This window comes from Microtus oregoni, unplaced genomic scaffold (assembly GCF_018167655.1).
Source record: "Microtus oregoni isolate MIOR12 unplaced genomic scaffold, Mior012 000043F_ref0000047, whole genome shotgun sequence".
Lineage (NCBI taxonomy): Eukaryota > Metazoa > Chordata > Mammalia > Rodentia > Cricetidae > Microtus > Microtus oregoni.
Window position 1 is genome coordinate 1,017,367 of NW_024543210.1, and position 70,484 is coordinate 1,087,850.

The following is a 70,484-nucleotide window of genomic DNA, read 5'->3' on the forward strand; positions in this document are numbered from 1 at the left end:
AGTGCCTCGCTGAGCCCAAGTCCCCAACTGCCTGAACCCTGGCATCAGAGAAATCCTGAAACCTCCAGGAAGCTCTTTCCTGCCCACTGTGGTCAGCACTGGGGCTGGGATCTCTGAATGTAGACTCCACCCTGGCAGAGCACAGCCGGAATCCCCTGAACTCCAGCCTAGAGCTGGAGGGTTCTGTGTTCAAGGCCATCACGGATAATTCAGTGTCAGAATAGTGGGGCTGGTGACATGGGTTAGGATGGGCTCTTCCCATTCTATCAGGAACTCAGGCACCAGGCGCTTTCCCAGTTTACACACACAGGGTCTGAATCCTCACAAGACATTATTTTTGTTCTGTCTTTTACACTGTGCTGTTGGGCCACAGGAAGACATCTCCCATGGAAGGGGACATCCGATATACCATGATTTGCAATAGGGAACGGGCATCTTAGGCCATGAAATATGCCACCCACCTCATAAAATCCCCTTAAAACCCACCACACAGAACCCACAGTATTGCTCCTGTCACCCTTCGGTTGGTCCACCTCAGTCTTTCCCTGGTGCATACAAGTCAATTTTCTTGCTAAGTAAACTGTTCAGACCGTATCTCTGAGCTGAATTCTTTCCTTCAAGAGGACAAAGGCCAAAGAGAAACCTTTACCCGATAACAGATGGCTGAATGCACCACGGACAGGTGAGAGAGAGTACAGAAATAGTTATTGACAAGACGGGAAGGAGGAAGGAGGCCTGGACAGACAGATGCACAGACGGCGTGTGAGACTCAGCACCGGCCCTCAAAGGGCCAAAGACCACCCTTGTTCTAGTCCAGGAAGAATGGAGACACCCAATAGATAGTTATCAAACAGATGTGTGCGTACTGCTTGGGTGTAGAAACATACTTTAGTGTGCACAAGGTCTTGGGTTCAATTCTCAGCAGCAAAAATGGAGGCAGGGAGAGAAAGGAGGGAAGGAGGAATCAGGGAATTGCAGCAGTCTCTGCCCCTTGCCCCCGCCACCATCCTCCTGACTGACAGCAGAAGCCCAGGTTGCTGCCGGTCTGTTTCTCTCAGGCTCTCTGCAGCCTAGAAGGAGGCTGGAAGTGGCTGCTTGGAAGGGCAGCAGCTGTCCTGTGGACTGACATGCGCAGGAAGGTTCCTCACGCGCATGTCCCACCTGTGCTTGGTTCTCAGGGGGCACCTGTCAGCAGGGGTCAGGTGAATGCGTGCTGAGGCGGGCAGGCGCTAATAAAAGCCACTGCCACCTGTCACAAAGGATGGAAGCAAACAGAAAGGGCCAAAGGAAGCCGAGAGAGAACAGCCTGAAGGAATGAACTGGCCTCTGGCTTCAGAAAGGAGAGCAAATCTGCTAGACCAGAGCCCCTTGCCTGAGGTACCCTGGTGACCTTACCAAGGCCTACCCTGGCCTTGCCTCCTCTGCTCTCCCTCTCTAGCCGGCGGCAAACACTGCCCATTCCCTCCTTTCCCTAAATTGGTCTCTCGTCTTTGTAAGCTCTCTAGGGCCTACCCCTCTCTTGCCCCCATCTTCTCTGTCTATAAGCATCCAAATGTACTAACCTTTTAGATTGTCCCAACCACTCCCTGAGGCCTTCCCAAGGTGCCAGTAAACAGTCCACAACTGTCTCTTTGGGAAAACGTGTGTGAGGCAGACAGCTTTGCCTGAGTGTCCCTGCTACAGAAACTGTGTGTGCCCTTCATGAGGGATGAGAGCCACACAGACTGTATACTGCACCTGGCCTCTAGCCATACAGCTAGCCCTATGGCTACCATTCTCATGTCTGACAAATGAAGCCATGTGTCTTTTCCAAATGAAATCAGTTATTAGGTGTGACATGCAATTTACTGTTCGACTGCCCTCCCCCTTACACAGACTTAATTCATTCAACTAAAACTACCAACCATACAACGCTAACCCCACAGACCTCAGTAGCTTCTTTATGGGGTAGGATCAGGACCTGAACTATTCCACATTATTTAGCGGTGAATACTCGGCAACTGACTCAAGCAACCTCCAAAAACGTAGCCACTGCATTTTGGCAGCAGAAGCAGCCAGTAGCCAGTTGGCTCCTCGGCAATACCTGCTTGCCACTGTAAGTGAATGCGTAGGTAGATGGGATGGGTAGGTGGGTGGACAGATGGATGGGTAGAGAGATAGACATGAATAGATAAATACAAAGATGGGTGTGTGGGTGGGTGGGATGTGGGTAGATGGATGGATGGGAGATAGTGGGTGCGTGGGATGGGAGATGATAGTGGGTGCGTGGGTGGATGGGTGGTTAGATGGAGGGATGGGCAGATAAATGGGTGGGTGGAGGGACAGAGGACGAAACAAAGTCTCTCAGCACAAGACACTGCCTCCACCTACTGAAGACGTCTCAGGCTAAGCAGACCCCTTGCAGGCCACAGCCTCACACCTTGACTTTTAAACCAGAACCACTGTGGTACCATGGAACCCACAGCCTCCTTGTCACACAGGTCTGGATTCCACTGCTCCATCCCAACCTACTTCCCCCCACACACTGTCACTGTGGGGCAGTACTAGCTCTGGGGTCACCATCTTTGATGCCTCCCTCAGCACCACCTGCCACTCAGCCATGCCAAGAGCTTATGTTTGGAGATTCAAGAAACCCAAATAAATTCCAGCCTTTTGAGCCCACTATGTGCTGAGAATGCAGGATCATTGTACCCAGCTGTCCTTGTCATCCTCCAAGAGGCAGGAATGTCTTTCCCATTTTTAGGAAAAAAACAACTTCCCAGCCAGGACACTACAGAGAGCCCAGCCCACCCTCTACTCCAGAGTCTATGCTGTGGACCTGCTGCTGGATGCCAGCTGCCCAGGACCTATGGCACGCTCCATTCAGGAAGGCAGTAAGACAGGTATTCACTCCAGGGCAGCCCGGCCTGGCTCCCACTGAGGGCTCTTTCGTGTCCCATGATGGCCACAGCCAATGCTCTGTCTCCAGACTCAGCCCTCTACCGCCCACCCCTGATAAATGTCTGTCCTTGGCCAGAAGCCTCCCTGGTGTACCTGATTTTTTTGGGCTAATATTTTGTTTCCTTAAAAGAAAAGAATGTCCTTGTAGAGCTGGCCACATGGCTCAGCAGGCAAGGTGCTTGTCCCCAATCCTGATGACCCCAGATCAATTCCGGGGACCCACACTGAAGGAGAACAAACTCCCTCAAGCTGTCCTTTGATGCTCATGTGTGCACATGACCGCAGACACACACTGTAAGTAAATAAATAAAGACTCTGTATACCCACAACAGGCCTAAGTCAGCTGAGCTGTGAGCCCCACTGGGACGGCCAGGCTGTTCGGAGACTAGGAGCTCTCGGAGCACACAAGCCAGGGACGAGGAGAAACGAACTGAAGGGGTCACGTGACTTCAAGATCAATCCACAGCTGTGTCTTCTTCGGTGGGAAACTGGATTTTAAGCCAGGAGGAACCTTTGGAGCAGTAGGAAGACATCCTCCCATCTCATCCCACTCCTCCTCATCCCACTCCTGCCCACCAGTCCCCCTCCCTAAGCCCTGGGTTCTTCCCGGACTTGCCTCTGAGCCTGGGGGTCTCTGAGGCAGTGGGGTTATCATGCCAGCCCCAGAGATGAAGGTGAGGAGCCCCAGCCCTAAGGTGAGAAGCAGGTTAGATGTCTACCAGGTACCCGGAAGCTTATGGAATCACAGACCTGGGGTTTAGGGAGAAGGGTATGGATATTGAGCCTACAAAGGTGGTGTAGACAGAGGAGGGGCCTGGGAGCCAAACAGAAAGTCACCAAATAGACACCCAGGAGGCTAAAGAGTCAGGAAAAGGAATAAGAGCAGAGGATTCACCCTCCCTTGATAGCCATAGAGGGCTCGTCCTCAGACACGGGTAGGACTGTGGCACTCTGGGAGAAGGGGCAGCATCCCACGCTAGGCAGCACTCCCTCAGCCTTGAGCTCATTTGCAAGTCTGACTGCCCTGTGTAGCTCCGGCATTCACACCCCATATGTTAGCACCCAAAGCTGTGATGCTGACTGGATGAATGGCTTTCATGAATGCTCAGCTCAGGACAGACTCACCCCTGCTTAGAGCACAGGATGGAGGCCATCTCGGCAGGGTGTCTCAGATGGGGCATCGCCCCAAGCTAATGCTGGCCCAGCTGAAGAGCTGCCATGGGGACACAGAAAGACTCGAGCAGCCAGGCCACTGAACTGACCTCTCAATGTTGACAAGTCTCCCGGGCAGGCATGGAGTCAGGGATAAACTGACCCAGAGTCCTTCTGTCTCCATCTTGCGCAACTGAAGGCACAGTGGACAAGGCCTCTGATCATCACCTGACCCTGGGGTCATGATGATTACCCCAGCAGAGTGCCACAGGGGACCATTCTCCAGCTCCCTCACCCCGACAGGGGACTTCCAGGCAAGCCTGACGCTGTCTGTATCCACACGCATGTGCCCACACGCACACTGGTGCTATCAGAGAGGCAGCTGTCCCTGAGGAGCCTGTCAGCAGGCTGCCTAGGCCTCATAGCCAAAGGGTGCTGGTAGGCAGAGCCTAGGCTTTAGGCCTGTTTTTCCTTCTGACCTTGGGCAGACCTAGCCCCCTGCATCTCACTCCTGAAGAGGAGGGGACCCTGACTAAGGCCCACGGTGCTGGCAGTGGAGAAGCACACGGGGCTTCCTGGTCCCCACCACTTCCTGCTGTCAGCAGGGCATTTTCTATTCCCTCCACTGGGAGGCAAGTTCAGTGGGTGTTCTGGTTTCATTGCAACTGTTATGATAAAATCCTGTTGTGATAAAAAGCAACTTGATGGGAACCTAGCGATTCCAGGCTAATGGCCATCACTGAGGGGAAGTCGACACAAGATTGTAAGCAGTGGTCACATCACATCCAGTCCTGAGCAGAGAGAAACACGCACCCGCTGCCTGTCGACGGCTACCTCTCTCAGCTAGAGCCCTCCTGGCCCATATAGTTCAGGACCCCTTTCCTACAAAATGGTACTACCCACACCGGGCTGGTCCAACACGCTTCAGCTGATAACCAAGATAATCCCCCTATACTAGGTGGTTTTGCACGTCAATTTGATACCAGCTAGAAGGAGCCTCAGCTGAGGAAATGCCTCCTTGAGATTGAGCTGTAAGGCATTTTCTCAATTAGTGATCAATGGGGAGGGCCCAGTCCATGGTGGGTAGTGCCACCCCTGGGCTGTTGGTCCTGGCTTCTATAAGAGGGTGAGCTGAGCAGCACCCCTCCATGGCCTCTACAGCAGCTCCTACCTCTGGGATCCTGCTCTTCTTGAGTTCCTGTCCTGACTTTGTTCAGTGATGAGCAGCAATGCTGATGTATAAGCCAAATGACCTTCCCCCACTGCAACTTGCATTTTGTTCATAGTGTTTCATGCACCAATAGAAACCCTAACTAAGACAACCCCATAGACATGCCCACAGACCTAACTGACATGAATTGCTCACTGGAGACTCTCTTCTAGATGGCAAGCTGACATTTAAAACTAACCAATGGGTAAGTAGCCAGCCCAGGACACACAGCGGGGAGGCTGTGACATCCCTGTACTGTACTTACCCATGCCCCACATCTATTCAGCTCGCTAATACTCACTGTGAGCCAGGAAACACTGAGTCCTTTACACGCCCAGCACATTAGTGGGTTCCCCACTAATCAAGTGCAATTGTGGGTTCATTTCAGAAGAGAATTCAGAGATGTGTCGTGTAGGAATTGGACATTGGAACATGATAGGTCAGAAAGTACACCTATGTGGGCGTGTGTTTCTGCTCCTGTGTGGACACGGGTTTCTGCTTCTGTGTGGACACGTGTTTCTGCTCCTGTGTGGACACGTGTTTCTGCTCCTGTGTGGACACGTGTTTCTGCTCCTGTGTGGACACGGGTTTCTCTCCTGTGTGGACATGTGTTTCTGCTCCTGTGTGGACACGGGTTTCTCTCCTGTGTGGACATGGGTTTCTCTCCTGTGTGGACATGGGTTTCTGCTTCTGTGTGGACACGGGTTTCTCTCCTGTGTGGACACGGGTTTCTCTCCTGTGTGGACATGGGTTTCTCTCCTGTGTGGACATGGGTTTCTCTCCTGTGTGGACACGGGTTTCTCTCCTGTGTGGACACGGGTTTCTCTCCTGTGTGGACACGGGTTTCTCTCCTGTGCTCTCCTGTGTGTACTTTGGCGTATGTATACAGACCGATGAATCCAGTCACCTTAGGAAGCCATTGCTCTGCCTGGCAGCTTCTTAACCAGCACACGGACTGACACCTAGAGCCCCGAGATCAGCATGTTGGGAAATTACCAAACACTGGAACACAAGCTGCTGGATAGACCCTCTGGCCACCTCTCATCCTGGCCGAGCCTTACCAGCAGACACCCACAGCCAGTGCCAAAGAGTCCTGGTCACACCCCACCTCTAATGGAGTGAGGCTAGGGCTACTGTCACCTGGGACTGTCCTCTTGATTCCTATCTCATAGCTTTAGGTTCTTAAAACCTGTCCTCCCCAGACCCTAAGCCAATCCACTCTAGAGTCTCCTCCCTGTGGGGATCTCCTGAGGTCCAGGTGGTAACAGACAGGGCCTACTGGATGAGTCCCTGTCCTCCCAGGAACCCAGCTGTCCCAATCCTGACTCCCCAGAATGGCTCCCTAAGGTGGCCAGTTCATTAGGCTGTGTGCACATGCATAAGTGAACACAGCCACATGTACAAGAGAGCACAGAACACAAGCATGTTCATATAGGTATGCACAGGTACCCTTTGGAAACACAGGTGCACACAGGTGCCCTTTGGAAACACACGTCCACACAGGTCCCCTTCGGAAACACACGTGCACACAGGTGCCCTTCGGAAACACACGTCCACACAGGTCCCCTTCGGAAACACACGTGCACACAGGTCCCCTTCGGAAACACACGTCCACACAGGTCCCCTTCGGAAACACACGTGCACACAGGTGCCCTTCGGAAACACACGCGCACACAGGTGCCCTTCGGAAACACACGTGCACACAGGTGCACTTTCTGACCTATCTGGGGCCTAATTCCTACAAGTCATTTCTCTATGTGCTCTTCTGAAATGAAGCCACATAGTCTCCTTCCAAGGGCAAGTCCCTGGGCCTTGCAGGAATCTGGTGTAGATACACTGCTCTGCTGTCTGGGGTTGACAATGGGCTGCCTCCCCAGCTGCCAGCACACAGTGGGTCTCTGCTAAAGAGGCCATAGTGGGCAGAGGCTAGATATTAGGGGTAGGGCTGAAAATCATTTCTTATCTCTCTCTCCCACAGAAGCTTCCAGGTTCTAGGGTTCAACCTCAGGCCGGGGCTGTCAACTCAACAGTATCCAAACCTAGGGCAGAGCCTGGAACTTTCTGTCCTGGGAAACTCCCTGGCCTCTTCATTTCTTCTTGGAAGGCATGAGCAGAGACTAAGCCAGAGCATTGGGCTGTTTGTGGCCATGGCTCAAAGCCATGAGAACACTGAGGTAACTGGGGTAGGGAGGGATCCTCTCCTGACCCCCGAAACCCTTGGATCCACTGAGCTGTGATGCCAGACCATAACTGGCAGAAGCAGTCTGAAGCCCTGGCACATCTGGCTTTGGAAGCACAGAGTCTGGACCCAGACAGGCACCATATGCGCTGGCTGTTGTTCTCCAACCAGCACAACACACAGCACCACACACACCAGGGAGACTGGCATGAGCATCAAGTCTCTCCTGGAGATGTGGGGCTGTCCAACTGCCCCCCTGTATCACACAGGAGTGTGAAGACACAGACTGCACACCTCTCCTGTCCCAGGCTTGGGGACAATATTTTCTTGGCTGCTGAAGACGTGTCTGAGACCCAGGCTTTTGAACTAGGCTCTGCAGCTGTGCTGGCTGATCCTAGATTCAGCCCAAGGAAAGGCTGGCCAGAGGCAGGGTAGAAGGTCAGGAAATTTATGGGAACGGGAGATGTGTTTAGATGCCTTCCCCAAAGGTGTCACCTGAAGTCTCTCACTTGCAGAGACAGGAACTCCACCACCGTTAATAACTGTTAGCTCCTCTCCCCGCTCCTAGCTGAAAACCTATAATTTTCTAGGAATTGCACCAGAAACCCCACTTACCTTAAAAGTCATGTCCAAACCCTCTTGTGCAATCTTCGTGGCTCCTGGTTTAACTTATCAGATCACAATCACACCCAAAGTCCCCCCAAAGCCACCCTACAGTCTTATCAAAAAGAAAGCAAAAAGAAAACAATGTCCCCTAGGGTCCTCTGGGGGTGTAAATGGAGAGTCACCAAAATGGTAGATACAGTTACTGCTACGTTAGTCCCTTGAGGAGCCATACCCACACTTGGTCTTACTTCCCCAAGCATCTCCTTCCTGTAGCCCCTGCATTTAACATCTTAGTTTATGGCTGCCTTTTAATAGCTGTGAGTCCTCTCTGAGAGGCCCACATCCATGCTTCTGGTACTTCATTCTTCCCCTGAGAACCTTTCTAGTTTTTACTAAGACCCCAAGACTGTTTCAGACTGGCTAGTCCTGAATTCTTTTCTGTGTTAAAACCACAAGTCCATGTTTAACCTGAACTGAGGTCTCTAAAAGGAAACTCCTCAAGTTGACGAGGCTGACAGTGTGGAGCTTTGCCTCTGTCCCCGCACCATTGGCAGAAGCGTGGTCTCCTCACAGACCCAAGTAACCTGAAGGAAAAACCCTGACAGCCTGGGGGAACCATAGACCCCGTCCATCTTCTTTGAAGCTGTGCAGGCAGCTGACAGCCAATAGGACTAAGCTCTTCATTGAGCCCATGCAGGGGTCCATTACCTGCCCACAAAGGCTCCTGTGACTGCAGATATATTCTAGCTGGGACAGTCATTGGTGTGTGTGTGCTGCATCCAGCCAAGTGTGAGCCTCAGTGGATTCTATGCCAGAACCCCGAAGAATGTGGAGACAGGTGCGCCACAAAGGCCAGCTTCCTCCCAAGGCTTGGCTGCAGTCTGCCTTTAGGGTTTCTACAGAGCGCAGCCTCTGGTAGCTCACCGGGTCCAAAGCTGCCATCTCACAGCCCACCCACCTTCACCTCCACCAGGCTCAGGTTCAGGAACCAATTCCCAGCCAGTTCCTTCCAGGAAGCCCTCAGTTCAGCCTTCGTTACATTTGCAACCATTTCTGAGCAGACCAAATCCCTGAGAGGTGACCCACCTAAAACTCAAGCCACGGACCTTGTTCTGGGAAGAATGAAGAGGGAAGGAGGCAATGGGGGAAACTCCCTGGGGAGCCATGTTCTCTGGACGGGGGAGTGGAGAGCAGAGGCCAGCAGAGGCCGGACGCAGGTATGTATGTCACAAGACCAATTGTTCCTAGGATAGCTACTCTATGTCCACACTTTTATAGACAGACAAGGGGTGGGGGTGGGGCTAGAGCATCAGTTCTCAACCTGTGGGTCATGACCCCCAAAGACCATCAGAAAACCCAGATGTTTACATTACAACATTACAGTAGCAGAATTATAGTTATGAAGTATCAAAGAAAATAACTATATGGTTGGGGGTCACCACAACATATAGGATAGCAACATCAGGAAGACTGAGAACCCCAGGCTAGAAGGGGAAGAAGCCTGGGCAGGAGGCAGAACTGGCGATGACTCATAAGGCTGACCTCCATGATACGTTGGATATCTTAGAAGCACACAACAGACTCCCTGCAGGCCACTGCCAGCTTCTGCCACCTCTTTGAGTCCCCAAGAAACCTAGGTTCCCTGCGTGGTCCTGGGACTCAGTCAAATCCCCAAACCCTATTCAGCCCATCCCAGAGCCAGGCTCGAACAGACTAGACGGCTGTGAAAACTCCCTGAAGCCAAATTCCAGGCTCCCAGGAAGAGTGCAAAAGACCAGTATCTTCCTGCCTCAGGATTAGATGGAAGCCAGACCAGGACTGGTTCTGGGAGACACTGGGGTGAATGGTGGAGGGGTCGGGCCAGGCAGTCAAGCAGTAGGTCATGCCAGCTCGTCACAGTTCTCAGCGGAGACCCCTTCACCTCATAAAGATGTCCAGAGCCGGCACCAGCATAGTCAGGACCACAAATCAGTGAAGGCAGCAGCTGAGCGTCTCTGCTAGGCGGACCAGCTCTGAGACAGCCATGAGGCCGCAAGAAATACAGCTCGGCATCCTTGGAGTAGAGCAAAGGAGAGATTTATTCCACCCACGGAGCCCTGTGTGATGCCTAGGACAGCTCGGATGCAGCCTGGAACTGCTCCTCCTACAAGAAGGGAAATTAAGGCATCGGGTGGGGAGAGTTGCCAAGGACCCACAGACCAGTGGCTGTCCTTGGTCACACATCTAAAATCCTCAGAATTCCCTCCCTTGTCCCCACCAGCACAATGAATGGTCCCTGTGGGAGAACCCATGCCCCCCAGGGCCTCGACAGCAGGCTCCCTCCGTGGGCTAGGGCTTTTTTCTTTCTTCCACTAACCTGCCTCTTCTCCTTAGCTGTGAAACCAGGACCCTCAGTGGGAGGAGCTACTTTCCTAATTTGGAAGGCAGGAGCAAGTGGCAGCCTGGATGGGAAGTAGGGAGAGCCTGGCCACCTGCCCACCTCAGGTCTCCTGCCAGCCCAGTCTACAGGATGTTCTAGGAAATGGCTTGGCCAACACCCACCGATGACAGGTGGCATTAGCGAACCAGCCACTGGCTGGCAAGAGGCCCGCTGCCCAGGGCAGCGCATCCAGTGTGAACTCACTCCCAAGGTGACAATGACGACAATGGGAAGGTGGCTATGAGTGACATCACCTGGAACTGCCCTGTGGGTTCTCAGAGGCGTCATTGCCTCTTTCTCTCAGCCTCAGGGACAGGCTGGGCTGTCCGGGCCACACTAGTAATTAAAGTGGCATCACCCTGCCCCAGAGGCCAGCAGTCACTTCCCACCCCGTCCCTCCTCCAACTCTGGGCCACTGAGTTCATTGTGAAGCCTAAGCCTGGTGCTGGGCTGCAGCCAAGAATGGTCCAATCGAATCTTGAACAGTTGCTGGGACTCCTCAATGCTCAAATATCCCAGGCTGGTCTGAAGCCTGGGGAGGGGTCATGCTTTTTGCACACGGTTGCTACCCCTAGAAAGTCTCCTTTTTAAGGAGCCCAGACAGGGACAAGGAGAACCTACACCTAATATCACCTATACCTGGGTCCCCGAGAACTTAGCTCCCTAAGGTTCTCATGTGTCCTCAGATCTGTCATTCTGATGTACTCAGCGCACAATAGGGGAGCCTGCTAAGGAAGCTGTGGGACAGCTGGAGCTGAGTGTCCACCCCCAAAATAAGCATGTTGGAGTGGGGATGGCCAGCAAGGTCTCAGAGCCCAGGCAGCTGGGATGACCTCTGGGAGGCCAGCAGTGGCCCCAGTCTGGGACCAAGAAATAATAGCGACTGGTTGCAAGGGCTTTTGGCAGCCCGGCTGGGTTTCAGTTACAGATTAGGAGGCTGGACAGAACCACAGCAGAAAATGAGTAGCTGCAAGTCCAGACTGACGTCAACAAGGAGCTGACTAGAGGAGACACACCGTCACAGAATCCCAAACTATTCATGTGAAGGTTCCATCCTCCCGGAGGGGCAGAACCGCTGCCTTGCTGTTCCATCCGTGGTGGAGTTTTGGGCCGGAAGAAAGACACAGGAGGAAAACGAGGCATGACACAAAGGCCATGTCACCTTCACTCATAGCTCAACAGTTACAGCAAACATTACCGTAATGGGAGACAATATTGGGGAAGCAAAGTGGGGCAGGGGTGCTATGTCACCCTCAGCATTGTGCTTAAACATAAATTAATGTTAAATGTGGTTCTAGCTAGCTGAGTGCAGAAGCATACAACTGGAGGTCCATGAGTTCAAAGTCAGCCTGAGTTTATCTTAAAAAGTAAATAAACTATGAAAATTAAAACTAAGATGTGGTGGTTTTTATTACACCTGCAATCCCAGTACTTAGGAGGTGGAGGCAGGAGAATCGTGGATTCCAAGACATTCTTTGTTACATAGTGAATTCAAGGCTAGCCTGGGCTACTTGAGACTATGTCTTTTTAAAATAATCAATAAAATAGGGGTTGGAAAGATGGCTGTGTTGGAAACACTGGCTTCTCTTTCAGAGGATCCAGAACTCTGTGTAACTCTATTCCTAGAGGAATTTCATGCCCTTTTCTAGTGGGCACTGCAACCATGTGGCACACACATACATGCAGGCAAAACACCCAGACATACAAAAAATTAATTTAAAATTTTAAAACACAACAAAATAACTAAGTAAAAATTTAAAAAGACAATTCAGAAATAAATGTAATACAGTGAAGGGCTAAGTTGTGTTTCCAAGGCTGGGGATGGAATCTGGGCCTCACACACACTCAGAAGCTCCGCCAAACTCTCCGGGGCCCCTTTTTACTTTACTTTTATTCTATGTATGTATTTCCCCTGGGTTTATGTTTGTGCACCTGTGTGGGCCTGGTGCTAGGCCTTAAGAGGGCATCGGATCCTCTAGAAGAGCAGTCAGGGCTTTTAACCTCTTAGTGAACTCTCTAGTCCCTGTCTTTTTCCTTTGTAAATTTTGAGACAGGGCCTTACTCTGTAGTCTAGGCAGGATTTGAATGCCTCTGTCTCCCCAGTAACTGAGATGGCTGTCCTGCACCTCACCCCATCTAAAGGGTATGGGGGCACTTGAAAGGTAAGGAAGGCACCTGAAGCGGCTGCCCAGGGAAGAACAATGTCCTGGAGAGAAGGGTCAAGGAGACCTGACCTCCCTACCACTTCTGGAGTGCGACAACAGATGTCTCTAGCCCAGCTCCTGGGCATGGCCTCCTTTGGACCCTGCAGAAGGGGAAGCCTTCTGCCCTACCCTATCTGAAGGACTGACAGACTCGGGCTGGGCCTCAGTGTCCCTCCTAACTTGAGAGTTTCTAGGGCCATCAATCTGGGGTTGTTAGTGAATCCAGTAGCTCTTGCCCCCCCCCCCCCAACCACCAAGACCCCACCATACCTCATCCCACCTCCACCCTACAGGAAAGCCGGCCTCTTGGCAGCTCAGGGAATTCCTTCCCAGCCCCTCCCAGCCTCCAGGGCTTCCTGTGTGGAAACAGCCTGCCTTGTTAAACACAATATCAGGAGGGAGAGATCTCCGTGTGAGCTTCCTGTTTGCTGGGAGCAGATCCCAGGGCCTGGTCCCAGTGCTCTTGGCCCAGGAGAGGAGCAGCCAAGCCTGGGAGGTAGGAAGGTGGGTGGGGGGAGGGTGTCTTATCCCAGTTCAGGGTGGTATGGTTTCTTGTGGTTCCCCGGGACTATGAGGTAGACCCCCTAAAGCTCCCTAAAGCTGGGGCCACTTCCAGAGTGCACTTTCGGAGCCTTGTGAGCCCAAAGCAGCCAAGGCGAGCACGAGGTGAGATCCCAAAGGGGACTGGCAGCATGAACACATACACATGTAACTGTGGCATTGGCAAAGGAAGGGAAGCAGTGTCAGGGACAAATGGAGATGGGCAGAGCCAGTAGAGCACCTGGGAAACCCTGTCACCGGGCAGGTTCAGCAACTGTCCCATAGGGCCTGGCCACAGGGCTTCACCACACTTCCCAAGGTCAAACAAGTTAAGGAAAGGAAGGCTCCTGGCCATCAGACTGGTCCCTGCTTATGCTGACCTTTGAGACGGATGAGAAAGGACCAGACAGGTGTGTGTGTGTGTGTGGGGGGGGGGGATCCAAAGCACCTGCCACCCAGATCTCTGTCAGCCAGGCTTGAGACCTCTGCCGCCACGCTGTCTGTTACCAACACCTTCCTCCCTCTTCCCTGCAGGCCACCAGTGTCATCAGATGACCCTGTGTCACCTTCCCTTGACCAGTGCTGTGGGTCACTTCTGACCTCTGTGGTTTTGACCGAGGGAAGCTCACAGGAACCTCTGAGAGCCAAGCATTCACTCTCCAAGATCCTTCAGCCCCAGAAAGTGCCATGAAGCCTACTCCAGGCCTCTGACCTCACGGCAGGGTTCTGAATCTGAGGTAAATATCCCTCCTCCCTGCCCAGCGTAGTGCTTGGAGAAGGGGTCCTGCACACAAACACAGATGGTGGCCTCTGGAGGCCACAGGCCTGGCCCTGCTCAGCTAACACCCACGGTACCTCCTCAGGGTTGCAGCCATGCATTTTAGCTACTGCATTGCTGCTGCTGCCTGCCTGTTTCGACAGTCTGCCTCTGGCCTCTTATGAGTCCCCTACTGTGCCCTGGAAGCTTCTTGCCCCTCCTACCCATTGGGCCTTCTGTATCAGGGTGGAGTGGTTAGGGCAAGCCAAACAAGTTCCAACTTGTAGGCTGAGTCAGGCAAGCAACTTGCCTTGGGGAAGAGTGTGGCCAAGTGCCAGGTCAGCTTCTGAGCCTGTGAGAGCTGACACCTGAGTTGCCACAGGCCTGTGTCCCCACAAGGCCCAGGCAGCTGCCCCAGCCCCTCGGGCTTCTGGTCCCTGCTGACTACTTTCCCTTAGGAGCTGGTCTGCATCGCAGCTCTATTCCAGGCTTCCACGGGCTGCACGCTCTCAGAAATGCTCCTTTCAGGGTCTCAATCCACCCTCCTCGGAGGAGAGGCAGGAATGCGGCTTGAGAGGCCCCTTCCCCTTGGCCTCAGTTTCCTGTCCCTAAGGAGGATGCACACAGACCCATTACAGGAGGTATAGGGCAGACTGCCATGGGCTCAGCTTCCACTACAGAGCTGGGTTCTGGGCGACTGCTGTGTTCCCATCCATAAAATGGGCGTAGCGGGACTTGCACTGCTCCCCACGGGATTCCCAGCCCTTAATGACAGGGCTGAGGGCTTTGATGTCCCAGATGAAAGGCCACGCAAGGCTCCCAGGCTAGCCTCAGGACAGTGAGTTCCTTATGCAGGAAAGCAAGTGTTGTATGCTCCTCAAGCCTGGACTGTGGGCAGTGGGATGTACCTAGGAGGCCATCGAGAAGCTTGGGAGTCAAGGCCAGGACGCTTCCCTCTGTGGAGAAGGCTCTGGCCCACTCCTGGGACGGCAAGACAGAAGTGTAGCTGAGGGGTCCCAGCTGCTGCCCACCCTCACAGCCCAGATGGCACAACCATGACGGGAGGCACAGCCGCACCAGGGGCCTGTGGGAAGCCTTTCCCAGGATCTCTGTGGGTCCTGTCTGCATCCTATTTGCCCTGCTCCAGCAGACAGTGCCTCTGTGCAGTGCACAGGAGCATCAGGCTGCAAGACATAAAGTGAGCTTCTTGTCTCTCCAGTGAGAAGTCCCACTACCCCCAAATTCAACATACCCTGTGCAACAGAACCCTCCAAATCCAAGGACAAATGCCTTGGATAACATAGACCTAGTTTAAAGCAGCATCCTCCCCACAGTCTTGGGTGCTGCTGGCCTCAGGACAGAAGGGACACGGTACTGGGAGAAGCAGAATACTGGCCTATAATCCCAACCCCACACACCTGCTACCGCAGAGGAAACAGGTAGTCCTGGGGGACAACCCAGAGGCCTGACCCACAGTGGCCACAGAGAACAGACTCTGTGTTAGAACAACTGCTAGGCATTCTGCAAACTGTGGAGTGCTGTCTTCCCTGAGCCAACTCCTGCCCCAACTGGGGCTGTCTATAAGGAGACTCATTCCTTTGTTCATTCATTGACTTTCTTCAGCAAGCCCACCCCCCAGGGCTCAGTGGGACCCAGCCCTGTACCACGCAAAAGTGTGATGATGACTCAGACCCTACCCCACCCAGGGGCCCCAGTGAGACCACACAAGGTGTGACTTGCCACCAAGGATGGGCCCTGGAAGCAGGGCCACCATGGAGAGGCCCCCACAAACACTGCCAGAGGCCAGAGGGAAGCATGGGGGCTGCTGGGAGGGGCAGGAATAATTAAAAACAGAGCTTCCCAGGGCTCACAGGGTGGCCAGAGCCTGCAAGGGGACCTGGCACAGAGACAAACGAAAGGAGATGGCAAATTAATTCAGTAGGTGACAAGGAGTGTGAGACCACAGAGGGTGCCCAGGCTAGGCCACCCTACCAGAGAAGGAGCTAGCCCTGCTGGGCAAGGGCTCCCATGTGCTCGGCCCCTGGAAGACAAGCCGGGAACAAAGGAAAGAAAGCAAACCCTTTCGGGAGTTGTTCTGGCCTTGCAGGTTTGCCTCTCTCAATAAGCCACCCGTGAGGAGCTGGCAGCCACCACAAAAGGCTGTTTCCCTCCAGCCTTGCCCCCAAGACCACTCTCAGCTTCATCCTTTTAGGTCTTGGGGGTTAAAGAAGAAGTGTGGGCTTGAACACAGGCTGCAGCTAACTACCTTTCAATTTCATGGCAGCTCACAGACAGAGAGAAAGAACAAGTCCCCCAGCACATCTCCTTAAGAGCCTCAGGTCCCATGGTTGCTTCCATCTGCCCAGCAGTCTTCTCAGCCCCTTCACTGCAAAATGTGAGCACACCAGGGGCACCCAGTGAACTGAGCCACAGGAACAATCAACACATCTTTTATTCACAAATAAAAACTGTCGCAAGATGTTATCTACACATTTGTACAAAAGTCTGGACGCCTATAAAATACACAACGGTCAGAAAGCACGAACCTGCGTGCGGGCCACATCACAGGCTGGCAGGCTCATCCCTCATCTGCATTTGACAAAAATCACCTCCCACAGACTCCTCCAAACACTGCCCTCAGTGTCCCCCAGAAAAAGCCTGCCCCCACAGCTGCCAAGAGCCCCCGACCTAGGAATACCTGTAGAAAACCATAAAAACTTAGATAATTTGTCTTCAAATTCCCACTGCAAATTCTGTTTTTAGGCAAAATGATATAAAAATATGAAGCTAACAGAACGTTTACAAAACCTCACACCCCGTCTTTGTTGGCGGTGCCTTGTTTCATTGTTTGTGGTTTTTTTTTTTTCTTTTGTTTTTGTTTTTTGTGGTTTTGGTAAGAATTCCTGCCGTGGAAGAAAGCATTGTGTGCTCATGGCCCAGCCCCGCTTGTGGTCTTTGGTGTCCTCAGAAGAGAGTGAGGCCCCCGACGACAGGAGGGGACTCGAGGCTAGCTGAGACACCACTGCTCCAGACTGGCGGGGGCCACTCGCGCAGGCTGTTGAGGGAAGGCTGCTGGAGAAGAAAATGAACCAATCCTAAAGGAGAGCTGGTCCGAACAGGACCGCCCTGCTACACAAAACTGCTCAGTGGTGAGGAAGGCAAAATCAAACAAACTGGCTTTAGCTTGGCCAGCGTGGCCGCAGCCACCCTGGCTAACATCTGCTGGTGTCTGGAGTCCTGTCTTGAGTCCGTAGCACCAAATTAGAAAAGAAAAGGCCTACTCAAGGTTAAAGGCACTTGCGTGGCTGTCTGGGTGACGACAGTCTCTCAATCCCCGTGCTCTCTCTGTCCACTGGCTGGCCCTCCCCTTCCCCCCTCTCTGTCTCCTCTCTGAGATCCCCCCCATCCTGCACAGACCCTGTGTCTTCAACCCTCCAACCCCCTCCACATCCTCATTCCATCCCACATTCTATGCTTGCACGCCCTGCACTGCATGTCCCTGCCTGTGACCTGTGCTCGCCTCAAACATCCACCTCTTGCGGCCCAGGGACAGCAGTGGTGGCAGCAACACCAATGTCAAAGCAGGTGACCATCATGACGTGGGCCTTGCACAGGTTAACACACTGCTCCAGCGCAGCTGTGGCTTGCTCCAGGGCCACCAGATACTCAGCTGATTCCGGCTCCAGCTCTGGGTCCACCTCGACTGGAAAGAGACGAGACAGGGTCAGGGCGGAGGCCAGGACAGCAGCCAAACTCCTCAAGTTCCCCAGGGAAAAGTGTCAGCTCAGTGGATTCTCCCCTCCTGCCACCTACTAATGAGAGCAAAGAAGGGAGAGGCTAGGGGGTAGGGTCTGGGCTCCTGCACCTGCTGGGTACCCCACTGTTCAGCCACAGAGAGACTGGGGCACTCACACTGCTCCAGCCAGCGTCCAGGCTCTACCATCAGCCGGCCCTGGGTCTCAGCCAGCTCCTCACAGAGGTGGTCACGTTTGGCCTGCACTTCCTGCAGCCGCTGCTGCCTGCGCTCTGCAAGCCGCAGTTTGGAGCTGATGCAAACTGGGCCCTGTTGGCGAGGGACACGAAGAATGGATTATACTAAGATAGATAGATAGATAGATAGATAGATATAGAGAGATAGAGATAGACACAGAGAGACAGACAGACAGAAATAAAGAATCTATATATACATCTCTATATAGATATAGATGGCAGGGACTCTCTCCTTAAGGCTTCTTAGTACCCTGGCTTTAGCCATGGTCTCCCCTCCCACTTCAGGCCCTATATAAACACAAGGCCAGGCCTCGAAGGTGAGGAGGACAGGATCTGCAAGGGTCCGCACCAGGACTTCCTAGACTGTGGGTCCAGCTCTGTGGAAACACAGCAGTGGCCTCGAGAGTCCCTCCAGTGACCCACCCCTGGAAAAAGCACTAGGGACTACAAGCTCAGGGATAGTTCAGGCTGGTTCTTACCTTCTCCACATCCTGAGAGGGCTGTGGACAAAAAAGGAGATGTCAGGAGCTTCCTGGCCAAACCTTTAGGGGCCCAGAGAGCCCATGTGCTGGCCCTCCCTGACACCCCAGGGCGCCCAGCCTGACACCCCAGGGCGCCCAGCCTGACTATAGCCTCCCTTACCTTGGCTTCGTCCTCCCTCGGAGGCAAACGGTGCCGCTGCAGGCGCTCCACGTCATCTATCTCATACACCTTGATCTCGAAAGGCTCCTTCAGAGAGCCAGCCAGGGGTGGGGGCAGGTCCACCCACTGCCCAGGAAGGCTGGGCTTGCGGCCTAAGGCAGCAGCATCGGGTAGAGGGGCCGGGATCAGCCTCCGTCGCTGTAGACCTGAAACAGGGCCAGGTGCTATGAGCAGAGCCAGGGACACCTCAGGCTCTAGCCGCATCACCTGCACAACCATACCAACTGATATCGCAGCAGCAGCACTTGTGGCTCTAATTGGCACCTTCCCTGCCCTCGGGTTGACTGGGAGGAAGTCAGAACAGTGCTGGTAGGAAACCCCGGGCAGCCAGGGAGAGCCCATCCCAGAGCCCAGAGCCTACTGCCCAGTTTAAACCGAACCCTTGTCTCACTACTCTGTCAGAGTTAAGAAGTAGTCTCTGGGGTGGAGTGGGGTCAGGGGAGGGAATACACCAGATGGTATAAACTACGGGGTCATGTACCTCACATGCACCAAAGCCCCAGGAGTAGTTAATAACACGCCGGTTGGTATCACCTGCACCCACAATCTGAAGATCCCTCCCAGCGTTGGGCTTAAGTTTATACACTACGAGGTGTCGTAGGGCTTATAAACTACTAAGGACTATGCACACCTGGCATTCGTAAACTATCCCAGAGACCACACAGGGTGAGGTATCAGGGGTGGAGAACCCAGGCCCACCGCCAAGAACCGAAAAGAGCTCTCCAGGGAGCTGAAAGGAACTACAGGGCTGTAAAACCCCACCTTTGGGGTAGCCAACTGCATCGTCAAGGATCTCTCAGGTCTACAAACTGTAAAGTGCTGTTCCCAGAGACAGTCACTGCTGCCCACCTGTGGCCCTCTTCTTTGGGGACTTGAGGCTGCGGGAGCGGGCACCCGGGGAGGCGGTTCCACTCTCACTCATAGAGTCAGGGGCTGAGGAGGCACTGCCGGTGGCCTCGCTGTCACGGATCATGCTCTCATAGCCACTGCTGCCACCGCTGTGGTAGAAGAGTGCCGTGCGGCCCATAGCAGGGGGGAGCTCCCCACTCAGCACGCTGCTGTTGTCACTGCCGTGGCCACTGCTGTAGCGCTGGGGCCTCCTAGGTGCAGTCACCTTGCTGTAGGGGGAGGGCAGGGCCGGGCTCACGGGCTGCCGCTCCTCAGCCAGGTTCACGCCGCTGTCATTGCCGCTGTCTGAGTCGGTCGAGCCCCAGGAGAGGCCACCCCGACCAGGAGATCCGCTGGCTGCCAACTCATGGACACGGCTATGGGCAGCCCGGAAGGCCTGTTTAGTGCCCATGATGGTGCCCCTACCGGCCTTGGTCCCAATACCAGGTGCAGCCCGTGGAGCCATCCGGGGCCCTGGCACAGGGCCACTTGTCTTACCTGCCACAGGGGCCAGTGGCTTCACTGGAGCACCCAGTGCCCGAGATGTACTAGTCCCTAGATTACGACCCTTGGCCCCACCAGCTGGAGGCTTGGATGCCCCAACACCCTTAGCTGGGCTGTTCCTACAGGCAGGAGCTGGTCCAAGTGGGGGGCTGGCGGGTGGTACACCCAACCTGGGCACAGCCCTCGGTGGCCGTCCTGGGACTTCTCTGACCTTGCTGCCGCCATGAGTCAGGCCCTCGTACCGCTCCAAGGACATGTGGCCAGGGGGACGGTGTGCTACCTCCATCTTGCCAGCTCGGGCTTTCAGGCTGGATGTGGCCTTGGGAACAGAGTAATCAGACCGGCCACTGGGCCTGGCCTCGTCGTCCCCTCGGAAGGCAGAAGCAGCCCCTGCCCGGGTCAGCCCCAGGGCCTGGGTAGGGGTCAGGGCCGTGCTCTGTTCCAGGCTGGACTTGCGCACAGGTGGGGCTGGCGGACCTGCTACACTAGGCCTTGGAAAGAAGGCCCCCTTGGGAGACACATTCTTCTTACTGCTGGAGTTGGTCTTCAGGCTTCCTGAGTGGACCACTGTCTCCACTGGAGAGTCCCCACAGGACGCAGCAGGTGTGGTCACTCCCAGCGTGGTGGCTCCTCTCCGCAGAGGTGGGATTCGAGCCATAGCTTCTGGCCTCCGGGACATTCTGGTTGTCACCTCACACCCGTCCACCACTCTCTGGGCACAAGCCAGCATTATCTGAGCCTCGGGCAGTCGAGGGGAGCCTGGGGTTGGGCTTGGGATGCTGCCTGTGGAAGCCATCTGGTGTGTGTCACAGTCCTCTGCCCGGAGAAGCCAAGGGTCCTCAAACAGGCCTCCGGGGCTGTATGGACCCCGGCTGGGGCGAACACGGTTGGTTGAGGTAGTCCTGGGTTTCCGGGGAAGACTGGAGTGGATGGTTTGGGTTGAGGCTGCCTCATGCGGAGACCCAGCCCGAGGCTCTCTGCTGGATCGTGTCTGAGTTGCTGTGACTGCCTCCACAGGGTGGGGACACCGAGCTGAGCCAGGATTGTCTGGTCTTCCACACTCTGAGGACCTCAACTTGCTGTCATCTAGGGAGCCGCTTGGGGTAGGAAACTCTGGTGGACCAGGCCCTGCTGCAGAGTCAGGGCTGAAGGGAGGCTGTGGTGTGGAACCACGGCTTTCAGCCAAGCAGACACCAACATCGCTGAGCCAGGAGCCAATTGATGAGGCTGGACTGCCACCAGGCCATGCCGTTCCCTCTATGAGCTCCCCAGGGTCTCCTGGGCCCTCAGTAACCTGTGAGGTATAGGCGTCAAACTCATCATTGATACTGCTGATGATGCTGACTGGCCTTGAGCCTGAGGCCAAAGCCTGCAGGGAACAGTCACTGCCCAAACTGGCCAGACTGGAAGGCCGTGTGGCCCCTGCAAGTCCCCCCAGAGGCAGCTCCTCTACCACTGTGAACACCAGCTCATCCTCGCCATTCAGCTCCACTGGCTGCTGCAGGGTAACTGTGGTAGTCAGCAAGCCCCGCTCCAGATGGCGTCCACGAGCAGATGGACCAGGATAAGGTGTGTCCGAGAGCAGTGGGGACAAGGCCATCTGCCCACTCATACCCACGGGGGGTGTCCGCATCACACCATCAAGGCCTTCTCCCACAGGTTCGGTGGGGACACCGCGAGCTTCTGGTTGCCGAGGCGGTGGAGGAGCTGGACTGGGCAGTGGCCTCCTGCAGCCACCTCCTGTAGTCTTGTCTGGGGCAGGTGGCTCAGGCCGGGTACCATCTACTCTCTGATCACTCTGGTTACCAGTTTTAGAGGCCTCTGAGGTGCTCCGGTGAGTATCTTGCCCAGGGCTGCTTCGAGGGGAACTGGTGACCATAGGAGGGCCCATAGCCTTCCTGGGGGACGTGGCCTCTGGTAGCGAGGGTTTCTTGCCTCCTCTGGCGGGGCTGGCTTGGGCTGCGTCGGAGCCACCCTGGAGACCAGGGAATCCCTCACTGCCATCTATGCACTCTAGACGCTCCTGCAGTTCCGCAAATGTACTGCAGCGGAAGTGATCGGCATCCCGGGGTCCCTCGGAGGGCCTGCGGCGGCTCAGCGCAGGGATGATGGGCACAAAGTCAGGTGGGCCCTCATTGTCGGTGAGCTCGCGGTCTGACAGCGCTGCCCCGCCAGGACCCACATAGATGACTGTGTCACAGGACTGCTCACTGCTGGATGAGTAGTCGGGGTCTCCAGACAGGCCAGGAGCCGAGCGGTCAGCGTCCAGGACCATGGTGCGTGGGTGGAAGGGTCGCAGGTGTGGGGGACGGTGGGCCCGGCCCTCTTCGCAGGAGCTCTCCCCTCCCGAGGAGCTGGATGCATACTGAGGGCAGAAGGAGAGGCCCTTGTGAGTGGACTCACCCTGTCTGCACGCAGCCCTGGTCCCCATCTCATCTCTTCCTTGGACTCTGCCCTCTCAATGTAAGAGTGTAAACTCTGTGAGATGGTAGCAGCTGAGCAAGGAATTACACCACAGGGCACAGAATAGAAGGGGGCCTTCTGGGGAGTTCTGAGAGGTGATCATGGACCATGTCACAGGTTGGAGAGAGAGCTCATGCAGAAAAGGCCATGTTTCACCAAGTGCAGCATTCAGACCCAGGGCAGTAACCTCAGGACACCCAGCATTCCTGAGAAGTCTCCTGCTGGGATGGTGCTCATGTCCCCCTACAACATAAACCCTATTGTAAACAGCTCCACCCCTGCCCAGTGTGCCAGGGACTTGGGCCTGGGCTCTTCTCTGGAGGCATAAGAGACTCACCCACAGATAAATACATCTATTGCCTCCTCTCCCTGACATCCAGAGGTGGGGGCTATGGAGGATGAGGGCCCTCAGGAAGGAGCAAGAGCCGGGGCTTACCTTGCCCTTCTTCCTGCGCAGGCGGTGGATGCGGGCAGCCAGCTGCACAGTGTTGAGGGTCTCTGCGTGGTGGGCTGGTGAGTCGGAGATGTGTGCTATCATAGTGGTCCGGCAGTTGGTAGTAGCCAGGGACTCCCGCAGCAGCATGGTGAGTCTGTGGTCCCTACAAGCCAAGGAGGTGCTCAGAGGCTGGGGTGAGGGGCCATCTAGGTGGAAGGCCAGGTGAGGCGTAGACCACTAGGCTGGGGGATAGGGGCTATGCCTGAAGCTCTCATTGTGCCCTTGAACCTATAACCTTGCACCTGTCCCTGCACCCAAAGCTCCAGGACACACTGCTGGCCCTGAACTGAGGCCCCCAGAAATACCAGACATCAAAATAGCCAGCTCCCCAGAGGTCACCCTGCTTGTACCTGCTCCCATACTCACCTGTAGGGCACATGCTTGGCCCCATTGACCAGGGCCAGGATGACACTGCCCAGAGCGGACAGCGACAGACACAGGGGTCCTCCAGAAGCCTCCCCGCCTCTGCTGAGTGCTGTCTCACAGCTGCCCAGGTCGATGAGGTGCAGGCGGCTGCGACCTCCAGACACTGAAAACAGTACAAGCAGGGCTGAGGTCTGGGCACCCACCCATGCAGGCAGAGATGCCCACAAGGTCCCCCTCAGTGGGCTGGCAACTGCCTGGAAGTGCCCCGTAACACCATGCACCTACTTCCTCCTTGGCCACACTTCTCCACACGATACTGGTACACATGCAACGTGAAGAGCATGTGAGAGCTGCGCCGGGAGTCCTCTCCGGAGCCGGCATGACTAGTGCTGCGGGCTGCCAAGGCCGCATCCAGGTAGAAGGCTGCTTTCTCTGCGCTGGGTGCCCGCAGCTCATTCTGGTTCTGGAGCTGTGAGAGAAAAGGTGGAGGACACATGTATTTAGTGGCTTGAGACCAAGCAAAGTGCTCCCTCTCCTCCTCCATAATTCCAGAAAGGCTGAAAGCACTGGCGTACCTGTGTCCCACACACGGGGTCTTCCCGCAGATACACGCCTGGAGACTGGGTGTCCTGAAGGCTACCGGAAGCCACCTCAGCAAGCAGATCCCGCAGACTCTGGTCATGGCCGCACACTTCCACAGCAGACACACGGATGGAGAAGCGTGTGCCCATCCTTTCCTTGCGCTCATCAATGAGCCTGAAGAGCCAGGAGATAGCACAGGGCACGATGCCCAGGCTCTGGGGTGAGCTGTCCTTTCCAATCATGGTATATGACTTCCCTGGGAGACAGCGGCATGTGAGAACCACCGCTAACTCTCCACTACCTGCCCTCAAGAACACTTCCAGGCTCAGAAACGTGCCCAGGGTCCTAGGACCAACCCAGATGGTCTTGATACCACACCCAGCCACTCTGAGGCCTCTGCCTTTAGGCTCTGCCTGCCCCAGCTTTGTTGTGAGACACCCACTCCCACATCCACATGGAGAACCTCAACCAGGGCTAGGCTCAGCGATGGTAGCAACATGCCTGCTGGGGGGTGGACGAAGACAGCTAGAAGGCAGCATGGGTGCACAGGAGTGACAGCACTTACCAAGGCTCATGTGGCCGAAGGAAAATATGCAGCCATCAGCTCCACCAACCACAGACTGGAGCACGTCAGCCACGGTCCCTGAGCAGACCTCAGCCTGGGGAGGAACCCAGTGGGGATTAGCCAGGTTCCACAGCCTAAGGGCCATGGCCAGTGTCTTCTGCTACATCTGTAAACCTAAGGCCCATTAGTCCTGGTCACATGAAGGTGGGCAACCCCACAGGGCACATGAATCAACAGACACAGGGCCAGGAACACAGGGTCCTCCCACACTCACATGGACAGTACAGAACACATAAGTCAGCAGACGGGACACGTACAATACAGGTAGGATTTCCTAGCTAGGCACATGCGCCTGGACACCTGACCCAGCACTGAAAGTTGGAAGCAAGAAGAAGTCATGGTCATTGCTCAGTGTTCCTAGTTTCCAGGAAAGAGCAGAGCTGCTTCAAAGAGTTTCATAGGAGAAGGGGCCTAAAGAGCTCAGTGTTCCCCAACACTTGGCCTGGAGAACAGGCAGAGGCTAGGGAAATGCCCTGGGCTAGGACTGCTAGGGAAGCAGACCTGGCAGGCCCGATAGGCAGCAAAGCTCCCACTCTGCAGAGGAACAGATTTTTATCATATCACACGCACCCAGGAGTAGCCCTCCACTGTACCTGCTCTGAGTCCTGGGGGAAGATGGCATCGAAAGCAAACATCTTGGGGACTGGTGCTGTGGGGGCGTGGCGGAGGCCTGCACAGCCTGGGGGCCCGGCAGCAGGGTCATAGAGTGTCACTTGCTTCTTCCGAGGGTCCACCTTCAGGTAGGATGTAGACTCAGCTGAGCGCCGGACTCCTTGTGCTGGCCAGATGCGCAGCATAACCTTTACCTGGGGGTTGGCAGAAGCAGGCAGCTGAGCTCCACCCTCCCCCCAGCTGGTTACTAATTACAGGACAGGAGAGCCAAGAAAGAGTCAGGACAGCAGACCAGGTCTCAACATGGGCGCCCACACCACAGGAATGCTGCCTGAGCAGATCCCATATGAGGTCAGCAGGGTAGAGGGAAAATGAAGCCCAGGGTGGGGTGGAGTTGGTAGGGTGCATAGCCGGTCTCAGCAAAGCGGGAGACAAGGCAAGGCTGGGAAGGAGAGGGCAGTTAGCAGGGACAGGAATGTCTAGGCCCGCTAAGCAGTTCTCCCTCAGAGGGCCAAGATGCTGTGGGGAAATCTCCAGGCTTGCTGCCGCTGCCCTGCAACAGCTCAGGAAGCCAGGCCTGAGAAGCTCACGGAAGGGAGAACAGGATGGGCGAAACATGGAGGAAGTTACATGGGACGAGAATCCAGTCTGAGAAGTAGGAATTCTGAAATCCTGCCTAACAAGCCCCAATCTGGGTAAACTGAGGCGGGGAGGTGTGCGGAAGAGGAGAGGCAAGGATGGACCTGTGCTCCTGGGGTTCTGCTATCGGCTAGTCAGCCTGGGCCATGGCGGAAACAGGAGATTCCATTGTGCCTAGTGACCATGCCAGCCAGGGTCCAGAGGATCTGGAACAACGGACCCCAAGACCCTCCATGAAAACGAAATGGAAGATATGAGGATGCCAAAGGAAGCTGCGCTGCAGCACCCCAGAACCTGTGTGGAGAATGGATACGCCCACAGGCGCAGCAATGGACAGGAGAGAGGGAGGTTGGGGAAGGTGGGAGACAAGCAGGCACTATTTCCTCAATAGCCACCCTGAGTTAGGGCTCCCCTTGGCTGGAGGACACGCCCTTCCCTCTCCAATGAAATCCGTGATTCCACATTGGTGTAAATCAAATTACCAGGGACTCATTTCAGAACCAATATCTCTCAAGTATTTAATCGTAAGTGACAGATACATAATGCTGCAAAATTGGTTTAGGGGGGCAGTCTACATGAGCCCCACAGGCTCACTCCCGGTGGACAAGGGGCACATTGATATGCAGAGCCTCCCGTGGAGTGGAGTGTCCCCACCCTCTGGGGAGAGAGAGGAGCAGAGAAATACTTGGCTATTGTACTACTGAGAACCTGGGCTCCATCAGGCGAGAATCGATTCTTTTATTCCCTGGTGACAGGAACAAAACGATTTCATTTCCAAACGCTGCTGCAAAGCAGACGAAAATGTGCACTTCCAGGTAATTTTTGGCAATTTTTTTTCCAGTGTGAACTCCTCACCACTTCAGGAACCAAATGGGTTCTGGAGATATGAGAGAGTGCCTAGTGGGGAGGAGAGGCCTGGAGAAGCTCTGATGTCTCCTGAGGCCTCTTGAGCAGATACTAAACCCGAGTCTCCAGGCAGGGAGGGGATTGAGCAGGGCACCTCGTCCAGCCTGCCCCCTACTACCCCCCCCCCCCCGCCCCGTCCATTGTCTGCTGTAAAGAACCTGTCATTACCTCAGGGAAATGACAGGGTCTCTCAGGAGACAAGAGCATCCTCACCCCCCAAATGTGCAGATATCACAAAGCCGCTGGAGCTGGGGGGAGGGGAAGCATATTTTACATAAAAGCAGGGCTTCCAGCTCCCCAGAGGTGGACCAATCCGAGGAGGGGGAGGGGCGCCGCTCAGCACCCAACACCAGAGAGATGTCTTTTTTAATACCACAGTATGATGAATTATCTTAAGTAGCACATTAATGTCAGACACCGAATGTGATCTAACTTCTTTTCTGTGGCAATATTAAAGGCCTTTCAGGAAGCACTTCTGATGATATGACATTAGTGCTAATAACACCTGGAGCCGGGGAGGGGCACAGAGGTGCGGGGGACAGGGGCTGGTTAACAGGCTGGTGGCCAGGACATCTCTGGGGAAAGCCCTGAGTGGTCCAGGGTCAGCAGAGACCTGGCAGGCCCCCAAAATACAGTGACAGCAAAGAACAACTGCCGTTCTGAGCTTTAATGTCCAGAATGGAGTTTTTACTCCTTATCCCATCGGTCCCCACAGCAGACACTGTCCCCACAGTAGGTGGACAGACAGGCAGCGAACAGGCTGGCCCTAGGCTCAGCCATTCTTCTCCAGGTCTAGCCTAGCTCTGTACCTACACAGCCAGAATAGTGACGGCCTGATCAGTGGGAAGCACCTGTCCGTCCTGGAGCTGTGGCAGGTAGAGGAGCCCGGTGCTCATCAGTCAGGCCTGGGTCCAATCTCCCTCCTTTTTCCTCCCGATACCACCAGCTTCATCTACTAAATACTGCCAGTGTAAAAGGTGGGGGCAGTCAAGGACCGGCAGGCACAGGTTGTGGGGGTCAGAGACACCCCTTCTCCCAAAAGAATAGGGCACAGAGGCTGGTGTCACCTGTCTCTAAGAACTGTAACTGTCCTTAAAGAGGCAGGCTGCCTTCGCCCAGTTCGCAGTCCACTGGAGCTGGACAACTGTATACACACAGACCTTCACAGAATGGTCCCATCAGGTCCCAGACAGTAAAGCTGTCCAATGAAACCCACTACTGCAAGGCAGTGGCCTGGGACCAGGAGCAGGTCCCCACGACTGGAAGTCCATCCAGATCTGAGAAACGTTCTGATCCTACTCTACGACACTCTGGGCTGTCACAGCCCTGCGGGCCACACCGAATACCTACGTGGCTCCCATGCCACATGCTGTCTGCACTCAACCCCAGGCTAGTCTCTTTTCCACACTCCACCCCAACAGAGGCCACCTCCAGCAGACTGCCTTGAGGAAACCATGGGGTGTGTCTCCATCCCAGGGGAAGGGAGGAGCCAGGAGGCCTGGCTTCCAGCCACAATTAGCATTCTGAGAGGAGGCAGAGGCAAGGAAGGCTGCCTGCAATGCTAAAAGGGTGCACAGTGAAGTCAGCTGGGCCTGAAGGAGCCCCAGACCTTCCCACTAGCCTGCAGCTGCCTGTCTGTGCAGCCCTGTCTAGAGGGCTCTTCCTTCCTCTGGCTCTGCCACAGAAGGAGGCCTCCCTTCTGGAAGGAAGACTTGCAAACACAGAGCTTCCTTTCTGGTCCCTATTCAGGAGTCTACTCCCGCTAGCCAATGCTGACTACTAGTACAGGGCATGAGCTGGCAGGGCTGGTGCCAAGTCAAGGGATGGTTGCTGGGCATAATCAAGAAGGGACCCCATAACTCTCAGGATGTGTGGTAGGGACATTACCCTTGGAGTGGCAGAGGCTCAGCGAAATGTATGTGCCAGAGGGCAGGACCCCCTTCCCACAATAGTGAGAGTCTGGTTCTTCACCCAAGTATCTGCACAGTCCTGCCACAGGGTACCCCACTGGGGTACAGGGACTTCTCCCTCAACAGGGTACCAATCATAGGAATCCAATCAGAACTCTTAGAAGAAGGTCTGAAGCCAACCAGCTTGTCCCATCACCACACAGGGCTCTCACCCTCTCCACACCCCTTTCCCCAACTGAAGCCATCTGGCTGAGCTGCCTGGATACCCTGACTCAGAAAAGCTGAGGGGTCCCACCCCTTCCACCTCTAGGCAGCATTCAAGGGGGAGGAAGCAAGAATGAGACTCTCCAGGTCAGCTCCCATCCTAGGCCCAGATGCCCACCACATGGCTATCCTGGAACATGCCCCTGAGACCTGAGGGACAAGCTTCTTCCCATCATCTCCCACACCAGTTCCACACTCTCTGTGCCCTTTGGGGCATTGCTTCCAGGGCTCAGGCTCCCCCATCAGCTGTCCGAGTGTGGCACTGGAGAAGGGGGTGGCGCCCTCTATCTCCTACATGTTAATAGATAGCCCTGGCCTCCCACACCCAGGCCACCCGACCTCAGGTAGGATCTACCTTTCCGAAGCTGCTGGGGTTTTCCTTGGCCTTGGAGGCAGCCCTGAGCAGACAGGGGGGCACTGGGGGAGGCCACAGCTGCAGCGTGCCACTGAAGTCCGTGGGGTAGGTAGACGTGCCACGAGCGGTGGGCGAGGGTGGTGGGTGATGCTTCTTGCGCTTGGAGGCCAGGCTGAGCTTCTGGGCAGCCCTGGGGAGAAGAGGCAGGGGTTACCCCGTCACTGAGTCCCTGTGTCTGTCCACACCAGACCGCCCCACTCTCAGACTGCATCAGCCATACGGGTAATCGCTCTGAGAAAACAGCCAGAAATTCTTACGGCTGCAACACCTGAACTCCATTTTTCTGAGTGGGGTCCCAGCCTGGGACCCCAGCAGGACAGGTAGCAGATGGTCCATGTCCACACAGGACTGCACTCTGCCCTGGGTGAGCCCTGATGTCATAGTCTCCATTCCTAACCCTCCACCGCTTTCTTCAAGCTGACCGTATTCCAGGGATACATCCCAAAGGTCGGGTCTCTGTCCTGGAGTGGGTTTCCCTGCAGCCCCAGACCCTGGAACAGTTGTCCCCACTGCCCTGTAACACCCTCCCCTGCAAAATCCTCGAGCCAAGTCTCGGGCTTCTACCATATCTGAGCTCATGAGAGCTACAGGGCCCTGCCCCACACCTCTGGTACAGGAACCCAAGAACATCACCACTGTAAATTCACACCACAGTGACCCTGGTGGAGCCATTCTCTCTGCCTGTCACCATTTTCCAAAGGAAGACCCGGGTTTGGGCCAGGTGAAAGATTCATGGATGAGAAGTTATCCAACCAGGTCCACCCCTCCCCCACATCCCCAAATGCCCCAGCTCCTTCTCCCCATCCCAGTAGGCCTCCCAGGTCCATTCTGTCCTCCTCAGAAGGACCCAACATGCAAGAGCCCAGAGCCTCGGGCCCTCCTCAGCACCTCCCACCACGCTGCTGGTGCGCTGGTAACTCCTCTCATCTTTAATAGAAGTTGTCTTTTAGGAGGCCCCAGGGACAGCTTCTTCCTAGTGCGGTGTCATCACAGAAAATAAAAGTAATCTACGGTGCATGGCGGAGTCCTTAACAGAGCCGCAGTGGTACGGTACCCCGTGCAGCAGCCAGGGCACAGTAGGGAGTGGAGGACTCCTGTACCCTGAGGTGCAGACTCGAACCTCACACAGCGCCTTAAGCATTTGCCTGGAATCTGCCTGAGCCTGTGTGTTTGCAAAGCTCAAATGAGCCTTGCAAGGAAGTGCTTGTCAGTTTCTCAGCACCTTCACAGAAGAAACACGCAGCCACGACGCCCACGCTGTCACCTACCAGACAGTGTACACTGAAGAATGAATGGCCAAGGCAAGAAGGATCCCTGAGCTACAACCCAAACTGTACTCCCACGTGGGTCAAAGAACATGGGCAGGTCCTGGGAAGGGCCACAGCAGACAGAGCCATACTGTCCCGGCATCCCTCAGGGGCTTTCTCCGCCTCCCTCCTCCATTATCTGGGAGATTCCACCCCAGCGGCCTCATGAGGAAAAGCCTCCTTCCTGCCTCAGAAAGCCATTATCTCTGGGTACAATCAAGGCAGGGCAGTCACAAGCCCCTTACCTGGTACTGCCCAGTGCTGGGAACTAATGGAAGAGCTATGCCATCCAGTTGGGTAGGTCCTACAAGACAGTTAAAGGGACTTAAGACCTGACTGGAGGGAGCTGCCACTTAGGGCTCCCCTGGGCCTGCTGTGCCACTGTCACCTGAGAGGGCCTTACAAGGGAGGCTGGATCAAGCAAGAGACTATGCTGTCAAATCCTTCCTCCTGGTAACCCAGCATGGAGCCTCTACACCTCTGCCAGTTAGGCCCAAACAAATGTCCAGAAAGAAACTTGGGGCTCCACAGAGGCCAGGAAGCTCTTGAGTACCAGACAGAAATCCCTGCCCCACAACTACCTGAAAGATGCCTGTCCCAGCAGAGGTTCCTGAGATACCTAGATTCTGGGTACTGATGGAGGAAGGTCATTGGCTAATAAAGGAACTGCCCTGGCCCATTTTATTGGTTAGAGGATAGGTGGGAGGAGTAAACAGAACAAAATGCTGGGAGGAAGAGGAAGTGAGCGCAGAGACTCCACAGCTCTCCTCTAGGGAGCAGACGCCTGAGAGAGATGCCATGCCCCGCTCCCGGCATGAAGCTCCGACCCAGGATGGACTAGGCTAGAATCTTCCCGGTAAGACCGGTTCTCACAGATTATTAGAGATGGGTTGATCGGGATGTGAGAATTAGCCTGTAAGTGCTAGAGCTAAAGGGCCAAGCAGTGCTTAAAAGAATACAGTGTCTGTGTAATTATTTTGGGGTATAAGCTAGCCAGGCGGGCGGCTGGGGTGTTGGGGACGCAGCCTTGCCGCCACTCCTATTACTTCATATGGCGCCCCACGTGATGGACTAAACCCACTTAAAAAACCTGAGAAGGCTTAAAAATAAGGAAAAGAGAGTTTAACACAGATTTTTGCTGTTTGTTGGTGGTGTGCTGTAGAGAGATTTCCTGATTCGGCAACAGTAGCAAAAAAAAAAAAAAAAAAAACGCTGTGTCATTTTAAAGCGCGACTTCCTGGGGCTGTGCCGCCATTGCGATCTCTGTCTGGCTCCTGCGGGAGACAGAGCTTTTGAATAGAGCATTTGGAGTAAAGTGCTATGATTTGTTTGATGGCAACTAGACTCGCTGTGTTCTCGGGTCTGCTCTGCTTGTTAGAGACAAGCATGCGCTTTCTTCTAAGAGAAGCTTCCTGACTCAGCTTTAGCTGCAAAGCCTGCAGCTCATTAAGAGGTCCTGCCACGAAACACTTAAATGGTGTTGACGAAAAGCTGAACGCATGCTTTTTGGTTTTCAGCCGTAGCAGGAAAAAAGCTGCGCCGTTTAAAAATGCCAGCTTTCTGGGCTGTCCTGCCAGGGTAAACTCTGACTGTTTGAGGCAGGAGGGCTGGCTACCGAGAGAGAGGACTTGAGTGTTGTCTGTTGTAGCTCACTTGCTGGCAGGGACCTTGAAATGCCATGCAGTTGTTGCAGTAAACATGGCTACAGCCTGTATATCCGCCATAGGCTGGAAAGCTAAGGAATGGACTGGATCTAGCTGGCAAAGCCACGCCTTTAGTCCTACTGAGATTGCTTGGTAAATTAAAGATTCATGTGGTCAGAAAAAGAGAGATATACAGTAAAGAGAGATTCAAAGACAAAGAAAATTTCTAAATGGTTTGAAGTGTGTTAAAAATATATGCAGACTAAAAGTTGAAGTTCTTAAAGTAAAAAACAAAAAAAGGAAGAGAGTTGTTGTGTGTGGTAGCACACGCCTTTAATCCCAGTGCCTAGAAGGCAGAGACAAACGGATCTCTGTGAGTTCAAGGTGTAGCAGTGTACACCTTTAATCCCGAATGCCTGGGAGGCAGAGACAGGCGGATCTCTGAGAGTTCAAAGACAGCCTGGTCTACAGAGTTACTTTAGGTCAAAGATACAGAGAACCTGTCTCAAAAAGCAAAGAGTTAAGTAAAAATAAACAAAATAGAGGTTAAAACAAAGCTGCACAAAGATGGAAAATACACAGAGAATTTTGATACTGTATGCTATTATGCTCTCTTTAAATTATTTAAATGCTGAGGAAGGAGCAACAGATGCTAAAAGATATTTGTTTATAAATGCTGCTGAACTAATCCAACATAAATATCTTGAATTTGGATCTAAGGATATGATACTTTGGAAAAGAGTTTCTTATTTTGTTTTCACAGAGGATGAGACCCTGTTCATTTCTTCTATTCCGATTTGGTATGATGGACCACGTCCTCCTGAATGGTTGCTGTGAACGCCTTCAAAAAATTGCTTCGCTCAACTGCCAACTGAGATGAAACTAGCACACAGGTTATACCATGAAAGACCAAATTAACGACGCCCCCATTCAGCAGGAAGCAGTTTGGAGAGAAATAACTGCGCCCAAATTCCCAAAAAATGTTTATAAATGTTCTTTTACATTTAAAGGGGGATATGATATAGATATGAATAATTTACATTAGTATAGATTTTGCTTTATTGATAGCGATTTAAGGTCAATTTTGTTAAATGTATATGTATTTCTGATATTGATTAAGGTATTGTGATTGTGTAGTTCATTTAAAAATGTAATGTATATAGGTAGTTAATAGATAATCATAATAGTCAAGTTTGTAGTCATGTTAGTTAGATTTTCTAGATATATAGAGATATATTTTAGATAGACATTCGTCATGTCTTTCAAAGATTACAGAATAGGACATTTAATGTTTTAATAACTGAGGACTTTTCATGACAATGAGACACTCTGCTCCTGGCAGCACCAATCTATTTCAAGAGGAAGATGGGCATCGAAGAGGCTCGTTATGGAGTTTTGATAGCCATTTGGACAAGAAACTGCTCTTGCCTGGACTATTGCATAAACTGGACACAGAGAACCCGCAGAGAGAGGACTACTAAACTTGCCTAAGGTGAGATGATCTTTCGGGGTTCCTGATTCATTTTGAAAGAGTCTGCGAGACATTCTGCAGGACACAACAGATAGTGACTGAACTGACTTTGAATTTTCCTGCTTTATGGAAATGTCTGCTGGATACCATGGGCCTGAAGGCTGAAGATGGATGCCCCAACGGTACAAAAGAACTTTGGGTGACTGTCCAGGCAGCGAGATGTCTTTGTCATTTCTAGAGTTTGAAGTTTCTTAGTTCTTGTTTACTTAGGTAATATATCTTTCTGGAGTCTTTGATGGAGTTAAGAATAGTTAGTTATAGTTTTCCTTAGTTATGATAAAGATTATTGTAACTTTTACTTGATAACTGTTTTGTTATATGTAATTTTGCTATGTTAAAGCCTTTTTTTTTTGTTTAAACCGAAAAAGGGGAAATGATGGAGGAAGGTCATTGGCTAATAAAGGAACTGCCCTGGCCCATTTTATTGGTTAGAGGATAGGTGGGAGGAGTAAACAGAACAAAATGCTGGGAGGAAGAGGAAGTGAGCGCAGAGACTCCACAGCTCTCCTCTAGGGAGCAGACGCCTGAGAGAGATGCCATGCCCCGCTCCCGGCATGAAGCTCCGACCCAGGATGGACTAGGCTAGAATCTTCCCGGTAAGACCGGTTCTCACAGATTATTAGAGATGGGTTGATCGGGATGTGAGAATTAGCCTGTAAGTGCTAGAGCTAAAGGGCCAAGCAGTGCTTAAAAGAATACAGTGTCTGTGTAATTATTTTGGGGTATAAGCTAGCCAGGCGGGCGGCTGGGGTGTTGGGGACGCAGCCTTGCCGCCACTCCTATTACTTCAGGGTACCAGAGGTAACCCATCTTTACCAAGGGCAGAAGGATCAGGGCTAATGAGAGCATCACAGAGAGGGAAGGCTGCGGGATGCAGAGCAATTAGGATGCTCAGAACATGGGTGTCAAGGTCATGGCAGCCCCCACAGAGTGCGGTCTCAAATTTCTTAACCAGGGACATACATCCACTCAGGGATTAAGCACCCAGGTCCAGCTGAGGGGAAGTCACTCTACCGCCTGGGTTCTCTGGTCCCCTTGGGACCAATGTACTTCACTGTAGACATGACTCACAGAGGTGACTGAATTAGGTTTGCGCTGGTTGTTCAGCCTGGGCAGTCCAGACTCACCCCAGGACTATGAGATTTAAGAACCTAAACTGTTGAGCCCACCCACTGAGTGCACAGCAGAGATGCACCTGGTGGACCCCTCCTCAGGCCCTGAAACCCCCTACCCTTGGCCCTCGAGGGCAGCGCTCTGATCAGGCCTCCATCCAAGGACACCTTCAAAGACTCAAGACTTAGTTAGCCCCTCTCCCATCACGCAAACCTCCCAAGGATGGGCAAGGGTCACGCTACCCATCCAGGTTCAGAGGATGAGGGTAGGAACAGCATCTACTCAAGATGAGCCAAGTGCTGTGGGGTGAGGCCAAAGTTCCACTGTCTCCTGGTGCACTCTGGGCAAGCCCCTCTCCAACGCCACAAGTGCCTCCCCTTTGTCCGCAATGCCAGGCAGTGGTCACACAGTTTCAAAACTCCCACCAGCAATCTCAGCCCTCCTGGGACACCTACCTTTAACCTGGCCCTCAACAGGTCAGGAAGCCACCGAGATTCAGGGTGACTTATAAACTGGAAGTAATGGAAGCCAGTACTGCTCCCCACCCCCACCCTCCACCCCTGCCTGGGAAAACCTGATACCAGCCCCCACCCAGGTCCACTTGCTTCTTTGTTTCTATGGAAACTTTCCAAGGTCAGGGTGCTTGCTGCTCAGGCAGAGGAGTTGAGACAAAAGGCAGTCAGCACCTGCTGCCTGCTGCTGGTCAGGGTAGCCAATGAGTCCATGGGAGAGGGACACACCACACTCTGGGTGTCAAGACCCTCCTCAGGCCCTGGGGGGCCTCAGAATCAGGGTGCTGGCCACTGCCCAGACCAGCGGCCACATAAACTCTTCTCAAGAGATCCGAACCTTTCTAAACCTCCTAACAAGTACCATGCCAGGAGAGTGCCCCAAACGCCACCAAATCCTCAAGGCAAAGATCCTTGAAGTGAGAAGTAAGCAGGACAGCTACCCGCCCCTTGTGCCCAGCCTCCCAGACACCATCCTGTCTGCTGCCAAGCAGGCTTGAAAAGGACTCGTACATGTCCCCATCTGGAAGGTCCTAGCCAGGTTCTCTGCACCTAATTGGGGTGGCGGCTGAGGCCACATCAGTCACAGAAGGACCGCAGCACGGCACAACGGCCCTCATCAGCCAGCACCAACAAGGCCCTAATCACATGCCCCGTCACGCCCCCCATCAGGCCCTGCAGTCCCCCCGGACCAGGGCTGATAAGACGCCCTCTGCACACTGCCCAGCATGATACAGACAAGCTTATCAGCGCCCTTGCGGGCTGTTAATGGGACAGTGACCCCCAGCTGGCTGCCATTACCTCTCATTATGGCGATTACATCCTGTAATCCCTGTTCCTCAGGCTGCTGGAGGAGAGAGCAGGACTCCAGCCTTCGGTCTACAGAGCCAAAGGCTCTGCCTTGGGCCAGAGCCCAAGCTGGGGAGGGAGCCTTGTTCCCACCTCCCACATTGAAGTACACCGTTCCCTTTGGTCAGACCGCCATGCTACCCCACATCCTCAAGCTAGGCATCCTGGAGGGAAGGAGTCAAGTCACAGCCCTGTCACTTCTATGCACCTGAGCTCTGAAAGGTCCCCGGGAGGCCAGCCAGGCCCTCAGCTGAGCTGCTCAGTACGATGGTTCTCACAGTCTTCCCTCTTTGACTGACTGAGCCACAGTTCTCCCAAGAATATGCCACAAGCCACCAGGGACCAAGAACTCAGGGCCTCCATTCCCCAACATACTGCGGCTCGTGTGACCCCCGAGGACATACCTTATAAAGAAAGAGGCAGCAGCAGATGGGCCCGTAGAACCCCCTGCTGAGGGGCCTGGGGCTGGAGTAACCAAGGCTGAAGTGCATGCTGCCCCTCGGCCCCACGCCTTAGACATACCATCAGGGCCTGCTGCTGGGGGGCAGTCTCGGACTGTGTCAGCCACTGCAACAGCAGCCACAGCTGCCTCAGCCTGGAAGAAGGAGAAATCCACGTGAGGAACAAGCAGGTGACAGAGGGACACTGCCCCAGGCTGAGAACTCTCACTCACCCTCATCCCACCCACACGCCTCATCCCACCCACACGCTTACAAGATCCTGCCTGTGTGACTGGAAAAAAATCACAGCCGGGAGCCTGGGACCCTGCAAGAGAGGCCTCGTCCCCAAAACAACCTACAGTGACCCATCTCCCCAGCTGAGGGTACGTGACAGGTCTGTCTCAGCCACTGAGGAAAAGGCAGACCCCACCAGGGACAGACGCTGCAGCCCTCATCAAGGCCTGCAATGACCACAGAGGTCAGGTAGACAGACCTTTGCCCTACATCCCCGGGCCATCTGGGATCACCCAGAGGTACAATTATACAAGACACCACAATAAATATTTGGCATGAGTGCTAATTGCCCCCCATGTGATAACGGATGACACGCCACTGTCTGAAATACAACTCTGGCATTTCCAACTAATTAGCTAAAATAAATTCTAGAAAGGGAGAGGCCTCGTCATGGAGCATAGATGTAATTAAACGCTCCCAAGACAGCTTCCACGTGATGTTTACCTGTCCCTTGGGCTCTGGGGGTGGAGGCGACCCAAGCCCTAGCCAAGTAGGACAGGCAGCGGGTCTCTTCCTGAAAACTCCAGGCCCCTCACCCTCCAGTATATCCTCCCACTCAGCCTGAGTCGGGAGGTCAACATCCAAACAAAATGGCCTGTACCCCAGCTGGCAGATCCTGGGATCCCCAGGCTCAGAGGGCACAGGCCTGGTCCGGGGACCTTGGGCGGAACTCAGTATTCCTAAGGTCTCTCAAAGGATGCAGTCCCTGAGTCCAGTGTGATAGCTCTGTAGAAAAAGCCACTCTGGCAGCACTAATATGGGGCAGTTACCCTCCTCACAGGAAAGGCCTCAGCTACTCAGCTCCTGAAGAACCCAGCTTCTAACACCCTCCCACCCCAAGAGAAGGAACAGACTCTTTCTCTCTGCCTATAAAAGTCCAGAGCCCAGGCCAAGTCTTCAGCCAGCTCAAGCCCAGTACCCTCTCAGTCCCCAGCGGTATCCACTACCCCTGCAAGAAGGAAAGGGCAGCCCTGGAATAACTTACCAGACACTGCGCTGGACACCTTATCGGTCACGTGACCATAGGTGTAGAGGTACATAGGACTACACTCTAAACCTGCCTCAGAACCCAGCCTGGCCAGCCCCCTTCTTCTCCAGGTCACACCGCACTTACTGTGTTTTCTACAGAGACTGGGTTGCTTAGCTGGGAGAGTGGCACAGGAAAGCATAAAAATGTTTAAGCTGCAAGGCTGAAAGCTGCGGTCTGAGCCCTTCGGAACAGAGCTGGATTTGGCTGAGGATCTACTGGGCACAGCAGCCAGAGCCCAGGGCCAGGAACCCTTGGACAGGCTGGGGGAGGAGGGGTATCCAACCCACAGCCCCCCAGTACCTACAGTTAGCTCGGCACTCTGTGATGGCAGTGCTGGGGCCCAGGGGCCGGAATGGCTGACCCACACCCCACATAGCCCTTCTACCCACTCCCATAAGCCCAGCCACCCTGGGGCATCTCCCAAGGCACCAGGGCCTTTGACCGGCTGACCCACCTGCACCGCTGGTCCTCCCCACACTGACCTGTCTCAGGAGTCCCGCATGTGACTTGGCTCCACCGTCCCACCAGCTGCCATGACACGGCTCTGTCCATCGGGACAGCCACTGCCAACTCCTGCCAGAAGCAGAGCCCGGACATGCCAAAAGAAGCCGTCCCAAAGCAAGTGCAGAGCAGCGGTGGTGTGGGCAGGAGAAGGGGACCACAACATGGGGAGGAGGTGGGCGGACGGCCAAACAGAAAGTGTGATGGAGGCACACAGCAGCAACGAAAGGAAAAGCGTGGAGAGAGGAGAGCATGAGGCCAGCACTGGCCAAGGGACAGCGAGCAGAGCCCTGACTCCACCTGTACCCACACAGAGGTGAGACATTGCAGAACCTACCTAAGTGGTCACCCAATGTCAGCCGACCTCTACAGAACACCGGGCTAGTTTAAAAAACACAGACTAGCCCACAGCAGCAGCCCTCTGGGGCCGACCTCTGCACCTGCAAGGTTCTGGCCTGTGAAGGACAGTGCCCTCTAGGACCCCCTCCCCCTATAATACCCACCAGGCGCTGAGGTACTGGAGAAGCAACCTGGAGGCGCAGGCTACACTTGAGGGAGTAGTGTCCCGCAGAGAATGTTAGATCTTTAGTGGGACCTCTCTGCGACTCCCTCCTCTGATCTCACCACCCAGAGCCTCACGGCCTGGCAACAAGGTGCAAAGTCCTACACTTTCAAGGCCCATTGTCCCCACCCCTGACACAGAAGAAGCTTCACTGGTGCTTCACATGGAAGAGGAGGCCACCCTGCCAACCCCCACTACGTGGGGGGTAAAATAAGGCCTACACAGGGTGTCAGCAACACTAGGAAGAGTCCGTGGAGGCTCAGGCCCAGCTGGAGCTCTTCCACCCTCCAAGAGCCACCCCAGGTCTCTATGAATGGCAGGCAGCAGGTGCCCTGAACAGCTCGCAGTGGCAGGCAGCAGGCACCCCCAGAACGGTGCTATGCAACCACCCCGAGTGGGGAACCCTGGCTCCTTGAGGCCTCCCTCTGATGGCAACTGAACCACCTCTATCTAACTATGGGATCAGGAGGTGAGTCCTGTCCTGCAGCTTTTGCTTCAAGAGAACAACAGGTTTCTTGACCCCCACGAGGGCTTCTGATTGCGGAACATGCCACATGGCTGGCACTGGAGAACCACACGCACAGGTGCTCCTCATCTGTTACAGAACTGGTGTCTCCACCTGACAGTCTAGGGCGGTGGTTCTCAACCTTCCTAACACGGTGACCCTTCCAGTTCCTCATGTTGTGGTGACCCCCAACCATAAAATTATTCATTATGAAGTTGCTACTTCATAACTGTAATTTTGCTACTGTTTTGAATCATGATGTAAATATCTGATATGCAGGATGGTCTTAGGAAACCCCTGTGAAACAGTCCTTCGACCCCAAACAGGTCACGACCCACAGATTGAGAACCCCTGGCCTAGAAAGACTAGTAGGAATAGTCCCCCAGGAGCTGAAGAGCAATGGCTGGATACTCCACAGGGAAAATGGTCAGGAAAGGGACCCTCTTTGATCAAGGGTTAAGGGGAGCCAGGCTCACACAGGGCTCCCTGGTGGGAGGGGAGGTTTGGAGGACATCCTTCAGCCTATAAATGTCAGTGCCTCACTGTGTACTCCAGGCTCTGTCACCCATCCATGGGGCAGGCTTATGTCACCTGCGCTGTGCCCTGAGGACAGCCTGTCATGGCTGCTCCAAACCCGAATGAGATGTGGCTATGACTTGGGTTAAAGCTGTGCAGGCCAATAGCTATGCACTGGAACTCGGGGCTGTGGGCAGCTGCACCACAGTAACACCCAAGTGGAGGGACCAGGGTAGCTCTCAGCCACAGCATCTAAAATGTTCTAGGCCTTGCCTGTGGTTTCAGGAGTCCATGAAGACACACACAGATCATAACATCCCCTCTAAGGACCAACTGTCCAGCCAGAGCCAACCACTTTCCCCAGCCTCTACTGCTGACCTCAGCCAAGGTGAAAGTGCCCATGGAACCCAGACCTGGCCCTCCACTCCTCAGACCAGTATGACAGGGGCTAGGCTGCCTTTCCCACCGGTGGGAACCCTATCAGACCGCTGACGATCTGTAACAAATTCACAATGCATCTCTCCAGATGTGTTTAATACCAGAGCACCCAGGCGGTACTTGATCATCGGCGATTGATGCCCTGCTTCAGGGGAGATTGCCTCATCTGCAGCCTAAAGTCCTATTTATGGTTCTAATAATCTCCCTATTGATTGCCGAGACTGTTCTCTAATTATAAATCCATTCCCACCTTCCCAAACACAATCAATGTGCACGTGAAATAGAGTGAGAGCCTTAAATGCCCACATTTTATGACAAGCAGGCCACAGTCAGGTTTACTTAACTAGAGGCCAATGACCCTCCCAGCTTCCTCCCCAGTCCTCATCACCACACCAAAGCATAAGGCAATGGCCAGTCAATCTGTGGGGCCACCCAAACCCTTTCCCACCAGGGTCTTAGGTCTGAGCATATCACCTGAGGCTTCCTTTGATGTCCAGCTCCATGCCACCTCCTCTAGGAATTATTTAATTCACCTGAAGAGTCAGTAGCATCTGTACCCTACACCTGGGTTCTGTTCCCCACTCCTCAGGCAGCCCAGCTGTTGGGTCAAAGCCTCAGGAAGACAGAGCAGCTGGCCTCCCTTCACTATGGTAAGATGGATAGATGGCCTCAAAAGATCAGCCCCTAAACAAACCCCAGGGACCAGCTCCAGCTTGAGGCAGAATTCTCAGCACATACCACATCCAAGAGCAAGTCTAGCCAACAAGTTTTACCTACCTCAGAGATGCCTAGAGTCAGAAAACGGGAGGAATCTTTCTTACATGGGAGCGTGTATAAACACTGCCCAGTGGCTCTGAGGTCCCTCTGCACCTAAGCAAATCTCTTTGAACTGCCACTGGACACACAGACCAAGAGAAGAGCCTACACCCCACACCAGAGACTTTGCAAACTTCCCAGGCCTGCATGGTTGGCTGTTGTTTGCCTGGAATGCATACCTGAAACTCTACCACAGAAGCACGACTCCTTGGAAAGACCCACAGATCCTCTGCAATCAAGGCTCCAGGGAGCAACTGGGGGAGAGGAGGGCTTCTCCATGTAGCCATTTACACACGCTCCACAACAGCCTGCCCCTGCCCCCTTCACCTCTCCTCCTCCTGCCTCTTCCCAAGAAGCTACCAGTACCTCATTCCTGGTAGAACTATTTCTACCTTCTTTCCCCAGAGGATCCATCCCACTATGGTCACCGCGGGAACTCAGACAAACAGTACAAAGTACACTGCCCTCCCTGGTAGGCACCGAGGGCCCTCAGACTAAGTCCTCAAGGGGCAGGTGGCTGTGCTCTCAGCATGGTGCTCCTGGAGAAGGGCTAAGTCGAGCAGGGCTCATGTAGAGGGGCTGTGCCCTTGTGGTGCCTTCCCTCCCCAAAGCCCAGAGATAACCTCTTATATTCCCAAAATCTGAGCCCCATCTTCCAGCACCCGAGGGCACCTCAAGGCTACCGGCACCACTCTCTTGACTTCCACCCTTGGATTTCTTGAACCAGGTAGAAAGCTGGGGATATGGGATGTTGGGAACACTCTAGGAAAGACGATGAGAAGCACCTGTGCAAGCAATGCCCCAGACAGCTACTCCTGGGCATGGTCTTTAGGTCTGGATTAAGGGGAGCCAGGTAGGAGGGGAGGCTTGGAGGACATCCTTCGACTTATAAAGATCAGTACCAGCAACTGTGGGCCTCACTGTGTACTCCAGGCTCTGTCATCCGTCCACGGGGCACCCCATCTATGGCCCCATCTATGGCCCCGCGGACAGCCTGCATGGCAGCTCCCCAAAGGTAAGACACTCTCTTTAAACCCAAGCCCAAATGAGCAGATGAGGGCCATCCCGGGAGACCTTGGGTTCCTCCATCAGCCTACAGCATCACAGATGATCTGAGAAGCAAGCTAGCCAAAGGGATCCCCGAGTTTCCTGGGTTTGCACTACCAACACCATGCTACACAGCACCCAGATGTGGTCAGGAGCCCAAAAGGAAGTCAGCTGGGATCCAGTAGCCCACATAGCCAGAACACTCACCAGGCAGGTCGGCGGCAAGAAGCTGTTGACCCTTGAGAGGCTCCACACACCCTCAAGGCACTGCTGGGCCTGGATGGTGACTGTGCTCAGTGCTCCACCAAGGCCTGCTGGTGCCACGGACACCTGGACGCTGGGGCCGGGTGGCCAAGCTGTTGCCTTCCTCCTGTCAGGTCCCACAGGGGGCTGCCTCCCTGTAAGGCCCACTGGTCCAGGTGGGTCCCTAGGGCTGGGAGCCACAAGGCCTCCTCGGGAAGCATCAGGGTCCTCGTGGCTGGCGGGGGTCTGTAACAGGCGCAGGGCTTCCCGAGTGAGCTGGTGGAGGTGCGTGGTGCATATGTCACAGCGGCTCTCAGAGTCAGGGCGGCACGCTGGCTGAACGCCAGGCGCTGGGAGCTTGTCAAGATGCAGGGTAGAAAGGCAAGGGTCCTGGGGACAGCAAGGAACAACAGTTAGCATCCAGGTACACAGGGAGCCCATCGCTCGAGCTCATGTGGGAGCCAGTGCAACACCATCCGTAACATTATTATGGCCCAAACTATTTCATCTGCATGAGCCCAGCGGGAAGGTAATTGTCAGAGTTAATAGGAGGTTCCCTGTGCCCCCGACAGCCAACCCACCGCCTCACCATTATTAACCATGCTGGTTCACGACTAATAAGATGCGTTTGTAGCTCCCTGACAACCAGCTTGTGGGTAAAGGCACTGGTCCAAGGCCTGGCAGGAGACTAGAGAGAAGTAGCTTCCAGGGTTCCCCTTTCCCAAGATTCTCTGGAGCAGGGGCTCAAACCCTATCCCTGTCTTTGCAGTCTCTAGCTGTCCTTGGGAATACCTAGGAGCACAAGGAAATACGGTACTACTGTGGATGGGTCACTCGGCAGTCTGCAGAGTGAGGGTGCTCATCCCTGCCCTGATAGTTGGGGACAGCATCGTTCATTGTCCTGAGCTAGGGGTGCCCAGGGATCTCAAGCAGGCTGTAAGTCAGGAGGATAAGAACCCCACCCAGAGGAGGCAATACCTCCCAGAAGAGATTTGCCACCTTCTGTAGGGGCGCTCCTCCCACAGAGAGACGGGAAGGGACTGGTCTCAGAGTGACCTCACTAGAGGCGAAACACTGTCCTGAGCCAATTCCCTTGGTCTCCTGGGCCAGCCCCAAGCATCATAGCCCCTTCAACAAATATTAGCCTGCCTACAGATGTCACCATGATGAGAGCCTGGGATCATTTCTCCGAGGTCCACTCCATCAGCTCCAGCTTGGCCTCCTTCTGCCCACTTTCAGGCAGTTCCTTACACTAAGTTGGCCACAATAGACCCCAGGCCCCCAAGGGTTTCCTTGCAAAACCTGACTCCAATACAGCTGTCACCACAGCCTCCCCAGATATACCCATTTCTCAGACGAGAGGGCTGAGGACAGCCACTCCCCCAAAGTGTCTCATTTATCCCAGAAATGCTTGTTCCTTGAGTGTGCCCAGGGGCTGGTCACCTCTGCCCACCTGTGCCTAGGAGGTTCGAAGTGCTGAAGGCTGTGGTCAAGACAGCCAATGAGTGAGAAGCAGGGGGACTATCATGACTAAGATATTTCTTCCTTGACCCCATTTCCACCCAGAGCCCACGGCAGATCAAAGAGTGACCTCTGCCAGGCCCAGCATCATGCCAGCTGCCTGACTTATGGGCGAGTCCATAAATTCTGGATGGTTTCCAGCCCCAGAAGTGCCTGGCAGACCAAGTCCCCATTAGCTGATGCCCCCGGATTTCACCAGGGAGCCTGCAGGGGCAAGAGAGGCCTCCAGAGATGAACCGAGGGTGGGGGTAGGGATGAGGTGATCCCAGCCAACGACCCAGCCCCAGGCCGAGGGTGGCCAGGCCTGTTTCCAGTCTGGCTCTCAAGCATTAATTTTCCACTCAGCAGGAGGCTGCAGAGGGAAGGAAGTGTGGCCTGTTGCAGCCATTAGCTCAGCTTGAAAGAGGCTGCCCAGCTCCAGCTTAGAATCCAGGCCCAGCTACCCTTTGTTCTGGGCCCTCTGAACAGGCCTGGAGGCCTCTGCCTGTCTCAGCCTCTGAAATGATCCCCTTTCTCCCCACAGCAGGAGACAAGAATGAAAGGTGAAGGACAGGACCGAGAGAAGAGGGTGTCCTAGCCCCCAACACAGTTTTGCAGAGAGCAGGAGGGAAGTCTGGCTGCTCAGGGGCAGAGGAGGTCCATCCCGTCACTGGGGGTGACCAGAGATGGGCCATCCTGCTCAGGTCTCCATTGCTCAGCCATGCAGTCAGCCCCAGGCATCTCAGACAAGGTACCTAGTTCCCAACAGTTGCCCTGCACCCCAGGCCTTGCTGCACAAGCCCCTAGTGGGCCAGCACGCAGCCAAGTCAGCGTTTTGGTCCCCTCACCATCCCAGCCCTTGGGGGAGAAACTGAGAGTTGGGCCCAGTTAAAAGCCAGGGCCACCTTTCCAGCCCTAATCTCATAAGAGAGTGGCAGACTGCTGGGGGACAAGCTGCTCGAACATGCTAACCTGCAGGGGTCGGTGGGAATCACAACACAGCACTGAGGTCCACAAAAAGCAGAACCACTGTGTCGTGCAGCTGGGTCATTCGGAACCACACAGCCCACTCCGGAGAGACCCAAGACCTCCTTGTTTTGGGGACTAGCTGGGAGACTAGAGGAGGCTGAACAGAGACCGGCTTTCTATAGTACAGCCAGGGCTCTGAAGAGGGGGCTCCCCGCCCCACCCCACACAAGCCTGCTGTTCCCTGCAAGGCCCTCAGACCAGACAAAGGCTTTGCAGCAGGCCACCAGATTCCCCTGCCCTGCCCCCTCAGCAGCCACCAGCAAACCCTGCTGGCTTGAACTTCCTTTAGCTGTAAGAAGCTCAGCACAGAGGGGGAGCCCAGGAGGAAATGTCAGGACCTTCTCTGCCCTGGCCAGACTTCTTTTCCCACCCACCCGAGCAGCGCACTGTGTCTGGGAGCTCAAGCCCCCAGGGTCCCTGGGCCCAGGTTCAGGATTAAATTCAGAAGTCCCAGCCCCTGGTCCTGTTACCTCTGAAACACATTGCTTTCAGACAGACAGTAATTACTCCACTGCAAAATATTACTTTTAATTTCCGCTTTATAGGCTAATTAAACAGATATTTTACTTGTGTTTGGAAAGTATTTTTCTTAATTTGATTCAATTTAGCACTGTGCACAACCCACCCATCACACGGCGGGTTTTAGGGCACCTCCCTGTTTAAAAAATGATGACTTTTCGGTTTTTATTTTGTTTCTAGGGTCTGTAAATTGCCTTAAGTAATCCTTCCATTTTCTCCTGTGAGGATGGAAGGCAGTGCCCAGGCTTCAGCACTGCCAAGCTCCGCCCAGGGGTCAGGGAAAACAGACTGAACCTTCCCCAGTCACTGGGAGACTGGAGGACCCTGCTTCCAGTTCCTGCCACAGAAACAGGGGCCTTTGCTTGCCATGTGAGACCATCCATCTCTACAAAGGGAATCCCGGCACCCATGGGAGGCCCAGTGAGAAGCCAAATAGGCTTAGAGTCCCTTTATGCCTGACACCCTGGCTCTCCCCTCCCCACACTCTCCCCTCCCCGCACTGCACTGCCACAAGAATGCGGGAGGGAGCAGACATGAGGACCCCATGACTACAGTACCTGCTACCTCAACCTCCCTTCCTTCCCAAACAAAGCATTCTGGGCTATGACCCTGTACAGCAACTGTTTCCGGAGATGACAACAGGTCCAGGAAGGGATTCCCAGTGGCTTGCTGTTGAGGACATTCCTGTGTCTCGTGCAGCCTGGCAGGGTGGTTCAGGGCTCAATTTTCCAGCCTGGAAACTGGCAGGCACACCCAGGCTGCCCTGGTCCCCACCCTCCCAGGGACCTCACCAGAGGTCTGGCTGGCTCTCCATCTTATCGACCTATAGCCCAGCCCACCCAGCACTGACCAGCACGCACCCATAGCCCCGTGCCAGGAACAGTCCAGCTGGGTGACTCAGGACAGACTCACCCATTGAGAGTCTCTCCCTCAATAGCTGTCCTGTTTTCTACGAAGAACCCCCACAGGATGCTAGAGACCTGGGGAGCACCAATCGCCTCAGCTGTGGGGACACAGCGGCTAATCAGGACCCCACCTGAAAGGGCATAAAATATACGCTTTGCCTCCACCAGACAAAGCACAAAACCCCATGCCTCAGTTTCCCCACTGGACCATGAGGCAGCCAAGCATCCCCTGAGGCTGTATTAGGTTCACACTGTCAGGTTAGGGTACATCCCCTCCTGAAGCTGGGAGAGCTGGGCCTCTGCAGACAGGTGAGCAACAAAGAAGCCAAAACTCACCAGTAACCAGCTGGAAGGGCATGTGTGCAGAATCAGGGCCCTGCCTCTCTCCAGTCTGTGGGCAGACTCCTGCAGAAGGCCACAGAGGAGCCCCCATCCATTACCCTCCCTCCAACAGAGCCCGTTTCAGAGTCCTGGATTGGGTCACAGGCATATTTCCCTTTCTATGGGCATATATCCAGCTCTCAGCAAAGAATTCTAGGGACAACCCAAACTCCAGCCATGGCCCCAGGGCCTGAGCAGCTCTGTCCATGTCACCCTGAGGAACTGCCACCTTATGGTTCCCAGCCCTATCTGCCAGTGCTGGCAGTCTCTACATGACCCTGGGCAAACCCCTCCCACAGTCTGATGCCAGGTCTCTGGCTGCCCTTGTACCACCCTACAGGTCTGACTCTTTTCTGCAGATGCCGCAGGCCTCGCGTGCCCGGAGCTGGCCTCACGTGCCCAGAGTTGGCCTCCAGGCCCTCGGCACTTTGCTCAAGAACACAGCCGGGAGGAGAACGCAGAGGAGCTCAACCAGCCTTGTGGCCTTTAGCAAGCTGTGTCCTGCTCCATCTCCTCCCTGACTACACAGGAAGAGTGACCTAGGTGCCTGCATGCCAGAAGTCTTTAGCCTGCATGCTGGTCCTGGCCTCTAGTACCAGGAGACCAGCTGGAGTGCTCTGGCCTTCCCACCCATCCAGATCTTCTCCCCAGCAGGTCTTAGGGTACCTATAGAAAAAGAGGGGTCCTGACCACATAGGAGATGCCCTATCATAGCATCAAGCCCAGCCAACCCTCCTGCCAGACAGGCCCAGCGCCCTCTCTGCCCATCCAACACTCTACAGAAGTGAAGATAGGCAGGCTAGGCACCTGGTATCATCCGGAACCCAACAGCCACCACCTGACAAAGCCCTTCCATCCACCTCTATCAGTACAGACATCCACCAAGAAAATGCCCTCCTTAGGAAAACCAAAGAAACTGAGGCACTTACCTCAGGCCACACAGCCTGAAGCTCCAACCCTAGGGTCCCCACTCCCAGGCCTCACCCCTTCCCATCTCCCGGCTGGCCACCTTTTAAGGGACCCCCACCTCTGCCTCATGCCTATCAGATTTCTGGGTCTGGGATCAAAAAGCAAGAGTCAGACCTCTCTGTACGTTTCCTCCTGTGGAGGTAGGCGTGGGGACAAAGGAGAGGCAGACAAAGAAAGACAGGCCTTAGGGTTACACTAAGAACAAAAACAGAGTTGGCTTCAGGACAGTCTCTGGGGTTCCAACAGGAAGGAATTCATGGCCTCCGGGAGGCAGAGCTGGGCTGGGGCCACGAGCTGGAGCAACAGGATGGAGAGGAGCCTACCCAGCAGTCCAAGCCCCTGACATAAGATCTAGCGTGGCACGCTCCACCCAGGAAACAGGAAGCAGCTCGGGCTGACCCTGTGGCCGGAGTCAGAGGTCAAAGCAAGCATTCTGTAGAAGCATCCATCTAAATCCAGACCCAGTCAGCACCAGGCCTGGCCCTGGGCCACACACGACTATAAATTTGCTAACAGTGACCTGTGAAGCCCGCCCATGCCCTCTCCCAGCAGGATGCCACCACAGGGCAGGAACAAGACTAGGCTGGGGGCCTCTCACCGGGCACCAGATGCCTAACAACCAGCCTTCGGCCTCCTGACCACAGAGGTATCCAGAAGGATAAGGTGCATTCATCTGCACTACAATGAGACCCTGCAAGGGTCCCAAACCACAAGGAACAATGGTGACTCCAATTTGGGCCCTGTAGGAGCAGATGAAAAACTACGGCCTCTGGTTCCTGCCGCAGGCTCCCCTTGCCCACTGCTTACTCCAGCAGAAAAGGAGAGACTAAACTCAGCAGCAGGGCAGAGAGACCAGACCACCCACCTGGCTGCCAGCAGGAGCCCACGGGGCCAGGCCAGTCATGCCCACTTGCCCAGCACTGCTCAAGTTTCCCATTCCATCAACCAAATAAATGGTGAAGTTATTAAATAACTTTAATTATTTAAATAACGCCAAGGCATGCTCCGGGTTGAGGTCCCACTTACTCCAGGCCTTAGCACAAAGACCGTGTGGTAGCTTCCAGGAGCTACACAACGTAAACTAAAAACAAAATGATGTGACTAAGATAGAGTCCGAAGTGACTACACAGGAACGACCACTCTCCTTAAGAGAACAGTCCCATGAGGTTGGTTGTCTGGAGTGGAACAGCTATCGTGAGCTTCCTGACAGGCTGAAGTGAAGGAGAGCTAGGCCTTCACTGCTGTTTAAGACAGGAACCAGCTCCCCTGACTTCTGCTTACAAGGTACTTTCAGGACACCAGAGGGAAGTTTCGGAAAACCCTACCTACTCCAAACCATTGCAAGGCCCTTCAGTTTGCCAGAGCCACCACTCAAAGAGCAGGGGAGTCCGACATAACCCCTCTGACCTCACATTACTCAGCTCAGGAGAGGGGAGTGAGGACATGGATTACTCAGCTCTTGTTTGTTAGCTCTATGTATGAAAGACACACACACACACCTCTTTAGACATGAAGCTTCTACTGGACCCCAGACGTGCACAACAACCATTCCAATGCTGCCCCAACAGAAGTTCTGAGGACAAAGAATCCCACTCTTAAGCCTAAGTCCTTCCCCAAGTGCTACCTCCACTCCATGCATGGAACAACAGGCAGCAAAACAGGCAGGGTGGACCCTGTAATAGACCTATGCGTTGCCCCACCCTGAATGAACAGACACACGAGAGGAACTGCAGAGGTTGGAGGGGAATGCTGGCATTACCAGGATCCTCCTGGTCCCAGATGAACCCTAGAGTAGCCTGGATCTCTGAGCACCTATGGTCAGGGCCTGGAGTAGACACCTCCCTGCTGAGTCACCTCATCCCCTGCCAGCCAGCCCCAGGGAGCACCAGCCCCTCTCACACCTCCCCTAGCAGACACCTGGGCTCAGCTGGGAACCAGTGCTGACGCCAGGGCCCCACCCTGAATGGCCCCAGGCACCTACCTGGCCTGGCTCCAAACATCAAAGATGGCAGCCCATAGGAGTGGGGGAAAACGCTAGCTATCCCAAGGAACAGCTTCCGAATCAGAGGAACCAGCCTCAGTCCTAGACCACTCAGGGCCACAAACTGTTGTGAGGGAGCATGGTCTTACCTCCCCACAAGTTCCAATGCCATCAGAGCTAGGAGCTGTGCAGCCAAAGCATGCGTGCCCCTGCAGACCCCCCTCCCCTCAGCCCAAGTAGAAGGTGATACAGTGAGAAAGGACCAAGGCACACCACAGTGTCATGATGGAGTGAGCACATACCACGGCACTGAGGCCAAGCCACAGGGAGGGCAGGAAGGTACCAGAGCCTGACCCTCAAGGGCTGGTTCCCATGGGTGTGGAGGCTCCAGAACCAAGACAATGCGATCTGGGCTGGATGGGAATGGGAGGAACAGGCACCAAGAGAGCCAGCCTTTGGCAGCCTTGCTCACTGCTCCAGTGATGCAGCCACAGGCCGCAGCAAAGGAACAAGGGCCTCAGGAGGCAATGGGATGGAACTCTGGCTGGATGAACGGGAGGCCTGCTAGACCTAAATGAGAGTCAATCATTTTCCCGTTGGGGAATCATTAATTCAGCTCCAGTATTGACAGTCTGAAAGAATGTCACTAGCCCAGGAAGCATCACCACCTCGGAACAACCCTCTCTAAGCAACAGCAAGACATCCTTTATCGGGGACAAGGACCATCCTCCTCTGGGGGTGTGGGAAGGCATCACCCAGGGACATATAGACAGAACGCAGCCCAGCAGCCCTCAGGGTGACCACCCATGAGGTATGAGAGGAAAAGTCTGGCCACTCAGTTGTTTAATAAGCATTTCCATGCGACTGAGACCTCTTCATTAACACAGCGGAGCTACTGCGTGAGGGTGGCACCCCAGACTGGGATAGAGATGAGGGGTGGCACCCCGGACTGGGGTAGAGAGGAAGGAAAGAAATCATCTGCTGGAACTTTGTGGCCACTTCACTGCAGCAGATGTAGACACAGAAAGATGGGGCTGGGGAACCTGGGCTTTGGCTCTCAGGGGGAAGGCACTGTGCTCCGAGTCCCAAACAGGCCGCACAGGCAGGAGTACCTGAAAGGGACCACAGCAGCGTGATGGCAGGGCATCTGGGCTTCCAAAATCTGGGTTCCAACTGCAGCACCCAACGGCCATGACTACCCAAAGACCCACAGTGAAGATGACTGTGGAGCCCACCTCAGAGCCAGAGCTCACCCCATACTGTTATACGCACCTAAGAGGTGGGCTGGAAGGTAACGGGGACAAGCCTTTCTTAGTCACAGCATGGCTAGGGAGCAATGCTACCAGGCTGCCCCCACGGCCCCACAGTTCCCTTAATACTGAGAATAGACAGAGACCCAAGCCAAGGACTCTGAGGGTCCTTGGGCCCTCAATCTCCAACCAGCAGTGAGAGCCTAGCAGGCCTTCTGCCTGCTCTAAGAACCACAGAGATAGATGTGAGATTCCGGCAGCCTCCTCTATAAGCTGTAAAGTGCTGTCCTCTCGGGAGAGCTCCTTTCCCCATGGTCAAAATTAAGAAGTAGACCCCTCAGAGGATCCTAACTCTCCACCCTAAATTCTCAACATCATCTTGACCTTGGCGCATAGAGATACTGGAGCTCACCCACAGGTGAAGATCAAAGGTCCCCCATCCGCCCTTCAGTGGGCTAACTCCCACCTCAAAACAGACCGTGTGTGCGTGTGGGTATATGGGTATGTGTGCGCGTGTCTGTGTGTATGTGGTCTGAGTATGTGGTGTGTGTGTGTGTGTGGTGTATATGTGTGTGCAGTGTGTGTGTGTGGTGTCTATGTGTGTGTGTGTCTGTGTGTGGGGTGCGTGTATGTGTGGTGTATATGTGTGTGCATGTCTGTGTGTATGGTGTGTGTGTGTGGTGTATATGTGTGTGCGTGTCTGTGTCTGTGTGGTGTATATGTGTGTGCAGTGTGTGTGTGGTGTATATATGTCTGCAGTGTGTGTGTGGTCTGTGTATGTGGTGTGTGTGTTTGTGTGTGGTGTACATGTGTGTGTATGTGTGTGGTGTATAAGTGTGTGCATGTCTGTGTGTGTGGTCTGTGTATGTGGTGTGTGTGTGTGCACACAGTGGTTAACAGAGGGCTATGGTTGCAGCTCCCTGCTGAGAAGGGCTCGCCACACACTGGTAACACAACAATGGCACCTATTGAAATACTGGGCCACAAGTCCAACCTGTGCCCCAGGGTTTTCAATTATCTCTGGAGAGAAATGGATGGCAGAGCCTTCCTGTGTTGGGCACAGAACTCCACAGGTTAGATAGCATTCCCAGAATAGATAGAGGGCACCCTGTGCGACAAGAGGAAACACATAGTCAGAGATGAGGGGCTCAAAGCCACACAAAGCCCGGCAGGGCCCTGGCCAGCCCACCAGGCCCAAGTCAGGACAAGTGAGCCTCTGCTGAGTGTGGAGCAGCCTGCATCAAAGGCCCCACTCAGCTTGGAGAGGGACAGCGGGGTCTACAGCAAGAGCCCACAGCCCTCCATCGATGGCTCTCCGCTCTACCAGTTCACTTCCGTGGCTGCAGCTTTCTTTACTAGGCCCACCCACCAGTAAGCAGCCAGCCGGCTGGGGGACCTAGGCTGCACACAGCCAAGGCTGCGAGCTGGAGCTAAGAACCAGGCTGTCTGGGTAGAGAGTATGGCAGAGGCTGGCCGCCATTGACAAAAGCCACACAACACCCGTGGTCGGCACACTCCAAACAGGCTCACAGATCCAGCCCCCACCCTAGGATATGTTCCTGTTCTTTACAGATGCCTGGAGGGACGGGGGAGGTGCCCAGAACAGACACACCTGAAGGCATCCACCACATCTGCCCTAGCCCAAAGGGCACTCTGGGTCTCACCCTAAGCACAGCACTGCTTGGAGGACTGTATTTGGACTGGACGGGGATTTCAGGCACTTCCCAGGGCCTCCTTCACAGAGGCTGAAGGTCAGGAGTGGCTTCCTGTGGAGACCCCCACACCCTTGCCTTACACACTTCCAGGGACCATTGTTCCCTGGAACAATGCTCCAGCTCTTTACATGCCTGGCAAGAAGAGGGGCCTGGCCAGAAAGCCCAGTAGACTCCTCTCCCATCGACCAGCACTTGCCAGTCAGGCCGAAGCCTGGCAAACCCAGAGGCTCAGTAGTCACTACCCACATGAAAGGCCTAGGCCAAGAAGCAGATATCCAGGGCAGGACACAGGCCCACGACAGACCCTAGGTAACTGTGGGTGCCCCACAGTTGCAGAAAGAGGCCCACTCTCTCCTTTAATGCCTTCTGTATACAGGCATGTCAATGCCCAGGTGCCCAAACTGCCACACCATGCCAAGCCCTGCTCTGAGTGAAGTCCGTCTCCCCCTTCTCTACTCCTCTCAAACAGTATGGCTCCAGATACAGGACATCTGTAGCTAGGAAAGAAATCTACCCAACCCTCTCTGACATGCAGCAGGGTGGGTTACACCCTACATCCACTCTTGCAGACAGGGAAGCTGGGTAAGACAAGTGGGCTCATGTTGAACCCGCCACGCTCCAAGCTCCAGCCCCAAACTCTACCTTATTCCAGCTCTGCTTTGTCTGAAACATGGCCTGAAGGAGAGTCACTTACCCGAAGGGGAGTCCCGGGGCCACTGACCAACTTCCATGCCTGTCGTTTGAGCTCCACGAGCTTCGTGTGACAGTGGCGGCACCAACCGCCTCCACCAGCTGAGTGGCCCTGCTCTGCGCTGGCCCCAGCGCCCTCCGGAGCAGGGCGGCTGCTGCATGGGTCTTGGTCGAGCCCGGCGGGCAACCTCTTGCGCGGTGATACCTCAAGCGGCTGGGGCTCACGAGCCAGGCCACACTCAGCTACCTGCGGGGAGTGCGGGAGAAGGAACAGTAAACCCAAGCCTTCGGGAGGCGCTACTGCAGTACTCCACGCGGCCGACTCCAGACCTCTCACGACCCTAAAGCCACGCTCTCACAAAAGTTAGAGCCCTGGGTGCAACGCCAGAGGTCCCTGGCGAAGAAGCCCCAGCAAGACGCTCAGGGGTCCCCCGCAGCGCTTCGCTCCAGGCCCCACCCCTAGAGGGCGCCGCGCATCCCTCGAGCATCCTTGTTGTCCCGGGCTCTGAACCCGGTGCCCGCCGGGCCCTTCCGCCCGTTCCTTGCCCAGTCTTGCATACCGCGGGCTGCACCGCACACAAGGAAGCTCCGCGGCCGACCATGGCCCAGACGCAGGAAAGGATGCGTTGGTTCTCGGGGCGCCGTGGCTACGTGATCCGCCCCGGGGGCACCCCCATGGCCCGGCCTCCTGCTCTGAAGTTGGTTGAGCAAGCGACTGGTAAGAGAGAGCGGTGTGGCGGCGGCAGGCTTGCTCCGGGACAGGCTGGGCGGGGGCGGGGGCGGGGGCGGGCCAAGGCCCGTAGAGGGAGGGAAGGGGGCGGGACACCAGAGCACCGCCCCCACCCCGAGTAGAGTCAGGTGGGCGGTGGTCCTGCTCCTCCTTGCGGCCCCGCCCACTGCTAGGACCCCAACCTGTTAGGTGAGTACGTACGGGGGGCGGGGGGAAGAACGGGGGTGCTGCCGAGACACTAGTTACGCGCACGTATGCGCTTCTGTCCCTCCTGAGCGACGATAGAGTCTGCGCGCCTCCTGGGAAGCACCTAACCTCATCACTTTGCGAGCGGGGAAACTGAAGCTTTTGCCCAGGGTCGCATAGCAGGGAAGGGGGGTGGGTTGGTGAGTAATGGAAGGAGCGGGATCCCAGCTTCCCCAGCACACCCAGTGTGGCTGGCTATCCTTTGGCTCCAACTGTCTCAGTGGGTGAGGGTCAAGAAGTGCAGTGTGCCGCTAGGAGCTGTCTGGAAGTATCTTGGCTGCCGCGTGTGCGCCTGAAAGTGGATTGCTCGCTGTGCCGCCTGGGAAGTGGGAGGAAGCGGTGCGGCTGGCTCTGGGGGTGTGCTGGACCTGTTGTTAGTAGGCCTGGCAGATGGGAAGTTAGCTCCGGAATTAATTGCCTGTTTGTCTCCGACCCGGAGGTCTCCCCCACTTCCCCAGCGACCAGTTGCTCTCGCTCAAGTCAGACCCCAAATGTCACCGCCATCTGAGGTCGCAGGGGGCTCAGTCCCCAGCTCCGGATCAGCCCGAAACCCCCAGATAGGAGCTAGATGAGAGCTGCGGCGGGGCTCCCCATGACACAAGCGCCACCTACTGGCCATTGCGCGCACAGGATTTGAAGGCGCAGAGACACAGGATGCCACGCGTTCTGAACGTAGAGCTTTTCGCTTTAGGCCGAGACCTAGGACAGCGAGCCAGGATGATTCAAGAGAAGAAAGACCTGGCCGGACACTCCCAGAGCAGTTAGACCCTCACACCGTATAGGGTCTTTCAAGTACCCTCCTTTCCGTTTAACTCCCCTTCCCCACCCACCCCCACCCTGCTTACTTAGCCCTCCACTCCTACGCCCTGTTGGCCAAAAGTGGGATGAATGATCCGGTTTTCCAGGTCATCTATGACTTAAAAGAGTCTATAAACACGACGGGAGCCATAAATAAACTGGGAATGGGCTCCCCACTTTCTGCAACCCCCAAGCCTCCAGGCCTTTTACTTCCTCTTCTCAGCTTTGCAAAGGCGTCCGCCCACCCTGGGTTCTGGGTAGCTTCAAGCATCACCCTCCCCAACCCGTCCTTGCAAACCCTGTAAACAGCGTCACCCCGCCCCTCTACAGCACTGAGACAAACAACCGCGACTCAGGAGGTTCGCACATCTATATCGACCCCCCTCTCCGCCCGCTTTCCCCCCCCCCCCTCACGTGCACACGCAGAAGCATCACCGAGAAACCGGGCCCTGCGCTCGTGATGGGCCACACCCGCAACTTCACTTCCCTGCACCGGCGCGGCTCTCCGGGAAGCATACTCTATCTACACCCGAGTTCCCAGGGGACACAAAACACAGCCCCGCAAGACTCTGGGGTGCACCAAGCAACTGAAATCATCACAGAAACTCAGATCACCTCCGCCCTAGCCTTTTCCTGCCCATCCTTGCAAGGTGAGAACCGGGATCTCTGCGCTAAGCTCTCCTCCCTGGGTGACCGCTGCTCAAGGCTTTGGTCCCAGCGCAGCCTGGACTAGAGAGGAAGAATCAAGCAGCACCAACCCAGGAAAGTGCAGTCTCCATGCGACGTGCCAGACTCCGCCCGGGACCTGCCGCGTTTTCTCCGTGCTGCGCAGCAAAGTCGCGGGACAGCGTCACCGCTGCTAGCCGGGCCCCGCCAGTCCTCACCTTGCCTCGCCTCCGCAGGAGGTGACTGGTGAAACCCAGGATGATGTCCGAGTCCAGGCAGAGCGCCCCCATCTCCAGCAGGCTTGGAACCTTGCGGGGCGCGCCTCGGGGCGGCTCGGGGGACCCCGGCAGCGCCATGGAGGAGTGGACCGTAGGCAGCGGCCCCGCGCGTCTCCCGCTGCCGCCGCAGCCACCCCGCCCGCGCGCTCCCTGGCCGCGCGCCCGCCGTCGCCGAGTCCCGCACGGCGCAGGCAGCCCACCAAGCCCCCAGTCCTCGGCGGCCCGCGCCCCCCAACCCTGCGCTTGCTCCGCGCCGCGCGCTCGCGCGCTCCAGCCCCGCCCGCCCGCCCGCGCCGACAGCGCCCCCTCAGCCCGGGCGGCGAGCCGGACACGCGGACCCGTGTGGGTAGTGGTGTGTATCGGAGAACGGGTGACCAAGTGCCCGCCAGGTCCGCACCTAACCGCCTTCCGTGCCCCAAGACTCCAGAACCTTATCAGGTGGGCCCTGGCCCCAGACAGGCCTACTGCCACCAAGTTGGGCTCTTGGAAACCTCTGCAGATAAGGGGCTTCTTTCCAGCTTCACTCTGTTCCGTCCTAGGCGTCTTGGGGTCCGAGCCTCAGAAAACATCCAGGCAGATGACCTTGTGCTCCCCACCCTGCCCATGTTCCAAGGCACCCATGCCTCGGATGGCGCTTAGGAACTCTACCCCCTCCGAAGCCTTGGCCAGGGATTGGATCACGACGTCTGGGCAGGGAGTCAGTCATGGGGAGAGGAAGGGTTGCCTAAATAACATAGATCCCCGGGGACGATCTTTAGAGGTAGAGGGTGTAAGAAACAAGAGGCACAGGAACTTGAAACAGGACCTGAAAGGACACCAGGTACGGGAAGGAAATGTCTTCAGAAGCCCTGCTAAGCGACTGAGGTCCCCTGCCCCCTCCACACTTCACTAGGGAGAACCTTGGAATCTCTCCATCCCCATTCCTCAAGGTGGAGACCTTCCGGCTCTGGGGTGCCTCGCTAGACTCCCCCCTGTGGCAGCAGGAGAACAATGTCTCAGCTTGACAAGCCAACACACTAGTCTGAACACCTTAAGCAAGCCCGTAAAGACAGCCGCCCGGTGCCTTCTAAACAGGAAAGAAATAAGAGCTTTGGGCCTTTCTACCCCAACAGCCACCCTTAGTCTGGAGCAGATATCAGGGCAAGCCGGAAAGAGAATGGAGGCCCTCTTGTCAGCTCCAATTTGGGGGGCCCAAGCTATAACAGGACATCAGGCTTCCTCCCCCCCTCCCCGGGGGCGGGCAGGGGACGCAGCCTCTCCCAACTCCCTCACCCCATTCCCTCCAAGCCCCTGAACCATGGGGAGGGGGCCATCCACCATCCCTGTGGATTGATTAAAGTCATTGTAAGGATTTTTTAACATTTAATTTACCAGGTCGAGGCCTGGGCAGAGCTGTCCCCAGGGAAATCTAGGCCAAGGGAACTAAACAGGAAAAAAAAAAAAAAACTCCTGCAATTGAGTGAAGCCTCCACAGCTCCACAGGATTAATTGGCAGAGCCCAGCTTCCAATCAGGCCACACACAAGATATTTCAGGAAGGCTGCAGTGGTCCGATTCCTGCAATGAACATGTGGGGCTCTGGGCCCCCAACCTCCTGGTGGTGCCTCCTTTGCTGGAAGGCACTGACATAGCGCAGACCAGTACCTCCCCCACCACCCATCAGACCTTTAAGAGAAAAGGCACCTGCTGGCATAGGTCAAGTTAGGCAGGCATCTAGACCAGCTCCCAGAGTGGGTACTAGAAAATACAGTCCAGGCAGAACATGCAGCATGGCCAGTCCAAGCAGCTCATCCCCAAGGGCAGTGGATAGACCTCAGGTGGGAACAGGTGGCTCTTGGTGTGATGGCTTAGGTGCAGGATGGCACAGCAATGACAATGTGGCCTCAGCTCTACACCTAGAGCAGTCCGTGCTGAATCTTCAGCACAGAGACAGAAGAAATGGAGACATTGCCTCTTGGAGGCCATGGAAGGGCTTTTGCTTCATTTGATACCATTGCGTGAATGGTTGGGTTTTGTTTTGTTTGTTTTCAAGACAGGTTCACTGTGTAGCCCTGGCTGCCGTGAAGCTCACTATGTAAACCAGGCTGGCCTTGAACTCAGCAGAGATCTGCCTGTCTCTGCCTCCCAAGTGCTGAGGTTAAAAGCATGTGCCTCCATGCCCAGACAACTTTTATGGGTTGTTTTGATCTGGAAAAGATTGGGTGATCCAAACTGGTAGCAATTAAGGGGGCTGAGGTTCACGACCCTCAGCACCAACGGATTCTTAGCATGGGGAGAGTCTTTCCCTGTTTCCGGGGTGCTCGATAGCCTCCCTCATTCTGCATACTTGGTTGCTCACTGGGCTCCCTGCTTTCCCATCCTAAGACCAGAGAGTTTGCTCTTCCTGGGCAGAGGAAGGGTCAGTACTTCAGGAGGGCAGCCGAGAAGACAACCGTGTTCATAGGGATATGTCCTTAGCTCAGGGGTGGACTTCCTCAGCCCTAAGGCTGCCACAGCCACAGGGATAGTAGGTAGGGATCACCTTCAGGTGGTGCTCTGAAAGCTGGGAGAGTGAATTGGTTCGTTTTTTCCTTTACTCTATCCCCACATTGGAATGCCAAAATGTTGTTTGTTGTTTTTTTACTCTTTACTTTTTGGGCTTTTAGGGGCAGGAACTGCCACCCAACTCCCAAATAAAACACATCAAGTCTTATTATTACTTATAAATGCCCAGCCTTAGCTTGACTTGTTGCCAACTAGTTTTTCTTAACTTATCCCATCTCCCTTTTACCTCTGGGCTTTTTCCTTTTCTTACTTCTGCATATCTTTCACTATTACTCTGTGACTGGCTGGGTGGCCGGGTGGCCGGGCGGTTGGGCGGTTGGGCAGCCGGGCGGCCGGGTGGCTGGGTGGCTGGGTGGCTGGGTGGCCGGGTGGCTGGCCCCTTACATCCTCCTCTCCTTGTTCTCTCATTCGCCCTTTTTCTTCCCAGATTTCTCCTTCTATTTATCCTCTCTGCCTACAATCCCTGTGTGCCTATCCTTTCTCCTGCCTCACTATTGGCCACTCAGCTCTTTATTAGAACATCAGGTGTTTTAGACAGGCAAAGAATCACAGCTTCACAGAGTTAAACAAGTGTTCCAGAGCATAAACAAATGTAAAACACCTTACAATAGCATTCTACAACAGGGGAGGGACATCCTATGGGTATGTGCTGCCACATAACCACCTTCACACCTTTATCCTGACCATAATGCTAGAAAAGGTGTCTCTATGAGCCTATTTCACAAGGGAAGCTGAGACTAAGCGATGAAACCTTTTGCTGGATGGCCGGAGTCTGGACCCTGAGCAATGACTCTCGCTGTCTCATGACCCCCTTTGTCTCCATGGCCTGGTCTCAGGAGAGTAGCAGTAGGGCCTGAGAGTGTTCTGCAAAGTGTACAGAAACAGAGGTAAAGGGTGGTCAGCTCTACGGTGGCCAGGGTCTTTGGGAGGACACTGGACTAAGGTCAGAGAGACCACAATAGTCAGACCACTGCTGAGGTATGCATTCCTCTGCTGGTCACTGGGCCAGTCCCTCCGTCCCCATTCAATTATTCCATGCTTTCGCCAAGGGCTCAGACCCAGCTCATTGGGACTGAGACAGACCCACGGATTCAGCACCCTGGCCAGCGCCCACCAATGCGACTGGGGAAGGAAGGGGTGAAGGAAGCTTCCTCTGACTTTAGAATTTGCTCACCAGTAACTCACCCCAACTCATCTTAACTCCTGGACATCCCATCTATATGTGGTCCTATGTCTCTGGTGCCCCCGATTTCCCGAGGCTACACAACCACAGACTGGTGCTTCTCACGGCATGCCCTAGCTAGACATCAACCACTGCCTCCAATACCCTCCTGGGGATCCTGCATCCATTGCACCCCTTCTGTCTGTATTAACACAGCTGGAGAGCATGGAGGAATCAGGCAGGTCACACACACCCTTCTCTGCTTGCCACGGTCCCCACCAAGGCCTGGAACTGCTGGGCCTGGCCACCTCTCTCTGACACTGACTCCGGCTCAGATCCAGCCCCATGGACCGCCTCACTTGTCCCAGAAAGGAGAGCCCCTGCTCTGCTGTTGCAGCTGGGGAGTTGGGAGCTCTTTCCTCAGAGAGCACTGGGCTGTTTGTCTCCAGGTTGTCCTGGAGTGCTGCCACCTTGGCGGTGAAAGCTTCCTTGTCTAAAATTCCCATCCATGACAGCTCCTCCCAGCCTCCCCTCTGCTTCTGCTTTCCTCCTTATCATTTACCACAAATTAAAATTTTCTCTTTTTGAATGTCAGTCACCTATCATAAAGTCATCTGAAAATAGCAGGAAGTCTTGTACTGTTTCCCAAGGCCTCGTGTAGAGAAGAAGCCCTTTCACTGCTGACGACATTAAGGGATATCTGGTGCCAACTTTGTGCCAGTATACCCCAGGCATGTTTGCAGCACCACACCCTAGGAAGAAATGCATGTGATACCAGTCCTCTGCACTGCTGTAAGGGAGAGCCTAGCCCCACCCCCAGCCATACCTGCTGGGACTGCTGACCCTGGTAAAGATTCTGAGATTTTTCCCTGGAACCCCATCCAATATTGCAACCCCCAGCCAGCCTGCAAGACCCTGCATCTCTCCTGCAGCTTAACTCCCCTTTCATCCCCTTCTTGAGGTGACAACTCTCCAGTCTCCCACACCCAAGCTCAGGCAGATGTTGAGCCTCCCCCCCAGCGCTACACCCCTGTGTTTATGGCCAGCAGGCGGCGCCCCTTGGCCACAGTCCTTTTGTGAAACCAACATGATCACTTGATCCATTTTCTCTCCTATGCGGACATGCACACACCTAACAAGTCTGGGTGACCCCGAGACTGACCTTCTCTCTTCCTCTCTCTGCTCCAAATCTGGGCTCAGTGTTCATCCTCGAATGGGCAGTGGAAAGGGACATGTAGCGGCCAGGACCCTCAGCTCTGCAGGCACTTTGACTGACAGTGCAATCTGGAGACCTTTAGGAAACCCCAGCACAGATGTGTCACCCAAACCCCACCACTGTGCCACCTGTTTCCAGAGCCCTCCTGGGTGCCACTCCTTCGGGAAGCTCTCTAAGGCTGGGAGTGAAGGCAGCCTTGTAACTGCAGCTGAGTCTGAGTGTGCGGTAGCATCAGCGTTCCAGAGAGCAACTGCAGCCTGAGCTGATGGCTGGATGGGTGAAGATGTGGTCCTGACAGGTCCAGACAGCACCACGGACCACAGCAAGGACAATTGTATCCACTGGGAGTTGTGATTCCCTGCAGCTCCTCTAAATAGCCCGGGGTAAAGCCATGGAACCGAGTTCCATGAATTTCAGCACAGATGTATTCACAGAGCAAGCAAAAAGCCTCTGGATAATAAACATACAATAGCAGAAGTTGAGAGAGAGAGAGAGAGAGAGAGAGAGAGAGAGAGAGAGAGAGACTGAAAGACAAGACCAAGGATAGGACTGGGGAGGTGGCTCAGTGGTTCAAAGCACTCAGTGGTTTTAGAGTTGCAGAGAACCTGGGTTGTATTCCTTTACCACATAATGGATTACAACTGTCTTCTTACCTTTGTGGGTATGTATGTAGTACACATGCAGACAAAACATTCACACACATAAAGTAAATAAATATTTAATTAAAAATATATAGGAGACCAAAGAGATTTCCCAAAAAGTAAATAGAGAATAATTAGAAAAGAAGGGAGAGGAGCCAGAGAGATGGTCAAGGGTACTGGCTGCTCTCCCAGAGGAGCTGAATTCACTGAACCTACACTTTACCCATTGGTTAAACTGGCTAGCCAATGAGCTCCACGGATCTTCCTGCCTGTTTGCCAGCACTGGGATTATACACGCAAGTCATCACATCCGCATTTCTGCAGGTGCTGAGAACCTGAACTCAGGTGTTCATGCTTACACAGCAAGCACTTCTCCATCTGAGCCACCTCCCCAGCACCATCAATTTGACTTTTAAAGAGGAAGTGTGCTTCTGAGTCCCTTATAAAGACATCTCAGTGGAATTACAAAGAAAATAAACACAAGACATCACCACATGGGATTTAAGACCAAAGTTATTCTCAGTAGGAAGTCCTTATGTGATTACATTGTAGAGGTAAAGAGAATAAAGACTTAATAAGCCAGACTTTGCCAACTACATTGCCAGTGTGACCTAGGCCTGGTGTAGCACTGGTGTATGTGTTGAGGCATCTGCCCAAGACACCAAGCATTTGGTGCGGGGTGTGTGTGTGAATACCTTCCAGAGCTACGGGAAGACTAGCAACAGCAAGGGTGAAAGTTGTCTGGGAGCTTTCTTAGGAGGACACCAGCTCTGCCTGCACCGGCTCTGCCTCTTGGGCATCACTGGGCAGTCACTGCTAGAGGCTGCTTTCCTGTGTGTTACACTTGAGTGCTGCCCTGAAGCGGAACGCATCAGATGGGGGGGGGGAGCAAATCAAATAATCCCACACTAGCTCCTGTAGGATATACTAAGGTTTTTCTTTATTAAAAGGGAAACTCACAGATCACAACGAGGAAACAGGAACAGAGTCCAACATCCAGGTGTGGCGCGGTAAGAGGCCAAGCTGGCTCTCTGTGGGCTTTTTGGTACCCGAAAGTCACGCCCAACTGGTCCAGCCTCTCAAAAGCCATTGACTGAAGGAGGTTCCCCATCACTGCCCCAACATCTAAGGAAACTATGTTTGTGTCGAATGTACTTTTGAATCCAGGTTCCTAAGACTAGGGAGGAGTATGGCTTGCCCGCGAGCCAGCTGGTACATCAGAGCCTCAGGAGAACCCAGCATAGCAAAGGAGCCCATTAGAGAGTAGCCCCAAGGGAGAGCACACTGGGTACACTTGGCCTGCCCTGCAGGAGAACAAAATATCTTTTAAGAGAACAGCCCAAAGATAGTAGGCATTCGTGTTCTTGGGATGCCAAAGAGGGCTTTCACTCTGGGCAAAATAGAACAGCAGGAACACGGTTTAGCCTCCCAAGAAAAACAACTTAAACACTGGCAGAGTGTGTGGCATTGGCTCAGGAGCACACCAGCAGAGTGATGCTGGAGGATGGGGACTAAGGAGGTAGGTCTGGCACCCACTCCAGCTTCTTGCCTGAAGAGAGCTTATAGGCCTCAGCTCCCAGAGGTTACATGGTGTCAGAGCACAGCACCAAAGTCTGGTTCCTGGCGACTGAACCAATTCTGCCGCACATACCTCTGAGTACAGGTCTGCAGAGCGCCGGGCCAGGGCTCAGTGCAGAGTCTCTTGAAAAGACTCCAGGAAAGCTATCCACGCGGAGCACACTCACACCCACGTTCACATGAGTGTGCTTTGCAGGAGCCAAACTAGAGTGACCAAAAGCCACCACCAGGAAATGCAGACACGGAGGACGGTACAGGTACAGCTCACGGATGGTATGAGCAAGCCTTCTGTTCCACCCCCAGATCCAGAAAGAAGGGGGAGGGAGAGAAGAGAATAAAAGAATAGAGGCATGTCTACACGGGATATCAGTCTCCCTTACAAAGGAGCGTGATTAGCAAGGTGGATGTGCCGCTACACACCTGTGTTCCCAGGACTCGGGAGGCAGAGGCAGGCGGATCTCTGTGAGTTTGAGGCCAGCCTGGTCTACAGAGCAAGTTCCATGACAGTCAGAGTTACACAGAGAAACCCTGAGTCAGCAAACAAAGTAAAGCAAAAAATGGGGCTGGTGGGATGCCTCAGTGGGTAAAGGTGCTTGCTGCCAAGACTAACAACGTGAGTTCAATACCCAGGACCTTCACGGAGGAGAGGAAACAAATCCTGCAGGTTGCGCTCTGACCTCCACATACCCACTCCCACATATATGTGTGTATACATATATATGCATTTATACACACAAACATAGACAACTAAATACAAATGTAATAATTTTAAACATTAATTACAGTCAAGATCACAAGCAAATTCACCCCCTTTGTTCCCTCCAGTCCTCTCCAACGCCTCTGTGATTTTTGTTGGGAAACTTTAAACAGCAAATTCAGTCTGGAGAGATGGAGAGTACTGACTTCTCCAGAGGTCCTGGGTTCAGTTCCCAGGACCCACATGGCCACTAACAACTGTCTGGAACTCGGGTTCCAAGGAGACCTCAGGGGACCAAGGGGCCCCGGCATGCAGGTGGTGCACAGATGGCACATGCAGGCAAAAGTCATTCACATAAAATCAATGAATTTCAAAAAACGTTTAGCTGAAATTTCTAAATTTTTATTAAATAGAGGACCTATCCACATTTCCCTTTTTTGTCTTGCTAGTGTGTATGGGTATTATACATCACATATGTTTCTATACATACTGGCCCGGCCCTCCCTGATTGTACCCCCCAGGATTAGAGCTATGTACACCATACCTGGCTCAATAGCTTATAAGATGATCACATCTGTGTTCTCTCTCTCTCTCTCTCTAACACACACACACACACACACACACACACACACACACCCCTTCATCAGTCTGGTTAGAGGCTATTTTTCTTTATTACTCTTTGTTCATGTGATATTTATGTGTCTATATGGGTGAATGACTTCGGAGTGCCCTGAACAGGCAGGCGTTCACCCAGCCCAGGCTCCTCCAGGTCACCTGTTTAGGAAGCTCTGGCTTGGATTGCTGAGGGCCTAGCTGTCTCCTGAGCTCCCCTGGAGACAACAAGCTTGGGACATCTCCAAAGCCCAGCACTGGATTTCCCAGAGCTGGAGTTAGAGTTGCAAGTCACCATGTGGGTGCTGGGAGCTGGATCCAGATCCGCTGGAAGCACCAAGTGCTCTTTTGCACTGAGCCTTCTCCCTAGTCCTGAGGCTTACCTATTATTTACTTATTTTGGATTCTTTGAGAGGGTCTCACTATAGCTCTGGCTGTCCTGGAAGACACTGGTACACCAGACTGTCCTCAAACTCGATGAGATCTGCCTGCTTCAGCCTCCTGAGTGCAGGAGTTAAACCCATGTGCCACTCTGCCCAGCTATATTTTACTTTGTGAGACATATTCTTTTTTTTTCTTTTTTTTCCGTTTATTTATTTATTAAAGATTTCTGTCTCTTCCCCTCCACCACCTTCCATTTCCCTCCCCCTCTCCCAATCAAGGCCCCCTCCCTCGTCAGCCCAAAGAGCTATCAGGGTTCACTGCCCTGTGGGAAGTCCAAGGACCACCCACCTCCATCCAGGTCTAGTAAGTTGAGCATCCAAACTGCTTAGGATCCCACAAAGCCAGTACGTGCAGTAGGATCAAAAACCCACTGCCATTGTTCTTGAGTTCTCAGTAGTCCTCATTGTCCGCTATGTTCAGCGAGTCCGGTTTTATCCCAGGTTTTTTCAGACCCAGGCCAGCTGGCCTTGGTGAGTTCCCGATAGAGCATCCCCATTGTCTCAGTGTGTGGGTGCACCCCTCGCAGTCCTGAGTTCCATGCTCGTGCTCTCTGTGAGACATATTCTATCACCCAGGACTAGGTACCAATGGCTGGAGATAGCCCCCAACTTATAGTGGTCCAACCTAAGACTTTGCAATGTTGTGGTGGATTAATTAGAGTATTAGATGCATTTTTCAACTTACAATATTTTTAGTTTGCAATGGGTTTACTGGGGCAGAGTCCAATCATACGTTGAGCATCTATATCTCAGTTGGTTGGGTGAGTTGGTGCATTTCCCGAGTCATTCTGGTGATTTCTAAATAGAGATGTGCTTTTCTGCCACCCCACTGAGCCTGTTTCCAAGAGTACCTTCTACCTCGTTCTTGCCTCTGCCTATAGTTTGCAGAACCCCAATTCCACAGCCCAGAGCCTTCCCTCCTCAATGGACAGAACTGTTCCCAGCTTAGCCTTCCTTTTCTTTCTAATCGTTCTCCACTGTGAACTACAAATCAGATTTCCAAGGATCCCTGTGCAGATGCTCATCCACCCCAGGCCTCCTTCAGGTTACCTGTTTGGATGCTAAGGGCAGCTGTGTCTGGGGACATCTCCAAAGCCCAACAGTGCAGGGGCCTGCCCCCTCTTGCAATCCTCTCTCCCTGCTGAGGCCTGTCGCTCGATACTAGTTCTCAGCCTGGGGCATTCACTACAATCACCTGGGAACCGGCCATCCTGGTTCAGGAGCCTGGACCTCTGCTCTTTATTACCCTTTAGGTGAGTCAGTCCCCCAAGCCTGGGAACCCAGCTAGCAACCTGGCTTAGCAGCTTTAATGGAGACCAGAATAGCACCAACTTTATAAACACAGGCGTGTGTCTCCCGTGGGAAAGCCAGGTGGTAGGGGAGGTGGTCTGAGGGGCTAGGGTGGTGTGTTCTATGAGCCAGTCCAGGGTAGAATCAACAATCTTCCCAGTGTGCTCAGGACAGAGAAAATTCCCAGATCATGCGGCCTTCGGTGCCAGGAGGTACCAGGCAAACCTTTAAGACTTAGCCGCTCTGCAGGGGAGGCTGTGCTAGGTCCCAGGATGTAGCCCAGTGTTCTCCTAGTTCATTCAGGGGCAGAGAAGGCAGTAGGTAAGGACAGTGCAGCTGCTTGTGTTCACACTCTGTTCACAGAACAGGAAGGAGCCTGTGTTCATACCTCCAGCCATATCCACATGGGGCGGGGGGGGGGGGGGGAGGCAACTTGTGAGGGGCCGGACTAGGAGCTCCATCACCAAAGGCAATGAATCCTGGGAACTCTTGGGAAACCCAGACTGGAGAGCCAGAAATACACATACGGGCTCTGCAGAGTAGGAGCTACTTGCCCTCCTAGTAGCCCCGCAAAATGCCACCTGAGGCCTTCTGGGGATCTTCCAAAGCCCTGGCTGCAAGGCACCTCTCCAGTGAGCCCAGAGCTTGTCCACAAAGCTGGAGTGTCTTCTCAGGGGAGGATGGGCTGCATTGTCTTCAGTGGTCCATCCAGCCTTCCCACTTCTTTTTGTAAGAGGATGTGGGAATTCCAGGGCATGAACGCACTGCTTGTAGGAGGCAGAGCTGGGTGGACACACCCACACCCATAACAAGTCCTACCCAATTCTGCATCTAGGGCAGGCAGTAAGAGAGGGGATGAGACGCCTTTCTTTCCAGCCCCTCAGCTCACCCTTCTCCAGACCCAGGACTCCAAGATTAGCTTAAGGTCTCAAGCTTGGAATGGACAGAAGCCAACTGAGATCTCAGTAAAGGGGAAGGAAGAGCAGACTGCTATAGTCCTGGTCCCTGAAACCAATCCCACTCCCCACTAGGGCTCTGGGCAGTGCAGCTCCTGGGATCGTGTGGGGCCCAGCAGCTTAGCTCATGACAGACAGAAGCAGCCATAGAGGTAGCCTGCCCCCCACCACCCACACCCAGCTGGCAGAAAGCAGAGTCAGGGCCTGGGGCAGGAGGGGTCCCTCCCCCACAAGTGCACTCTTTTTCCTCTGGAGTTAGAAGGAAAGAGTGGTCAGGATGCCAGGAGAGACCTCAGAAACAGGCTTGGATGAAGAGCCTCTGGACATCGGGATACTTTGGTACATGTTTATTTTTTAAAAACAACCTGCAATATACATATTTAAACCAAGTTAAATGATTCAGAACTACACACCAGGGTCACTCAACATGTCAACCCCTGCCTGAGTGGCCAAGGGTGGTGCAGCTGCCACAGGGAGAACATGGCATAGAAAGAAACCCTCACAGAGCAGAGGCAGCAGAGTGCCAGGAGGCCCTCTGGTTCCTAGAGGCACCCTGGGTCGCTCCATGTACCAAGGTGTCCACTTCCTGGGCAACAGACAAGATGCTGACCCAAGGTGATTGCTGGGGAGTGCGGGGGCGGCACACGACACCACTCCCTCCCTCCTCCATCTGTCTCCTGTACAGCCCTCAGTTACTCGCCTGGTCTGTGCCCACATTACCTGCACATTACCCCTCCAATGTGCAGTTGGGGCACAGGGACTCATCCAGCAAGAAGTGCTCTAACCAGCCTCAAATCCACCTTAGGCTGCCTGCTCCCTTATCACAGTTGGCGGTGCTAACAAGGCCCCCCTCCCTACTACAGGAGGGGGCCTTCCTTCATCCGGGTGCTGCTGCTCAGGGGTCTCCAGGCAGCCCGTTCCTTCCCACACAGGCCCATCCGACAGGCCTGACCACCTGAGGTGAAAATGTCAAGCACACTGCTCAGGGCCACTTAAGGTTTCACTCAGACCTCGCCTATTTGTTCACCCCCACCTAACAGAGGAGCCTGAGACCCCCCAAAGGTCCCTGGGCCCGACTCCACATCTATCTCCACCACTCTTCCAGTTTCCTCTCCAGCCCACGTCTGGCCCTGGAGGTCGTCCATTCCTGCTGCGCTCGAGATCTCTGCCTCACCCTGGAGAAGGCAAGGTTCCCGCGGTAGAATCGCAGCTCAACTACAAGCTTAATGAGGGCTTGGCAGCCTTGGCCCAGTCGCTGGTCCTAGGAAGCCCTGGACCAAGGACTTCCCAAGACTCCCGCAGGTGAGTCCGCAGAGAAGGAAGGAGACGCCGGCGCTTCTCGACTCGGCACGTGTCAGCAGCGTGGGCGAAAGACCAGGCTACCATGGGCGCGGGTCCGGGGTCGTCGCTCCGCACCCCAGCCAGCACGCGAGACTGCACCGGTCTCAGCGGCCGGGTGCTACCCCCTCCGTCCCCCAAGCAGACCTTGGCCGTCGTGGGCCGCCCCGTCGCTGTCGTCGCCGCCGCCGTTGCGTGCCGGGTCTAGTGGTCCTAAACATTTCACAATTGCGCTACAGAACTGTTGAACTGTTAAGAACCACTGGACCCGGCGCGCGTGCAGAGAGAAGCTGCGCGTGGCCGGGAGCTCCGGGGCCACAGGTCCGCGCCCTCCCACGACCTGGCCCGCGTGGCCCGGCTGCACTCCGTGCGGCGGCGCCCGCCGTGGCTGCGCCTTTTATGCCGCACGGCCGCCCCACTCGGCGCCGGAACGCGCCAGCCGCGCTGGCCAGACCGGTTTTTCCAGGCCCGCGGGTCGCACGGCGGGTCGGCCCGAGGCCCCAGGACCGGCTCCGCGTGCCTGCGCGGGGGTGGCCCTGACTCACCGGCCGCACCCGGCGCCCAGCTTGGCGCACCTGGCCGGGGTCGGTGCAAGGGCCGCACCCGCTGGAACTCCGAGCGCCGGGTTTGCAAAGCTCGTCAAGGGGCCCAGCCGGCAGGGCACGCACCGAACCTCGCGGGGGCGGGACCGGACACGCCCGCACCGCGGACTCGCTTCAAAGAGAACTCCGTGGGAGGGGAAGAAGGGAACAAAGAGAAAGTGAAACTGGGTGGGGGGGCTGCGGTGAGTTTCTGCTTCCCAGACCTGGGGCGGTGCGAGCCTAGTCTGCGTCCTTTCTGCGTCCTTCCGCCAGCCAGCAGGGACCTTGTCCCCAGCCCAAAGGGCCCCTGTGCTCCTCACCTGCAGGCGCCCTGCCGTCTTAGCCTCTGAGCCCACAAGGGTCCCATACCAGTGCAGCGCGCTGTAAGGACAGTGTAATGGAGAGCGATTGGAGGTGATGGTCCGATTCCTTCGGACCAGCAGGAGGTTGTCATAATTTATTCAAGTCCAGCCCAGACAGCCCAGGAACGCCAGTGTCCTCCGAGCCGGATGCCACAGACTAGGCCCAGTCAGGAGGCAGCCACTGGGCTGTGAGGGAGTCCCTAGACTTTTCAGTGATGCGGTGTAGGCTGAATAGTGAAGGTTTTTGTGCTTCATTTTGCAATTGGGTAAACAGCCTGAGAGAGGAGCAGTGGCATAGAGGACTAAGGGGAACAACTAAGAGGCATACAAGAGTCCAACCTCACCAGGCACACAGACTGGAAGTCATCGCCTGTGCTCAGTGAGAAACTCTGGAACAGCAGGACAGGAAAAACAAACAAAACCTTCACCAGCAACCTAGCCTGAGTGGGCTCCCTTCCCTCGGCAAAGGTGGGCACTGTGCCTCAGAGGGGACTTTGTGGAGGCAGGTGACAACGACAGACCCCTGTGGCTCTCTCACGACTAGAAGAGGAACCTTGCAAGAGATCGCCTGTATATGTGAGAGGGGTTGGGGTGCCCTGGAGGGCTCTCAACCGGGGAGACTGATTATAGAAGAGAAAACGCTGGGAAAAAGGAGAGGGTGTAATGAAAGGGAGATGAGCTGGAGAGATAACCCT

General features: G+C 54.6%; 1 protein-coding gene across 2 annotated transcripts; it reads right to left on the reverse strand.

The window, feature by feature from the left end:
* Positions 1-16,441: 16,441 nt before the first annotated feature.
* On the reverse strand, positions 16,442-56,588 carry Kif26a (kinesin family member 26A). Of its 2 annotated transcripts, none has more exons than XM_041633425.1 (16): positions 56,311-56,588; positions 53,657-53,899; positions 42,678-43,103; positions 36,726-36,916; positions 29,310-29,499; positions 25,217-25,429; positions 24,564-24,657; positions 23,992-24,254; positions 23,702-23,885; positions 23,417-23,579; positions 22,991-23,153; positions 19,549-22,456; positions 18,640-18,845; positions 18,477-18,497; positions 17,920-18,070; positions 16,442-17,710 (listed from the first exon to the last, which is right to left on the reverse strand). In XM_041633425.1, the coding sequence occupies exons 1-16, from the start codon at positions 56,446-56,448 to the stop codon at positions 17,529-17,531; spliced, it is 5,736 nt and encodes a 1,911-aa protein (XP_041489359.1). In that variant the 5' UTR covers positions 56,449-56,588; the 3' UTR covers positions 16,442-17,528. The 2 variants fall into 2 exon arrangements, with proteins under 2 accessions (XP_041489359.1, XP_041489360.1); XM_041633426.1 differs by lacking the exon at positions 56,311-56,588 and adding an exon at positions 54,213-54,329.
* Positions 56,589-70,484: the final 13,896 nt, after the last annotated feature.

Excerpts from the sequence above, each read along its gene's own strand:
- Kif26a (XM_041633425.1), bottom strand. The coding sequence starts at position 56,448 with ATGGCGCTGCCGGGGTCCCCCGAGCCGCCCCGAGGCGCGCCCCGCAAG. Across the intron at positions 18,498-18,639 it reads CGAGGGAGGACGAAGCCAAG|CCCTCTCAGGATGTGGAGAA; the intron begins GTAAGGGAGGCT and ends TTTTGTCCACAG. Across the intron at positions 17,711-17,919 it reads TGGACGCTGGCTGGAGCAGT|TCGAGGTGGACCCAGAGCTG; the intron begins GTGAGTGCCCCA and ends GTCTCTTTCCAG.